The sequence below is a fragment of the Quercus robur genome, chromosome 9 (assembly GCF_932294415.1).
Source record: "Quercus robur chromosome 9, dhQueRobu3.1, whole genome shotgun sequence".
NCBI lineage: Eukaryota > Viridiplantae > Streptophyta > Magnoliopsida > Fagales > Fagaceae > Quercus > Quercus robur.
Window position 1 is genome coordinate 9,826,558 of NC_065542.1, and position 54,466 is coordinate 9,881,023.

At 36.3% G+C, this 54,466-nt stretch overlaps 3 protein-coding genes across 6 annotated transcripts; 2 read left to right on the forward strand and 1 right to left on the reverse strand.

Annotated features, from left to right (window-relative positions):
• The first annotated feature begins 3,091 nt into the window (after positions 1-3,091).
• On the forward strand, positions 3,092-8,282 carry LOC126698461 (zinc finger protein CONSTANS-LIKE 3). 3 transcript variants are annotated; one of them, XR_007646475.1, is made up of 4 exons: positions 3,092-3,375; positions 5,186-5,692; positions 7,001-7,182; positions 7,887-8,282. XR_007646475.1 is itself a non-coding variant. In XM_050395696.1 (4 exons), the coding sequence occupies exons 1-4, from the start codon at positions 3,271-3,273 to the stop codon at positions 7,971-7,973; spliced, it is 843 nt and encodes a 280-aa protein (XP_050251653.1). In that variant the 5' UTR covers positions 3,093-3,270; the 3' UTR covers positions 7,974-8,282. The 3 variants fall into 3 exon arrangements, 2 of the variants coding, with proteins under 2 accessions (XP_050251653.1, XP_050251654.1); XM_050395696.1 differs by having other exon boundaries at positions 3,093-3,375; positions 7,039-7,182; XM_050395697.1 differs by lacking the exon at positions 3,092-3,375 and adding an exon at positions 4,316-4,474 and having other exon boundaries at positions 7,039-7,182.
• Positions 8,283-15,147: 6,865 nt separating this feature from the next.
• LOC126698279 (histone-lysine N-methyltransferase ATX5) lies at positions 15,148-27,038 on the forward strand. Of its 2 annotated transcripts, none has more exons than XM_050395394.1 (23): positions 15,148-16,914; positions 17,030-17,085; positions 17,165-17,381; positions 17,921-18,049; positions 18,171-18,239; positions 18,354-18,422; positions 18,534-18,625; positions 18,982-19,074; positions 19,550-19,685; positions 20,708-20,813; positions 20,946-21,045; positions 22,130-22,254; positions 22,698-22,843; positions 23,302-23,406; positions 24,077-24,141; positions 24,346-24,559; positions 24,730-24,816; positions 24,947-25,003; positions 25,090-25,179; positions 25,881-25,967; positions 26,053-26,127; positions 26,437-26,537; positions 26,648-27,038. In XM_050395394.1, the coding sequence occupies exons 1-23, from the start codon at positions 15,871-15,873 to the stop codon at positions 26,736-26,738; spliced, it is 3,354 nt and encodes a 1,117-aa protein (XP_050251351.1). In that variant the 5' UTR covers positions 15,148-15,870; the 3' UTR covers positions 26,739-27,038. The 2 variants fall into 2 exon arrangements, with proteins under 2 accessions (XP_050251351.1, XP_050251350.1); XM_050395393.1 differs by having other exon boundaries at positions 15,149-16,914; positions 24,944-25,003.
• A 2,426-nt stretch (positions 27,039-29,464) lies between these two features.
• LOC126699641 (uncharacterized) lies at positions 29,465-40,170 on the reverse strand. The gene is made up of 5 exons (XM_050397583.1): positions 39,054-40,170; positions 33,619-34,675; positions 31,280-32,654; positions 31,093-31,176; positions 29,465-30,331 (listed from the first exon to the last, which is right to left on the reverse strand). Exons 1-5 carry the CDS (start codon positions 39,658-39,660, stop codon positions 29,588-29,590), a joined length of 3,867 nt encoding a protein of 1,288 aa, XP_050253540.1. The 5' UTR covers positions 39,661-40,170; the 3' UTR covers positions 29,465-29,587.
• Positions 40,171-54,466: the final 14,296 nt, after the last annotated feature.

Below are 54,466 nucleotides of genomic sequence, written 5' to 3' on the forward strand. Positions count from 1 at the left end.
AAAAAAAGTTATCCTGAAAATATATATGATTACTACATTTTGCTGCGCCATGCATGCCATGCATATCTTGATAGGATGTCCAACCTTTATCAAAATTGTTGTTGATCCTCTACTTATAATAGTTAATGACATTCTAGTTTTCTACCATTTGTGAAGTTATACTTACTATTTGGATTGTGAAATTTTCATTTTTTTTTAATGGTTTCATCCATGTCATCCTTTAGAGAACTTTTCTTCGAGACCCCTCCCCAAACAAATGAGTAAATAAATATAAATGTTACGTTCAATTATATATTGTCAATATTACACTTTATAATAACTTTCGATTGAATGTGTTTTTAAATCCATTGTTAAATTACTTTGTTTCCCTACACCCTCCATAATGTCATATATAAAATGTTTAAATTTTAAGAATTTTTTTTTCCTTTAAAAATTATACATAAAATATGAATTTATGGATTAGATTTAGTGTGGTTTTGGATTAGTTTTTAAAACCTTTCTTTCTTGTTAAAATTTGACAAAAATACAACTATACCTTAAAAAAAAAGAGATTTTAAAAATTTATACATAAATAAATAAATTGAAAATGTTAAAATAAAAAAGCTATTCTTAAAAAAATAATGCAGCAAACTATCTTCTATGCCAAAACCTTGAAAAAAACATAAGAATGTTATAAACAAAAGGGTTAATAGCATAGAAGCATATACGTGTATGAGATGATTAGATTACAGTGCATAAATCAGCAGTGATAATTACAAATATTCCTGCTATTCTTCCCAAAAAAAAGAGTCAAGACAATTCAAAAGAGAACTTGCATTCAGATTTTTAATTTCAATATGAATAAAACAGATTAAATTAAATATGCTTGTGAAGTGTGAACTTGACCTTGAATTATATTATTCTAGCAGTATGCTAGTCTAACAAAATAAAAACCGACAAAAGTGGACCATAATATTAATATAGTCCATAACCAAGTTGCGATTTGTTTTCTCAAAAAAAAAAAATTGGGATTTGTTTTTCTCCAAAAACATTGGAGAATAGAACGTTTTGATCTGAATATTAAATTATATGTATATATATATATATATATATAAAAGAGTAAGAAGTTGCAAGAATCTTGGCAACTAATACATTGTCTTTAATATTTTATTGGATAAATTGCAAATTATAATCCTAAAGTTTGAGAGTGTTTGAATTTTATACCCTGAAGTTTTAAAATTTGAAATTTACCTCATAAAGTTTGGAGATGTTAGAGTTTTACATCCTGATGTTTTAGAATTTAAATTTTACCTCCTAAAATTTGAGATGTTTGGATTTTACACCCCAAAAATTCTGAAACTTTAGGTTGTAAAATTCAAACACCCCCAAACTTTATGGAGTAAAATCCAAACACCCTTAAAATTTAGGGAGTAAAATCCAAATTTTAAAATATTAGGGTGTAAAATCCAAACACTCCCAAACTTCAGAAGATAAAATCTAAAATTTGAAATTTTAGGAGTATAATTTGCAATATACCTTTTTTTTATTTTTTATTTTTATAAAAAAAAAGAGTCTAAATTTCATTTAATTAAAAGCAAGAGATTTTGAGAGGAAAAAACTTAGTGCATTAATATTTTTTTTTATATAACCAATTCTTTAATCAAACTTTAAGACTAAAGTACACTTTCGACATTTAAAGTTCCGGACTGTTTTCATTTGGCCATTTACTTTTTAAAATTTTCATTTGGTCCTTCATATTAGATTTAGTTATCTGTTTGGCCTTTTATGTTTCAAAATTTTCATTTTTTGTCCCTTAATTTTTCTGTTAGGCCCTTTACATTTCAATATTTTCATTTTCATGAAGGGTAAAAATGAAAATTTTGAAATGTAAGGGACAAATTGAAAATAACTTTAGTAAAATTTTAATTTAAGAAGTTCCTTTTGTTGAAATCCTCACTCTTGAGATCATTGTTTTCGTCAAGCAAAGAGGTGGATGAAGACCTTAAGTTGATGGAAATCGGTGGCTTAGGTTTAAGGTCATAGTGGAGGACACCGTGAAATGGAGATTGCACCACCCCAACATTGCGACTTCATCACCAACACGATCATGCCCTTCACATTCAAAGATCACACACATAGAATAAACAGAAGGGGGAAAATCCAATTGATAAGCTATAGTGTTAATAATATTTGGACAAGTAGTGTATCTAGCATGTATTTTGCGTAATCACGAGCTAATTCAATGTCGACAAACTGTTGAGTAAAAGACATTCAAATTTTAACTAGACAAGTTAGATTATTAAACAATCATATGATTTATTTAAATGCTTTAAATTATTAAATGAATCATGTGATGTAGTATATGTGAATGGTTTAATAAACCGTCATCTAATATTTGGAAGAAATTTCCCCAATTTGGTTTAGAAAAAACCTTTATCTAGTCTTATAAATAATAAAGTACTTCATATAGATCGGAAGAGGCTTTTCCAAATTAGTTTGGAAATTTTTTTTATAAATATGTTAATTTTGGACGAACTCTATTCTACTCACCCTTCATCCCTTAAATTCAAACGGACACTAATACTTTCTTTTTTTTCTCTTTTTGAGAAGGCACTAATACTTTCTTTAGTATTAATTCTTACTTTCATTCTAAATTACTAATTGCTGTTTGCACTATTTGATATCTAAAAACAAAAGAAAAAGTGTGCCCACGCGCCCCCAATGAAAGTGGGTCTATTAGCATGGACCAATATACACCTATCTCTGAAATCTCTGTCCAGCCCACAAACATGTCCACAGATTCTGCAATTCACCTGTTAGTCTATTGCAAATTGCATTACAATAATAGTACCAAAAATATTTTTTTTCCCAATAACAAATATCACAAAAATTTTTAAAAAAAGAAAAAGAAAAAGAAAATAGTATGATAAGAGACATAGGAGTGGGAGTAGTGCATTATAAAGATGATGAATGATGTCCTTTTTCCAAACTTGTCCTTATTCTATTTTCTTACATCATCACACATAAAAAATAAAAAATAAAAGCAAAAAACTATAAAATTGACTCTAATTACCACCCAATAATTTATTATATATATGTAATTCTCTCTCCTCCTTATAGTCCTAAAATCAGAGCCCAACAACATACCAACCCAAGTTGCCAATTTCTCTTTGTAGGACTGCTCTGCTTTTGTCACTCTGTTTTTTCTTGGGGAAAGTGAATTAAAACTTCTTCTCTTCATAAAACCTGTGTCTCTCTGGAAGCTTAGTTAAGTGTGTGAAGTGTTGGAAAATGTATGCTGAGGCTGGTCTTTTGTTCCCTTACTTTCAGAATTTCTCTCAGGAAGTTCAACAACTTGAGGAATACTGTAAAACCCAGAAGTGCAATGCTTCAATGGTACTGTCTGTCTCTTTTTTTTTTTTTTTTTTCATTTCTCTTTGTTTTGGCTTTGTGGGTTTGTTTGATCTTCATTTGTTTGTCTGGTTTTGAACTGGCTTTGGAGCTAATTTGCTCTAAAGTTTGGTTTTTTACTGTTCATTTGTGTACTTTTAAGTGTTTGTTTTGTTGTTTTGTACTCTGAATTATCTTCTTATTGCTTGCTGAGAAATAGGGACAAAGCAAATGGAGCAATTTTTGTTTCAGTGATATCAAAGCTCAAGTTGTAAAATTTTGACAGATTTATGTTTGGTTTTTTCTTTTTGGCCCACTCTAATATTTGCTAGCTGAGAAAATAGGAGGAAATGGGAAAAAAAAAAGAAAAAAAAAAAGGTGTCAATATGTAAGTAATAAAAGTGTGGCATCTTTATGTTTTATTCTGTTGGGTTTACACAAATTTGGTTAAAAAAAGATCTTTCATTTTCTTTGATTTTTACCAAAAATTGTCTGAACACATTTGGAAACAGCTGGGATTAGCTTTACATGCTGGATCTGGAAAATGATAGAAAAGAAAAGGAATATAAATGGAAAACATTTTCTCAATCATAGTTCCGTGTGTTTTACTCTTTCTTCCATTTTTTCTTAAACTTCTGATGTGAACTCTTTGTTGGGTTTGTTACTTTTCACAGCACTTACTTGGAGACAACAAAGTGAGCGTAGAAGGTTTTTTTTCCCTATTTATTTATTTGTTGTGGAAAGAGATAAAAAGTAAAGGAAAAGGGAAAGTTATAGTCTTTAACTTTATTTTTATTCAATGGTTTTTGCTTAGTGTGAACACTAAATTTGGGAAAAGGAGAAAGAAAGAAAAATTGCCTTTGAAAAAGTTGTTGTGGATCTTTGAAAATTTAGTATCCTTTTTAAGTGGTTTGGTGGTTTAGCCATTTATATAAGATTTTTTAGGCAACTTGATAGGGTTTCTTGATAGGGAAAGTGCATGTGAAGATATTAACTTTAGTTTTGGGAAGGGAAAGTTCTTTTGATTTTGGGGTTTTTCCTTTCCATCCAAATGCTTACTTATGGAAATTTGGCTGGTCTGAAGGAATTTTGGGTTCAAATTTCAGTAACTACTATACCAGTTTCTGCAAGATTTAATTGAGAAGATAAATATGGCCAGCTTTTCTAAATGTTTCTTTTTTAATTTTTTCGTTCTTGCTTTGGATGAATTTTCTTCGACGACTTTTTGTGCCTGACAATTTTGGAAGTTCCATTCTGGAAAACTCACTTGATTTAATATCAAGAGCACGTCCATTTATTCCTAGGCCAAATACATAATTTCAAAAGGATGAAAACCATGCTTGCTGCTTGTTCTCTAAAACCCCTGAGTTCTTTATCTGAAATTATAAAGCTATCATTTCCGCTCGTATTTTGGGGATACCAATTTGAGCATAAGTGCATAGTGCATAAACTTAATTCGCTTAGAGCTGCCTGTCCAAATATAAATCTGGTATATTTTTATGATCAATATTGTGTGTAAACATGATTCTTCTTCTTCTTGTTTTTTTTTTTTTTTTTTTTTTTTTAACTTTTTGAGAAAGTGATTTTTCTTGTTCAAGCATGTTGTTAAATGGTAAAAACTTGCAAAAATACTACTGCTACTCTTTGTCTGATGACTACTGGAATCTAGAAACAGTTTAATAACTTGTGTGGCATTTTATATTCTCTGATCATTACTATATCTCCCTGTCTGAGAATAGTGCCAAGAGTAAGGTGTTTCACAGTCAACAGTTTTTCTTTGTTACTTATTAATTTATTTTCCCTTTGTGTAATGCAGGGCAACCTGGTTCAGACCTCCACTATCTTGGAATATGACTTGGGAGGAGAAGGGGATCTTTTCAAAGCTCCAGAACCCATCATTGAAGAACCAGTTGTGAGCCTTGATCCCATGACAGCTGCCATGTCAATTATATCTTGTGGGGAGGATGTCATCTCCACCCAAGGGCTCAAGGTTGCAGACATTGAATCACTTCGAAATGAGCAGCTTTTGAATGAGGTTTTCTATGAGTGCAGGAAGGATCTCTTGGAAAAAGCAGCCATAGAAGCTCCACTCTCTGATGGGATGGATACCAAAATTCCTTTTATGACGGCAGATGAAAACCAAATTCAAGAAAACAAACCATTTCCTGATATACCATTCCAGAAAAGTGTCAGCTCAGAATGTTTAAGCTCAATGGACTGGATGCATGGAGCTGCAATGAAACCAAGTTTCCTGGATTTTCCTGGAATGGATTTTGGTACAGTTTATGGAATGCGGAGGGCATTTAGCGAAGGAGACATTAAGGTCAGACTTAAATAATTTACATTGTTTTCTGACATGTTTATTTTCCTTGGTTGAGGAAGGATACAACTTTTGATTTCTTACAAGAATGAAACATCACTTATTTACATAGATTAGGTTCTAGAAGAGATTATGTTAAGAAAAGTAATAATAATAAATTGAAGGCGAAGGGGAAAACATGATGCATGTAACTAAAATTTTCAACTATTTGCTGTGGGTTTTTTTAAGTTGTTTTAAGACTCGTATAGTTGGGATTAAGGCTAAGTTGAGTTGAATATGTTGGACTTTGTAATTTCTGACCAAGGATCACATTTATATTACTACTATTTCAAATACTCATTAAGTAATTCACAGGTTTTTGGATGATGTCTTTGGACTCATTTTGTTAGAAATTTTAGGCACATGCTCAATGTAGAGATTACTTAACCAAAAAATAAAAATAAAAAAGAAGATCAATTCAGAGGTTGTATGTGCCTTGTGAGCTCGCATGTATTTTTTTATGCTTTTACCATGCTAGTGGTGTTAGAAGCCACTCATGATAGGCAATCATTGCTGTCCTGAAATTGTTCACCTTTGGAAGTGCATAATGTTGGTGGGTGTGCTTAAGACATTCTGTTGATTTAAATTGTGCCTCAAAAGTATTCCTGTAGAGTCTTAATCAAGTAATTACTATATTCTGTTGGGAGGCCTGCCAATATGAGCTTTTTTTTTTTAATAAATAAATTAAAAAAATCTAGAATACACCCAATATTCTGTAAGAACAGAATATTCTCCTTTAGATATTAATATATAGTATGCTTCTGTAATATAATATTTTTCTGGGGTTAATATCAATAGAACCTACAGCTTCCCCTGGATGGACCCTGCTGCTTGAAAATAAAATTGACAACCCTATTTCCCCTTTATGAAAAATTCAATTAACCTCCTTTTAGAACAATCTTCGTCCATTTACAAATACTACGTGACTATCAGGTAATGCTTGTGACTGAAGTTTCAATGCATCGGGTTTCTCACAAACATTTATCAATGTTGTTTTTTCAGTTGAGAACCAGATAAATTCATACAGCCATAGTCTAGTAATGTTATCAGCCTTTTAAATCACAACCTGTTGATTATCTCTTTAGTGTTTTATTTTTTATATTTATATTTTATTTCTTTTTTAATTCCCTCCTCCTTGCTCTTCATTTGAATGTTTAGACCGCCAGATTCTAGAGATTCATTTACTTGCAATTGAACACCAAGTATTCATTGACTTTGTAACAAAGTCTATGGACTGAGAAATGTTTAGATGTTTCTGGTCATTTTCAACAGGATGGGGCTGGGTCATTGATACTGAGTTTTTATGACAGGCTCTTGGTAATGGCATGAGCCTCATCCCCTCTCCTCATGAGCGGCCATTAACAATTAGCAACTGCACTACTGAAGAGCGCCAGGAAAAGCTTTCCAGATATAGGAATAAGAAGACAAAGAGGAACTTTGGCAGGAAAATCAAGGTACTTTAATATTAAATATTGTGTACATAAGTGATATTTTCATCAATTAATATTTTTTCAAAAATTTCAAAGTGAACTAAATGTTGATAGAATCAGAACTTTATTGCAAGTAAACTATGCACAGTGTCCAACTGTTGCCATCCCCCTGCATATGTAAGAGAAGAAGTAAACACCATATCAAAAGAGATGGATTCATGCATATCCAATTGTGTTCTTCTTTTGAAGTTTGCTATCAGTGATGTCTAGAAAACCACTCTCGTAAACTATTGCCCTGGAATATTTTTGCTTTTGGCATAAAATAATGACCTTTGAATTTTGATACAAGGAGAGCTACTAATCGACCTTTGTCATTACTTCCTGGGGCCTCAGGAAGTTATCTGATTGGTTGATGCACACCTTCAATAATTCCCAGTCATGACCTTCTTTGCCTAGAACATTAAATGAGATGAGAACCCATAGAAGACTCCCTCATACTTCCTGGGGCCTCAAGAAGTTATCTAATTGGTTGATGTACACCTACAATAATTCCCAGTCATGACTTGCTTTGCCTAGAACATTAAATGAGATGAGACGCCCTCATTATGCTTTCACTTGTACATATATTCTTGGCTTCAAGACTTCAACAATCTTTTCCATTAGTTTTCCATGCACGGATTTAGCCATTGAGCTGATTAATTAAACTTATAATTTGGCTTTGTTTTCAGTATGCTTGCAGGAAGGCTCTTGCTGACAGTCAACCAAGGATCCGTGGAAGGTTTGCAAAGACTGAAGAATCTGATGGAAAGAGGTAATAACTGTTAACTAATTCAGTTTGAGGGAGCATAGAAAAGAAGCAGCTAGGTCCATGAAGTAATGAAAGAGATAGCATACCCTGGAAAATAGAACTTGGAGTCAATGTTAAGTTTGAACAGGTATAACTCAATAAACAAGACCCCTACTATTGTAGCCTTGATCTCTTTATTTGTAGTAATAACTGCCTAGTAGACTGAAGTGCACGAGTAGGTTTGTATATAAGGTTTGCTAAAATAAGAGGGGAAGCAAAAATTTGTACTTGTTCATATATATGTTATGTAATGGCAATGTACTCATCTCTTTATTCATGCTTCTACTTAACAAATGGCACGACCAATTATGGTGTTTGTCACACATCACAGTCATGAATATAAGCTTCTAAACTGCAACTTTTTCTATCTTTCTTTTCCATCCCTTTATTCCTTTGTTCGGTAGAAAGAGATGACCCAAAATAAAAGTAGGAACTTTGCAGATGTTCCTTTTTTCTTCTTTCAAAAGTACATGAGCAGGAGAATTCGTCTGCCAGAAGCATTGACACTGATTGAACTATTAACTGCCGACAGCATGGTTACATGACCATTTCATGCCTCCTTAGATGATCACTAGAACTAATGTGGCAATCCTAATGGACTTGCTTTGTGAGGCGTTGGGGCATCCACACCATTTGCAGACCTATATGCATATGTGATAAATAAATAAGATTTTTTTGTTTTTTTTGTATAGTCTTGTATGAAAATAAGAATTTTGAAAGCTTTTAATCTTAGGATATGTTTGGATGGGGAATGGAGATTTGATTCTCCCTTCTTTGGATTTGTTTTATGTATATATATTTAGGATTTGAGGATAATTAGAGGGTTAAAAACCCCTCCAAACCACTTTTAAATTCCCCCAAATCTGGGAGAATTTAGAGGGGTTAGGAATTTTTTTTTTTTTTTTTTTTTTTGGGGGGGCATATAGTGGGGAAGGAATTTTGATTTAATGAATTTTTATGTACTTCTCAATTTTCCAGTTGACCTTTATTATTATTATTATTTTAATTTTTAGGTATAGAGTTTAACAAAGGAATGTAAATTTGTCCATTCCTTTATATATTATAATTTCCTATTCTTTCCACCTTACAACCAAACATCCGTGAGGGATATATACTATCATTCCCTTTAAATCTTTAGAACATTCATATCAGAGGATGAGTATCTATTCTACTTTTCACTCCCTCCTCTCTCATTCCCTTCATACTTTTAAGGGTAATAAAATTAGACCTGCCAAAAGTTACATTGGGTCAAGCTTTTGTTGAGTCAACTTGAGTTTGGGTTAAGAAAACCTTGACTACTGTCTACTGATTTCCAGCCTCTTTCGTAATCTATTAATCTTGTCTCCCCTAATGGGTCAAAAAAACGCCCTGATTTGGGTGGACTGGCAGATTTTCTGTATGTAAAATTGTGAGTTCAGTCAATTACGTTTAAAAAAGAAAAAAGAAAAAATAATTAAGATGGGTTTTAGTTGAAAAGCTATGTGAGCTTACCCAACTTGTTTAATCATTGGGTCAGATTCTGATTTGACTTATTTTTGTCAAGCTAGAAAATCTTTACTCATATCAATTTATTTCTTTCAAATATGAGTACATTTTGGTTTTGCTTGGTCTACAAGAAGTATTCCAAATTGGAATGTAACCACCCTCTCACATAGAATAGAAGCCAGAGATTCACTCTCATGCAAGAGTATGGTGACGTGAGTCACATATATCGGATACATAGTATATCACCTCCTTGCATAGAGTTGGATTGGGTACAATTTTTACACAAAATAATAATCAGCTAGAAGATTAGACTCCACCCTATTATTGTAAGTTTGCTTCATGCACTTTTTCGTAGTGATATGCAAAAGTGCTTCATGCACTTAGTGTCGGGACAATGGACATCAAGCAAACATGACCAGAAAAAACACGTTGTTGAAGCATCACTCTCGAGAAGATCCTAAGTTTTGAACTCCAAAGCCACGTTTTAAGGTGTATGATAGATCCGTGGGGAACTTGTTGACTACAGAGATTTTGGCATGTGCTTCTAGACTAAACTTCTAGTTAGTCAGACAATAAAAGAACTATTTGCATAACGCTCATGACACTTTTGTAACAAATCATAAGTGACAGATTGTTATTAACTGTTACTGGTATACAAAAAAGTAATTTTAGTGGCGGGTTCAAATTAGAACTAATAACAATTTATCACATAAAATTTGTTGTGAAAATGTTATTTGTGTAGCACTTATTTTGCAATAGACTTCTTGTTTACCGTCATAGACCTTTCCCTTACCATTTGGTTACTTTTCTCAATTCCCTATTCATAGCTTACCCAAAACCAAAAAAAAAAAAAAAAGACTTAAATCTTAATGGGAAAGGACAATATTTATTTACAATACCTTAGGTGCTATTCCTTAGGTTTCTTTCTTAAAATTCAATCATGTGGCTACTTAACTAAAAAATATATATTTCCATCCATGAAAAAAAAGTCACATGGCAAAATTTTAAGAAGGAAACCTAATGAATATCACTTAAATATTGTACCTAAGTTTTGCTCAGCAGAAAATTTATCTTTATAGTTTCACAATTTCATACGTGTTAAGCCCAATTCAGGCTAAGAAGGAAGTACACACTAAGACAAAATTACACCAGCCTAATCATATATCATTTTCAAACTATGCCATATAGGCTCCACTAGTTCAAATCACATCAAATCCAACCCACCATTAAACCTCACTTCTCCCTCATATTTTTCCTCCCACAAATTGATTGCTTCCCACATTGAATAAGCAATTTGAGCTCAATTATCGAGCCATATGTCCCCCATTTTTGATCATCCAAGATGTCGTGGGCTCTCTGTGAGGCCCAACTGATTCAAGATATGACAAAATATTACAAATTATATTGTCATTGAAAACAAAATGGTTCAAAACTAGATCCCATTTATTAAGTTATAGCAAAATTAAGTCAGGTTGATTAATTAACCGATTATGAGAATGATTTTAATTCAGGGTTAATTATACCACAACAACAAATCACAATAATATAAGTACAAAAATATAAATGACACAATACAGAGTTAATTATACCATAAAAACAAACCACAATAATATAAGTGCAAAAATATAAGGGATGTAGAAAGCCAATGGTAACCACCAAAAGAAAAAACACATCAAGAGTTTAGCCACCAACCCCAAGGAAAAGTCTACTAACTAAGTTGAAGTCTTTATAATTGAAACTAATCCTTATTTCTAGTTGCTAGCTCCAGTAGTGACTTACTCACGTATCCCATGCAGCTCTAATCTAGTTAGATTATTCTATTATGGATTTCACACACTAACTTTCCACTCACTTCTTCAAGGAGCACCTATGGTTTCAACTTGATCACCAATTGACAACAATATCGATAATTAACAGTCATATTACTATTGTTTATATATATATATATATATATATAAACCCTAGCAGAGCTTTCATTAGATCATTGTAGCTAACTCACCTAATAATGGTAATTAATAGATTCTTTGTATGTAATCCAAACATTTATCCTGATAATGGTTTGCAACTTTGAATTCTCTTCTTGATTCTTTCTCTATAATTCCTTTTTTCTCCCCTTGTGACTGTGTTTTTGATTCCCAACTTCTTCTTTTCATAATTAAGTTAGCGAAATTTTCTAGTGATATAAGAGTTTGTGCTTTGCCAATAGGACACAAGTTCATCCTCTTCTAATAGTACCCCAAACTTTACTACTGATTACCTCATTATTAAAACTTTAAAAGATTCAAAATCATTTACCAGAAATCAAACCAAAAGAAAACCCAAGAAGAAATCTATAATCTATAATCTATAAATACTATCAAACAAGACGTATGACCATTAGTTGACCTCCTTACGAAGGATACAATTTTTTTTTTATAAAAGAGCTACTAAAACTTGTTGACATTTGAAATAATAGGTAAACCTTTTCTATTGTTCACAGTTACAATTATATAAGCATATGAATGCATATGAATCCTCTTGAAGTCAATATCTTATGGCTTTTCAAGCTTATCAATTTTTGTTGATCCAATCCAAATCCGCTGCCTCTTACAACAGAAAATTACAAATAAATATATTTACAAATTCATAAAAGTGAATTAAAAACACTATTATCAGATGTTCCTAATAAGGGCAATCTTCTTCTAATGAAATAGCTGCTGTAGCTAAATAATTCAAACCACAGCTATGCCAATTTAGTATAAAGGTTGTCCTATACTATCCAGAAATAAAATTGAAAAAGAAATAGAGAAGCTATGGCTAAATTTTACTAAAACTTTCAAGGAAATTTCATTTCAGGATATCTCCTCAAAACCATTTTCAAACCATACCATGCTTAAAAACTCTGTCAACTTGTCAAAATAACATGCATTATTAACTAAAATAACACACCAAACCTTCTTCCTTGGTCTCAAGTGTAACGTGTTCAAAATTCCAATATGCTGTCCCAGTTTAGGCCTTGCCATCATTAACCTCTGATAAAAGACACCCAAAACTGTCATATTCTTATCATCTTTTTCAGAACTTGTTATTATTATTATCTTTGAATCCAACTATAGGGTAATTTCATTAATTCAAAACCAAACATCTTACTCAAAATTTAAAACATGTTTAATACACTGAATGAGAATTATAATATGAATGGTAATCTTTATTACTGAAAGTAAAATGTGTTGTAATGAAATCATAAAACATATTTATAAATTTGGTTATGAGTTGTAGCATTAAAATAAAACTTAAAATCTATTTTAAGAAATATCTTAAGCATATAAATATATTTCCTAAAAAATAATATTTTTTAAATGAGAAAGAGAAATGAATTATTTTTATGATTTTTTATTTTCATAATTGTTATGTGCATATGAAAAGTTTGTTTATTTGGAAATATATTTAGTTTAAAAACATTATACTTATTAAAAAATAACTATTACAACAATTTTAGAAATGAATATTTATTCTCCATTTTCAATAATAACTATTCATAAGAAAATGATTATTTTACAGAATAATTAAACCATATGAATAGTTATTACATTACCGTACCTCTTACAATTTATCAAATATCTTAGATATTTTATTTGATCCTTGACCTGTCATCACATGCGTGCTCCTCTTGTCCTCCCATATGACTAGAACTTTGAATGATCATTGAATCATAACCTTTGATTTGGTTTTTACTTTTTCTTAATTGGTCAATAAATTTACAAATCAAGCTATTATAGATGTTCGATTTACTTGGTTGGAAGAGAATATATACCTCATGCATCGAATATACGTACACAGTATACATATATCCAAGACGTATAGTTGTTTCAGTTTTCAAGAACAAACATAATAGCCGGTTTTCAAAGAATGATTGAGATTGTAAATGGCCACCAATCATCACAGTAACAGTGAAAGCTCGTCTTCTTCTTCTTCTTCATCCGCCACCTCCTCCGCTACAGCCAAAAGAAACAACAAAATTCAAAACCCCAAGTTACAGTTCCAAATCATCGGCAGGGTGTGTCTATAACCGAGTCAATTCAATTCATAGACCAAACAGTTTATCGATTGGTACTTTACCATTCAAAATGGGGCAAACTCGGCTCAGGCTTTTTCAAACTCGGATTCGGAGACTTTTTCAACGTATCAGCATTCAGCAATAAGCCAAATAAGTAATAAAACACTGCCAAAGTAAATACAAAACCCAAAAAAATGAAAGAGAAATTGTGACAACTCTCATGGTATTGGTAGGTACAAGTACAACCATGGAGGTCATCTTCGTCAAGCTCGTAAATTTGGCTCGCTCGTAAATCAATCAATACAAAAAAAAATTTGGTACAACAAAATCATTATTAAAAACAGAAACCATGTAGAATTTGCCGACAAAAGATTCAATACTAGATTCATGAATAACACAAATAATGAATTGGAATCCGTATCATAGTTCCCGAAATACCCTTCAAAGACCGAATCTGTTACTACAATTTAAGTTTTACAAAAATAAAAATAAAAATCGAAACACCCAAAAATGAAAAGAATAATAAAAATAGAAACCCAAAAATTAAATTAAAAAAAAAATCGAATCCCAGCTCCTAGGTTCCGATGAATTGTCCTGTGTGGCTGTGTGAACTTGAACTTGAACTTGCAGAAAAAAGTGGAGAAATCATGAAGGACATCCATGGAATCGTACCCATAAACAAATTTCATCTATGAATCCACCAAGGACATCCTCAACCAAAAATTGATGGATTTATTTCACAGATTCAGGGTATGATCATGATGGCCCCCACAAAAGCTTAGATTTGCAGCGATCCAAAGTGACAATTTAACAAAGCCCAATCAACCCAAAACACCGAATGAAACATGGTATTATATCAAAATTCAATACACTATGGTGAATTTATTTAATTGAGCTTTACATAATCCAAAATAATAATAAAATAAAAAAATATTGAAAATTTTAAAAAGAAAAATATATATATCAACAGTGTCACTGGTTTTAACTCGTGGGTGAGATACCAAAAATACCCTCCAAGAAATTGGTGGGAAAATCCCTCACTTTCATTGCTGACCCCTATAGTTCAAAACACCAACACCACCACCACCACCACCATTTTTTTCTTTTCAAAACACACCACAACCCCAACAAAAAAAATATTGTTCCATGATTGATAATTTTTTCCCATCTTTGCCGTCTATTTTCTCTGAGAGAAACGTCAGCCTCTGCCAAAAATCCCATTTCGGAAACACTTTAAATCACTTACATATCAAAACCATCAACATATTTTCAACCAAAATCCATTCACAATAATCCCACGAAAATTTTCCATAGAAACATGTACCTTAAAGAGTCACGACTCACGAGTCACGAGACTCATCCCCACGAAATTTGAAATTTTGCAAAACAAGCCCATGTCAAATTTTAGTAAACAAACAACGTTAAAGACATTAAAAACCAAAAAAAAAAAAATGTTAGGATCCAAGTTTTCATGGCACGTAACATTAGAGTAAGTTCCAAGTTTCTTGGAACAAACTAATACAACTAAGTTTCACTCTGCGTCGTACACCAAAAAAAGATGAGTCATTCTTTCATTAAATTTTGAACTAAAAGCTCAGGTCACAAATTTATAAAAACCCAGCCCACGAAACTTCACTCACTGACTCGCAGCTACCAATACCATGCTCTCTTTCTCTCTTTCTCGGACCTTAGGAACAAAGAAAGAAGAAAATTGTGCTCCAAACACGCAATGCGCACGTTAGCCTTCTTCACCTCTCTCACACTCACACATTATATCACTTTTACAAGATAACGCCGACCCCTCTCTCTCTCTTCGACTCTCTGTCTCTCTCTCTCTCTCTCCTCTCTGAACAAAAAAAAATTCCCAATTTTTTTTTTTTAAATTTCTTTACCCAAATTTACTACTTATGCTTTCTTTCTATAATTACATTACGATTTGAATAAAATAGTTTATCTATTTAAATATTTATATAATATTCTCTCTCTCTCTATCTCTCTCTCTGTGCTCTGAAGCAGTTAGAGAAAAGAGCGAGTTTTAGATCCCTATTCTCACACAGCCTTTCAATTCGATCAATTTACTCTCTCTGTTTTTGTTTTTTTTTTTCTCTCTTTCTTTGTTTTCTCTCTCTCTCTTTCAAAGTTTGTGTTTTTGGTTTCTCTCTGTGTATATTGGTTCTCAGACCCTATTGTTCCCCAATTGCTCTGTTTTCTTCTCTTTTCTCGCGAAATTAGGGTTTATGGCTGATTTGGATGTTCGATTCTGAGAGGCGGTTTTCGCAGTCTCCAAATTCGAATTCCCAAGGCTCTTTTTGTGGCGTTTTGATTCGGAAAATTTTTAGAGAGAATGATAATCAAGCGCAATTTGAAATCCCTAATGCCGAGTCTGAAACGGACGAAACTCGACGACTCGGCGGGTGAGGACGAGGAGAACTCGGACGTGACTCGGAGGAAGAGGAAAAGTAACAGCAATTGCAATAGCAGCAATAGTAGCAAGAAGATGAAGACGAAGACGAAGAAGAATAGCAATGGGTACTATCCGCTGAATCTTCTGGGTGAAGTCGCGGCTGGTATAATTCCAGTGAGCTTTCAGGGGATGCTGAGCTCGGAGAAGGGATTCGATGATTCGTGGTGCACTGAATTGTCGTGCTCCCCCGGCGGAGGCGGCGAGGTCGAGTCGAAAACGAAGGGGGGGCGGGATTCGGCGGCCAAAGGGAAGATGAAGAGTAATCGGACAGTGGCGGTGGCGGTGGCGGCAGCGGCGGCAACTGAGGTTCCGCGGCCACCGCTAGTGAAAACGTCGCGTGGACGAGTTCAGGTACTTCCTTCGCGGTTTAATGATTCGGTTATTGAGAATTGGAGGAAAGATAGTAAGACTAGCTTGCGTGATTATAGCTTTGATGATGATAGTGAATGTAAAAGAGATAGATTTAGCTTTAGAGTGCCGAAAATTGGTAACCGGGATGTGAGGAGAGATGATAAAACCGGGTTTAAGTGTAGGAAATTTGCTACATTGTGTGAGGAAGAGGAGGGAGAGGAAGAAGGGTATGTGGGGTTCAAGAATTTCAATAATGTTAGGAGGTTTTCGAGCTCGAGGAGTACTTTGACATCGGTGAATGAGCAATTAGGGGAAGATGAGAATTTCCCGGTTGAGATAATTGAGGAAGATGATGAGTATTTGGAGAATGGTGTGAGGAAAGACAGGTTTTACGGGCCGGAGGACTTCTATTCGGGTGACATAGTGTGGGCAAAGTCGGGGAAGAAGGAGCCTTATTGGCCTGCCATTGTGATCGATCCAATGACTCAAGCGCCTGAATTGGTTTTGAGGTCTTGTATACCTGATGCAGCTTGTTTGATGTTTTTTGGCTACTCTGGGAATGAGAATCAAAGGGTATGAATTACTTTCTATAAAGCTTGGTTTTTTGTTACATTTATGAACTTGTGTTGTTATTGTGTTTAGAAGAATGTGGGGTATTTAATAGGATACATCGATTGATCTTGAACAGGATTATGCATGGGTCAAGCGTGGGATGATATTTCCCTTTATGGAGTATGCAGACAGGTGTGTTATTGTTGCAGCTTTTTTGTATTGTGTTATTTAGATTGGCCTTTGTGCTTACAGGAGTATTTGCTTGGTCTAGGTTCCAGGAGCAGTCTGAATTGAATGGCTGCAAGCCATGTGAATTTCAGATGGCAATAGATGAGGCATTTTTGGCAGAAAATGGGTTTACAGAGAAGTTGGTAGCAGATATAAACATGGCAGCTGGGAACACAACTTGTGAGGAATCTGTTCAGCTTAGGGGAGTTCAAGAGGCTACTGGTTCAAACCAGGATCCAGATTGTCACTACGCCACCCAGGCAAGTTACCTTCCTGTTTTGTTTTCTTGTTTTTGTTCTTATATCTGAATTACTTCAAAATCATCTGGTTAATATATAATCAAGATTAAAACATTAGCAGGACTTGGTTTGCTATTAGAATTTCTTTTCTTTTGTTGTTGATAGGTATAGAATTTCTGTATGATATTGATTAGACTTATTTTGGGGGTTACTCAAACTGCTTTGCTTGTTTGAGAATGTAATAGAAGGAAATATAGTCAGAGTACAGGTCTCATAGATAATTTTTATTATTTGTGACTCAAGAAGGGAAAACTCTGCTCAACTGAATCATTAACATTTTAAGTTTTCTTTTGCTAAGGAAGCCTATCTAAGTTAAGCCTTAGTTGCAAAATAGCAAATTACATTTTCTTTTCCAATCTCCTCTCCCCCCCCCCCCTCCCGACCTCCCTTTTTTTTTTTTTTTTATTAACCAATTGAATAGTATAGGTCCCTACTTTATTCTGTAGTAAGAAATTTTCCTACAAACTTCATAAATCATTGAATTTGGCTAGTTTATGCAGGGTGTTTATGGGAAGAAGAAAGACATACAGCCCTGTGAAGGTTGTGGAATGGCCTTTCCTTTCAAAATGGCAAAGAAAATCAAAGTTCCAACTCCAGGAGGGCAATTATTATGTAAAACATGTGCCAGGGTTCGTATGCCCTGCATTGTCCTATGGCATTTCTTATATAAGTTTTGTAAACCAACTTTTTAGTTAAAATTTTTCTGTGCTATATATTTATTGTTCAAATTTACATGAATTCTTATTTCAGTTGAAAAAATCAAAACATTATTGTGGCATATGCAAGAAGATATGGAATCATTCAGACAGTGGAAGTTGGGTAAGTCAATTTACATGCTACTCCTGAGTTTTATTTGTTTTGTTAATTGTTTTCTGCTTGAAGGTAACTGCTATATTATAAAAATGATCTATTTGGATGACCTCTGTGAACTAGGTACGTTGTGATGGCTGTAAAGTGTGGGTGCACGCTGAGTGTGACAAAATTTCCAGCAACCTTTTTAAGGTCTATCCATAACACTTTATATCTGACATTACTGTTCTGTTCTCACAGCATAATGAGATGATGGAAAGACATTTTGGATTCCCCTGACTATAATTTATTTGTGCTTTGTAGAATCTGGGAGGCACTGATTATTACTGCCCAACTTGCAAAGCAAAATTTGATTTTGAATTATCAGATTCAGAAAAGTCGCAGCTTAAAGTCAAGTAAGTTCCCCCCCTCCCCCCCCACCCCAAAACCCCAACCCCTTTTATAGTTTGATAAGTTCAAGTAAGTCTGGTATGAAATTCTTTTTGTTAGTGTTTTTAAATATTGCAATCAACTGCAATGAGGACACCTATTGGGGAAAAAATTACAATGAGTATACCTATCTGGGAAAAAAAATTGAAATGAGTAGCAGGAGTTGCAGTTGTATTATTGTAATTTTTTTTCTGCTGCTGCTGCTGTTGTTGTTGTTATCATTATTTTTCACTTTGTAGAAATTTTTTCTTGGCATTCTGATTGATATTGGGCCTGTCTCTTCACCTCTTTATGTCTGATTACTGTAAGAGTTTCTGTACAGATGGAACAAAAATAATGGTCAATTGGTGCTGCCTAACAAGGTTACTGTTTTCTGCAATGGCATGGAAGGCACATATTTTCCAAGTCTTCACTTGTAAGCACAAATAGCTTCATAAGTGCCTAATTTTTTTTTTTTTTTTAATAAATTATTACGGTTGAATCCATTACCTTTACTTGAATTTTCATTATAGGAGGAAGGCTTATAGGATTATGCTGTGAAATATCAATGCTGATCAATTACTTTCTTCTTCTTTTTTTTGCGCAATTTTTCATTGAAAAAATATTAAATCTAGTAATCTTTTTAGTAGGTCCTTAATCTAGTGGTTCTGTTAGATTATAAATTTTGTATATTAAGAAAAAAGTCCAGTAAACCTCTCAACAGTCTCTGTCACCACAAATACTTAAGTGAGTTATTAACATGTATAGATATGGTCATTTGAGACTTTCTTAAAATAAATAAATAAATGGTTGTAAGAGACAGTTAGCCTAAGGCTTCACTCTTTGGTCTCTTATTAACTTGGGTTTTTGACATCTGAAAGTATTTTCTTTATGTTCTTTTTTTTTTCCAGGGTTATCTGCAAGTGTGGGTTCTGTGGAACAGAAAAGCAAGCACTTAGTGAATGGGTGAAACATACGGGTTCCAAAATGAAAAATTGGAGGACTAGTGTTAGGGTGAAAGGTTCCATGCTGCCACTGGAACAATGGGTTTGTATTATGATTCATTTTCCCATTTTGTTCATATTGCATAGTCTTTCCCCATGTCTGCCTTTATGTATTTATAGTTATTCCTTTTATGAGAATGATTTTCTTGTTGTTGTACTGAAACTAGGGTTTTATCTGCATGGGTCAAACTCCAAGTAATGATTACAAAAACTGAATTCCACTCATCTTCTGCAAAATTTGACTTTTTTTTTTCAATATGCTATTTGTACAGTCCACAATCTTCTGAATATCAAGTTGTATATATTAAAAAATGTGTAATTAATTTTATCCATTTTGTTAGAGCTGATGGATATGGATCTGTTAAAACCTTGAAAGGTGTAAATTTCTATTTTTTGTTTGTATTTGTATTACCAGTCTGCAAAGTCACAGCAGAAATTGTTTTATGATTAATATGAATGTAGTTGAAGCTGGTGGCTAGTACTGAACTTAAATTATAAATATGAAAGTGCTAAAACATTAAATGAGATAACTTAATTTCTGTCTGCATCATAGTTTCTTTAGCCATCCTCTTATGTTGATTCTGATTGATTGTATCTTCTTTTCTGTTCTGCTCAAGTTCCTCAATTTAAGCATTTTCATTAATGTCTCCAAAATCTTGTCTTAAGTTATTCCCCTCACCCCCAGTTCAATTCATTATTGTCAGTATCTCACTATCTTGTCTGGGATCACTTCTCTCTCCCCCTCCCAATGTGTATTTTCTAAATTGGTGTTTTGTAATGTCTGTTAATTGGTTTCATGCATTTCGTTTTGAAGTTCAATATATGGTGCTAGATTTTAGAACCTTTGTATCATTCTTTTCCTATTTTTCACTATATTCTGCCAAAGCAAATTATTAATAATAACAATGCTTTTATCCACTTTCCTTCTTTTACATCATATTGGGTTTTTTTTATTTTTTTTTATTATTATTATAAATTATGACCTCATTTATTCATATCTCTCTCTCTCTCTCTCTATATATATATATATATATATATCTTATGCATTCTCATTTGACTTTGCAGATGCTGCAACTAGCAGATTATCATGAAAATGCTCTTATTTCTGTAAAACCTCCTAAAAAACCTTCCATAAAAGAACGAAAGCAGAAGTTGCTTGCTTTTTTGCAAGGTATATATGTTTCTCTTAGCTATCAATCATAACCAACTTTGTTTCTCCTAGCAAAGAATTTCAAACTTTGATGAGTTGAGCCAGCTGAAGTTCTACTTATAATAGTACTAATTCTTAATTTTGCTGTGACAGAGAAGTATGAGCCTGTTTGTGTTAGGTGGACAACAGAGCGATGTGCTGTATGTAGATGGGTTGAAGATTGGGATTATAACAAAATTATCATCTGCAATAGGTGAGCTCAATGTGTTTTTCTTTATTTTCCTGATAATTAGTCATCAAACTGTAATGATTCAAGATAGATTGTTAAGCACCTGAAAAATGTATGGGTATAAAGCAGTGACATCAGGCAGTTATGTACCCTTCTTTGGACATCTTCTTGACACTTTTGACATAATTTTTATTTTCTTTAACTTAAAAAATATATAAAAATAAGAGAGGGGCTATTGTCAAGTGTAAAGTCTCGGACTGGCAAGCACAAGTGTGTAGATATAAGACTTCAGAATGACCACTTCATGTTAAAAAATTTTAAAGGGTAGGAAAATATTCAAACCACCTGGGCCCCACTTAAAGGGACTAGCACCAGGTGATGACCCTATATTCTGTGAATGACTTTTGGGAAGAATATAGAGCAACTTTTAAAGAATTATAATTTAAAATTTAAAAGATCCATAAATTCTACAAAGAGAATTTGATTGAAAGCAACATAAGTTCAACCTCCTTTGAAAGTTTGACTATTGCTTTTTCTCCAGTTTATCCACATAAGACAGCCTGTACTATTTTCAAAATGACCACATTAGTGAGCAGCTTGCCATCTAAAGAGTCTAAAACTATAGGGGCATTTGCAACTTTCACCCCCTATAAAAATTCTATTATCAAAACCCTAATTTGGCTGGTGGGTGAACGTTGCAAATTGATCTCAAATAAGGTTATGGGTCACAAAATCACTTTAGCTGTATATATCTCTCTCTCTCAGGTTTCTTTTTGGCCCTGAGTAAAGGAGGTTATTGTCATTGGTTTTACCCATGGACAATTGCACATGCACCCAAATGTCTGCTCTTAGCCACATTTGGGCATAATGTTGGATATCCCCCCTTTCATTATTGCTCAGTCCTCTTGTACCTGTTATCCGAAGCTAGAATCTTCTCTTTTCTTGCTTATTGTGTTCTTGGTTTGCTTCATATGGAATCGTAAAGCGAGACTTTCTTGGTTTGCTTCATATGGAATCGTAAAGCGAGACTTTCTTTACTGGAGATCTTACCATATTAGATTGATGTACTGTTGTTGCATGAATGTTATGGTTGATCTTTTTTTTTCAGATGTCAAATTGCCGTTCATCAAGAATGTTATGGTGCAAGACATGTTCGGGATTTCACTTCATGGGTTTGCAAAGCATGTGAAACACCTGAAGTCAAGCGGGAGTGCTGCCTTTGTCCTGTAAAAGGCATGTTCCTTTTGTTATCATTGAATTTCATTAGTTTTGACTTGGTAATTTTGTAGATTTTAAGTTCTTTATATTTGCTTGATACCAAAATTGATCAAGTTCTCTCTTTTTAAAAGTGATTGTTAATGATCAAAAATGCCTGTTTGGTATTGTTCTGTGAAACTGTCCACTCTGTCCTTCAATTTCCTACATGCAAAATCCCCCTTTCATCCTTTTTTGAGTTTAGCTAGTTATTAATTTGGATGTTACTTCTAAAAGGAATTCACATATATGATGACAGCTTTCCTCTCCTATCCGGAGGTTCTGTTGCCATTTACATTATAATTACATTATATTACTACATGTGGAACATTAATTCATCAAACTTTTGTAAAGCTGGCTTCTACACGTTATTATTATTTGATATCTTTATTTTATTCTGGTTCTACTTTTTTGGCCCTCAGGAGGTGCTCTAAAGCCAACCGATGTTGACACATTGTGGGTTCATGTCACATGTGCTTGGTTTCGACCTGAAGTTTCTTTTGCCAGTGATGAAAAGATGGAGCCAGCTCTTGGGATCTTGAGTATACCATCCAATTCATTTGTAAAGGTCGAATATCTGATCTACATTTGGCTGCTTTATAGTTGTTCCAACTTAGCTCCTCTATTAACTTTTCTTGTATTGCACTGAAATTTATATTGACAAGTTTGAATTTTCTTGAGCATACAGCGCTTTAATTTTGAAAAGTGATATTTTAATTTTACTCATTAAATAACTATCCAGATAAGTAATTTGTAATTTTCTGTTGGCGAAGACATAAAAATTGTTTACACTATTGAAAACAATGATGAATTATTCCATTCAATATCATCAAGGTGAAGACAGTGTTTTTGTAACCTAGGCGAAATTGTTTGTAATTGCCCATGCACCAGAAATGATTTGATTCCTGTTAGATTGTCTCATTCTGGTCTTAATGAATACATGCTGATCTAATGAGTTGATTGGTTCTTGTATTGAAAATCTTACCCAAATCAATCTAAAGTGCATCTTGTTTATTTGAAATTCAGATTTGCGTAATTTGCAAGCAAATTCATGGTTCGTGCACGCAATGTTGCAAGTGTTCCACTTATTTCCATGCCATGTGTGCTTCAAGGGCAGGGTATCGCATGGAGGTATGTTTATGATTATTGTTTCATAAAACAAATTTTATCTTAGAGGCAATACTTAAGTTCTGGTGGTTCAGTAGAGCAGTAATATGTTTTCAGCATACTTGCAAACCTTTTTAACATGTCCTATTTTATGAAATTATGGTACCTTCTGCTTTCCGCTCAAAGTTAGGGGGGTTCAAGGGTACTTATGAACATGTTTCTCATGTGCTTCTCTCTGTGCATCTTCTTGTAGCATGATTTATATGTTTTTTCTTGTTAAAAGCCATCTTGGTGAGTTGTAATGCCACGCCTTGTGGCAATTATATGTGAAATGGATTGATATTACATTAGTACTACAAAAAAGGAAACTTGAAATTGCAAGAAAACCTTCCTAATAGAAACTAAGTGTGTTCATGGGAAGTACCTAAAATATTGATAAAATTGTTATAAATAAATTGCATTGAATCTAACAGTCAGCCGCAGAATAGAAAATAATATAGTTCCCTTAATTCTGTTCAAACCATCAGGATTGTAAGATAATATACTTCATTTGCTTCTGTCCAGACCAACTTTTGCTCTTTTGGTCTTATTAATGATTATTTATTATCTGACACTTGATAATGTTCTTCTCTATGGATTAGATTTATGATCACTCTGCCAATTTTTGATTGCGTTTCTCCCTTTTAAATTTCAGTTGCACTGCTTGGAGAAAAATGGTAGACAGATCACGAAGATGATTTCTTATTGTGCCTATCACAGGTATAGAAGCCTCATTTCTGAAATGTTCCCTTCTTTTTAATATTTTCTGAGTTTTCTCTATCCCTTGTTCTTTTTGCCCTACACTTCTGGTGGCGTCATGGGGTCAATGTGGTTTTGGATGACCCTAATGCCATCCTTTGCAAGCAACTGCACTTTTGCTGTCTACAGTTTTAGCCTGTCTTTATGGTTTCATCTTCCGTGCAGGGCTCCAAATCCAGATACAGTTTTGATTATACAAACTCCTCTTGGGGTATTTTCTGCTAAAAGCCTTCTCCAAAATAAGAAGAAGGCTGGGTCAAGGCTAATTTCATCTAAACGAGCAAAGCTTGAAGAGATACCTCCAGAAGAAACTACTGAGCTTGAGCCATTCTCAGCTGCAAGATGTCGGATCTTTAAAAGATTGAACAATAACAAGAAGGTAGCTTACATTAAAGATTTAGATCTTCATGTATGTTATAATCATCTGAGTAGCTGGTTCTAATTTTCCCCCTATATATAAATGTTTCAGATTAAATAAATTTTGCATTATATGATAATAGTGTTAATGTCACTATTTTTCTCACTTTTTTTCTTTTTAATGATTGCTAGAGAACAGAAGATGAAGCCGTTTCCCACAGAGTGATGGGGCACTGTCATCATCCTATAGAAGCAATACAAAGCTTGAACACCTATATAGTAATTTTCTTTTCCTTTCTAGATTAGATTTGACTTTTTATACTTCTGTTCCTTGTGATATGGAATTCAATAAAATCAATCAAGAGGTGACATTAGTTTTTCTTTTTCTTTTTTTAAATAAATTTAGCAGGTTGTAGAGGATCCGAAAACCTTTTCTTCTTTCAGGGAACGGCTTTACCACTTACAGGCAAATTTTCAACCTTTCTGTTCAGTAGTAATCTTCTTTTTGGGTTGGGTTCCTGACTATTATTGGGCATACATATATGATTGCAGAGAACCGAACATGATAGGGTTTGCTTTGGTAGATCTGGTATACATGGATGGGGGCTTTTTGCACGTAGAAACATTCCAGAAGGAGAAATGGTATATCAGTTAAAGCTAGAATATTTTCCTTTAGATTTCCTTTTATAGAGAATTTATGCTGGAATTGCTGTTTATATTTGATTTACTTTGGGTGCATTGTGGAAAGTGGTCACTTATCAGTTATCGCTGCAAATGATGTTTTAAACCACACGTTCTCATATTGTGAAATAGTAAGATGGTGCTTCCTCCTCTTGTAAGAGCAAGGTGTAAAGGGTGAGGTCATGGGTTCAAGACCCCTTGCATTTTTGTATAATTACCACCCAAAAAAAAAAAAAGTAAAATTGTAAGATGGCATCATGAAATAGACCACTCATTTCAAAAGCCATACAAGTAGTATTAACTTATTTGAGTTGCAATTTCTGCTGCTTATTTCTAATGCATTTTTTCATCCCAGTGGACCATTCTAACAAACCTTGATTTTTGAAGGATATGTGCCATATAAGTAAACATTTGAAGCATCTTATGTTTGTGTGTCTATTACCCTGCTCATGCCTTTGTCTAGGCTGAGGAAGTGGTTTTTAAGTGCTAGCAAAGCCAGAACTTTGGAAGCTCTGTCTGCAATTTTCCTTTTTTTGTTTTTTATTTCTTCCCTTTTGTTGTTCCAGGCCTTATGAACAGTTCAGTGCCTTTGGCTTTGCTTATGAATTTGAAGTTGAAGTAGAATCTTGTATTTGGAGTAACATGTATGTGTTTGTCTGCAGGTTCTTGAATATCGTGGTGAACAAGTGAGACGCAGTATTGCAGATCTGAGGGAGTCACGGTACAGATTAGAAGGCAAAGACTGCTATGTGAGTTGATAAAAAATAATCTTCTGTAATTTCTTTTCTTTTTTGTCTTTTGGCACTAAATATTTTCCGATATATTATCTTGCAGCTGTTTAAGATCAGTGAAGAGGTAGTGGTGGATGCAACAGATAAAGGAAACATAGCACGCCTAATCAACCATTCGGTGAGTAATTGTAATTGAAGGAAATTGTCTGTTACTTTAGCTTCTCTGCAGTTTTCCTCCAAGTGTTGCAAAATTGCTTTTGTGCCACTGCCAATCATGTTACCCCGCGCTTTCTTATGGAAGGTGTTTGTGTCATTTGATCATCAACTTTAAAACAAGTAAATTGGGTGACACCCTCATTTTATATGAAATGATGGCAGCATTAGAAGGGATTTGTAGTTGACCATAGTTTATTTCTTCAACTAATAATTCAACTGTTATTGTGTTATTTATTTTTAACATGCTGCCCTTGGTTCACCTTTCATTCAGTGTATGCCCAATTGCTATGCAAGAATTATGAGTGTTGGTGATGAAGAAAGCCGGATTGTACTTATTGCCAAGACGAATGTATCTGCTGGTGACGAGCTAACGTAAATGCTCTCTCTCTCTCTCTCTCTCTCTCTCTCTCTCGTCTATCTATCTCTCTGTTTCTCTCTCTTCTTCCTTGGTTTAATGCATTATCATTGGTTGCATGTTGCAGGTATGATTACTTGTTTGATCCTGATGAGCCTGATGAATTTAAAGTCCCCTGTTTATGTAAAGCTCCAAACTGCCGGAAATTCATGAATTAGGATACAACACACAGCATAGCCATTGTTTCTCCGCAAGGAACACTAACCCATCTCCCTCTCTCGCGGGATCTCACAGTTCTCTTATACAAAAAAAATTTGTAATTTTTGTTGGAAAAAAAAAAAAAAAAGAAGAGGAAAAAAGGCATAGTGTATTTTTGTTTGTATCTTTATTTTTGACAATCATTAGAGCTTTATATTAAAAGCTTTAGTTCTGGCGGCCTTTAGGGTATGGCCTATTGTGTAAATTTGTTTACTCACATTATATCCTTCTAATTAATTGCTTACCCATTTTCAATTTCATCCTTTAAATAATACTTCAACCCGGTCTCCATCTGGAGGTGGCATTTCATCAACCCAAGTGGATTCATTCCAAATTCCCCATAAGAAACCACCATAATCTTAAAACTAACAGACTTGTTATTAGGTTCTGAGCTCCTGCTAGATCAGACTCTTTGGTTCTGATCCACACTAAAGCTTTCCCCAAGTTGAAATTCAATCTGAAAGATGACAAAACGTCAGGTCTGCTTCTGTAAATGGTGAATACAGCTATGTGTCAGCCTGGGAGGAGAGAGAGTTAAGAGATCAGGAGTTCACCTGTCAAAGAATAATCTGTTTTCTATGTCATATGCCCAACAAAAGCAAAAAGCCTTATAATCAAAGAGAAGTGGAGGCAAGGCATGCCCAACCGACGTGGCTTACAATTCAAGTGACTTATTAGTAGCCATCAATGTGATTTCTTTATTTTCTTGTCTCTTTTGCATTTATCAAAAGAAAGCATGTCATTTTGCTGTATGGGGAACTCGAACACTCAAGAGATAAGAGAGATAAGCGTGGTACTGCACAACACGGACGCGAACAGGCGCCATGGTTCCTTCCTGCTCATAACCAAGCCCCCACCAAAATCAAAATGCCTGTCAGCCCCTGAGTATAAAACGCAGGCAAGTTACTGCATTTCTCTCTCTCTCTTTTTTGTGTAGAATCTGCATTTCTATCTCAATTTCTTGCACTTACTGAAATGAGTCTCTATAAGATTTTATTCCCAACTCCGTTGCTTCATTCGAAAAAAAAAAAAAAAAAAATCCATAGCCTTGTAGTTGTATTATCGGTATTTCCCACAATTTCCTACTGAAACTAACTTCAACAAAAATACATCATTCCATAATTTTCATTTTGTGTATATTTTAATCAGTCTACAATTGCATTACATTTGCTCCTTATACATTACCTTTCATACTTAAAAAATTTAATCATGATTAGAGTTTAAAACGCATCTTGTTTTAATTAAGTATTTTATATTTTAAAATTATATACAAAATAATGAAAAATAATGACTTGCGTGTTACGAAGAACAAGACCGTGTAATCCCAACAATGAATATATATATATATATATCCAATAAAAATTTACTAAAAAGTGTATTATCGACAAACAAACAAAAAATTACACCGCAACTTAGATCCCCATCAGACAACCAACTTCCCAAAATGGGAATTTGCTTGTGCATTATCAGTTCCCCGCCCCGCCCCCCAAAAAAAATAATTGATTTGCATACTCCTTTTACTAATGCACAGGATGAGTTGCAAAAGAGAAAAATAAAAATAAAGAAATCACATTGATGGCAAATTTGTAAATCAGACGTTCATGGGGCGAATTTTGTAACCAATAATTGAGCTATATTGGCTCTGTTTAATTGAGAGGAAAAGATTCTGATGAAAAGAAAAAATACAAATAATTGATGGGACCGATTTCGATTTTTCTTATGAGATTTTCATAACTAATTCCAAAATTTAACTTGAGCTTATTTGCTCAACTTTTAGCTTTTATGTTTATCTTTTTAGAACTTCACTTTTTATATTCAACTTTTTAAAACTTCACCTTTTTAAGTATATTTTAGTAGAAAAAAAGTTAGGTGTCAAACGCAAACTAAGAAAGTTGTTAGTGAAGTTTAGCCCAAAAAAAAAAAAAAAAAATGTAAAAGCTGTTAGTGAAGTATATTTTAGTAGAAAAAAGTAGATGTCCAACGACGCAAACTAAGCTGTTAGTAGTTGTTACCGTTTGGAAGGAAAGATTATATCCTTATCCGGGCTGGAATTTTTGTTGTCACAGGATAAAGATAAAATAGTTCCTTTCCCGTCGTAATTTGTTTCACTTGTTGGTTCAATGCATTATCCAAGTTTCCAAAGACATATCCTCCATATATATATATATATATATATGCACACACGTGTGCGTGTGCGCGCCTTCAAGCTTATAGGGAAAGTCGTGGGCGGGCCGGCCCAATGCATTTTCCATCTTATTTTTTTTTACACCTTTTTTAGTAACACTTTCCATCTTTTCATTTATATTATATTATATTATATTAAAAAAAAATTCTCCCAAAGGAGGAAAGCATAATAATCAAGTGAAAAAGTCGTAGGTAAAGTAGTACGTGTGCACGTGTGTGTGTGAGTGTTTGGGGGGGGGGGGGGGGGGGTGCATGACATACGCGTTTGTGTACGTGTGCATTAATTCCGATCTCCATCTAAAACTCCAAAAAACATGATTGTCCAATGCCAATGAATGCAAATGCAGGTGTGCACATTAAGAAGAGAAGAGAAGAGAAGTAGATATGATTTGATTTGTCCAAGGAGAACACAGATTTACCTGATCTTCTCATCAATCAAAGAAAGGTAGGGAACAAAAACGACGTGGGGCCTCGCCCCCCCTCTTATCAAGGGACCCAAAGCTGAGAGATATTTCCTTTTTATTTCCTTACTGAAGAAGAGAAGCAACAAGAACTATGAAATAGCAAAATTAACTAAAAAACCAAAAAATGCAATAAAAACGAAACAAAGTTTATAGAAATTGTCTCAATGTGTACTTTCAGGAGAATGATGTATCCGACTAAAAATTACCGACTCAGACTCATTTGGCCCAGGCAACAAACCCTCACAAGCCCTAGGAGAACCACCTGGAAATAATTTTGGACCATTTATTGCATCATCAGAAAACCTTTCCTCTCCACAATAGCCAGAGTTATTGCCATTAGTTTCTCCAAGCATGTTGTTGATGTTCTCACCATCGCCATCGCCATCGCCATCCATCGGCAGAGTAGTAGTCGTCTGTGATTCATTATCACCTGAATTCCCATCTGCAACCTCCAAATTCACCTGTTCAGAAGCCATTCCATTCTTTTCCTCCAAACTGGAAACTGGCTCTCTCTCCCCTGGGGTCTCACCACCATAAAGTTGAACCACTACTTCCATCTTCGGAGAAGGGGTAAAGATGTGATTCTGCACCTCCTGAATTGGGGATGAAACGGGCTCCTCTGTATCTTCTTGTATGTCTCTGGATGAAACAGCTTCCACTTTATTCTGATCTAAAGTTGACATAGGTGAACATGGCATTTCTGCATCCAAAGTCGGGACTGGCTCCAGTACTTTCTCCACACCACAGATGGGGACTTGCTCTTCCACTTTCTCCACACCACAGATGGGGACTTGCTCCTCCACTTTCACCTGGTTGGAAGCTGATTTAATGTCAAATGTTCCCCCACTAAGAGATGACAATCTTACTATTTTCACCGTCTGCTTCTTGTAGAGGTCCATGGCTCTCTGCAAATCACAATGTGCACAATGTGTGTCAACCAGCTAGAATCTAGAATCAGTATTCAAACATTTTGACTTAGATTTAAAATCCTGGCAATATTCCCAGACAGTTAAACCAGTGTTGGCATAAATGTGATAGTGACAGCAAAAATGAGTTAGTCATGCACAGATGCAAACATTAAAGTGTTACAAATAATTCCAGCACAGCTAAACAGCACCCAAAAAGGCACTCAACCTGACCAGTATTCACCAAAACATGTAATTGAAACTAGGGGGAAAAAAGTAAATTCAAAATTTGCAAACTGGAGAAATCCAGTACTTCCATTGAAACTATAAATCAACAAAATAATAATGTCATGATTAGTTTGCAATTATGAAATATGCAGTGCAACTACTGGTAAACAGCTTCCCCTTTAAGTAACAGGACAGAAAGAAGAGAATCAATGATCCCACACACAAATTATTCACTTTAAACCAAAAATTTGTCTTATGAGGTCTTCTATGTACGTACATATTTTATTGATGAAGAGGAACCTACCTCTTGCACACAGGCTTTAAAAGGTTTTAATGACATCTGATTAAAAAAGGCTTTTGTTATCTTTTGGTTAGAAAAGGATAACATCTGATTAATAGCATGCATCATAACAACCACTTGTAGCCCTCGGGCAAGGTAGGACATATGAACAATTATGAGGATGTGGCTACTAAAACTACATAAGAATAAGATATCAATGACTAGCAATATCTCCATCCATCAGAAAAATTACCTTAAGAACAGAATCCTTTATGGCAGGAAAAAGTGAATGGCTCGATAAGTTATTGGAAAATTTCAGACCAGCTCTTCCTTCATCCTGTCACATTTACAAAGAAAAGACAAAATGAAGCAAAAGTTATCATTAAGAGTTCATCAATATTTATAAAGGGAATGGGAGAGTTTTTGTCAAGATTCTCTACCTCCAAAAATACATCCATGGTGCTGTCTTCATCAACAGAAGCACTTTGTTCAATATCCAACAAGCTTATACACTGATTGTACAACTCTGGACGTGCAAGTTCAGCTGAAATATCTAGCTTAGAAAGATATATGCGGCTGAAATAAGAAGCATCATCCCTTGATAATTTGGAAGGATCAGGTGCCTTTTCATGGGCAGGTTTAGGTAGAGAAGCAGTAGCTTCTTTTGCTGGAGAAGTGGCAATGGAGCTTATTTCAGTGGTTTTTGCCTGAACCTCATTGTTTTCTTCATGTTGAGACCTCTGACCTGCATTCCCAGCCAAAGCATCATCTACTGGGACCTGCACTGGATAATCATCTTTGAGGGACGGGGAAGGCAAGTCCCTCTTCAACTCATTATCTGGTCCTTTCCACATGTCAGCATTTGAGTCCCAACCCCGACCATTCATCGGATGCCTCTTCTGGTCCCATTCAGCCCCCCCATACATGTGAGGAGGGCCTGAGCCATTACTTCCATCCCATGCATGCAAGTGAGGAGGGCCTGAACCATCCAACATATTCTGCCAGCCAACTGGACGCAAGTGACCAGAAAACCTGTCGGCTTCAGGCATGTGATAATGAATCCCAGAGTGATTAATATCAGCAGGTCTAACACCAAACATAGTTTGAGATGGAAACGGTGGTATCATTGCCTGAAAACCCCCATGAGGAGGTCCATGTTGGTAAGGAATGAAACCATTTGGTACCGATGAAGACCAACCATGGACACCCCTCCAAGCATTTCCATGTCCTCTTACTACGCTAGGATCACTACCCCTCTTATAACGGGGAGTGGAGTTGACTCTACCATCTTCTTCCAAGGAACCAGCAAATGAAGGGCTGTCAACACCAGCTCTGAAAGCAGGTGATGGAGGAATCAAAGAAGATGCATTACTCTGACTAGTTCTATTATAATAAGATGAATCTGCCTGAGAGGAGTCATCCAATGGAGTCTTTTCTCGTGGCAAGTCCCTATACAGCCTGTCCTCAGTAGTAGAGAAATCTCTAGCATCAATGGAAGCACTGCTCCTGCGTCCTGTATCTTCAATATCAAGACTCCGCCTAACACTGGTTCTATTTATATACCGACGGTCAATACTTGTAGACGAAGGAGATCTTTCCATCAAGCCCTTGGGTGAAGCCTTGGAACTTGAAGACCTTTCAGTTGGCAGCTCCCCTAAATGGCCATCATCCATTTTGACAGCTTTCTCCATGGTTCTGTACTTTGCACCTCTTTCTGACACTCCAGAGAAAGCACTTACTTCTCTCGAAGAAATTGTCTTGGGCCTCTGTTCGGACTTATTCTCCCTGTACTTCAAATCTTCAGGATTTAAATGCCTGTAACGGAAAAAAAATGAAGACATCATTATTATTGAATTCCACATATGCTTCACAAGAAAATATGGTTATATCACATCACATTCTATAAAATCCAATTGACCTTTAAAAACATTGCAGGTGAATTCAGGCTCCTTATATTTTATTTCAAATGTACAGATATATTAGAACAAAAGAATGAGCATTTAAACAAGTGCTATTGCGAAACACATTAATGTTTCAGACATAATCATTTAATTAAAATTTTCCACTGTATTGGTCCAGCTCCTAGCATTAATCCTCCAAGTTTGATTACATCAGGCAGTAGCATAAGATGAATGGCAACACAAACAGATTAAACGGAAGGCTTATTTCATTTGCTTCTATTATTAAAAGAAAAGAAATTTTATGGCATGCCAAAGGATAATGACATGATGTTGGTCACAACACTAGCACATGTGCTAGTTTCACATCATCAACATAACAATAACTGTTTAAAAGGCCACCACTTTTACCACAAACCCACAATCAAATGGATTTTATTAATAGAATACTTACAGAAGATCTGCTAGGACAACAAATGAACCACATGAACCACATGTTTATGACATATAACACAAAATTTAAACTCTTATCCATATGATCCCCCACTCCCCCCTCAGCCCCCCACCCCCCCCCCCCCCCCAAAAAAAAAAAAAAAAACAGAACAAAGAGATTTGTCACAGTACATTGCTGAGCATGCTAACCTGAGGCAAATTTAACATAGTAAAATAATATTTTCAAATATGCAAAAGCACAATGCCTAATATTGAGAAACAGATACACCTACAAAACCAGCATACAAATGTCAGAGCAAACCATTCCAAAGATAATCTACGTAGTCAGATATGCCTACAACAACCAGATTTTCCAGATAATCTACATAATCAGATATGCCTACAACAACCAGATTTTCCACTACATGGAGTTCAGAAAAAATACAAACCTGTATTCATCTACACCAACATGTGAACTGGAGCTGGGAGAATTTCTCCGTCTGTTGCTACCAATAGTAGTGTCCACATGAGCTTGGCGAGACTGAGATCTTCCCCTATCAGCATCAGATTCAACTTTACTGCCAGTCACAGATTTCTTCTCCATATCAGGATAGTGAGATTTGACAACTCTAGTTTTATTATCATTAGGATCATCACGATCATCCGGGGATCTTTTCTTTCCCCTGCCATCTTTGTACCTAGCACTTCGCTCATCATATCCATCGCCATCACGATGGCGGTCATGGTCACGGTCTTGGTCTCGATCACGCTCATATTCTCGGTCACGATCATATTCACGGTCATGATCACGCCCACGGTCACGATCACGAACGCGGTCTCGACTACGGTCATGATCACGATCTCGATCACGGTCATAATCCCGATCATAATCACGGTCACGGTCATGATCCCGATCATAATCACGGTCACGATCACTGTCACGGTCACGATCACGGCTGCGTTCATGCCCACGGTCCCCATCACGTTCACGGTCACGGTCACGGTCACGATACCGATCACGATCCCGACTAGCCTCTATATCACGATCTCGTTCCCTTTCCCGTTCCCGTTCTCTTTCCCGCTCACGATCACGATCACGATCCCGTTCCCGATCCCGCTCTCGATCGCGGTCACTATCCTGAAGTTTGGTTCTCTTCTGTCGTATTTCTACAGCATCCTTTTCATCCTTTGCACGCTTATCATCAGACCTAATGCTAGCATGATCTTTTGTAGGGCGCTCATCACTTTGCTTGTCATCACGATGCTTGTTGTCCTTTTCCATGTCTTCTCGATACTTGTCTCTTGATCTATCATCCTTGCGCTTTTCATCCTTTTGTCGTCCATCCTTGCCAACATCATCCCTAGACGATAATCGTCTATCATTAATATCCCCAACATCATCTTGATGCTTTTCCCAATCACCAGAACCGTCTCTTTTTTTCCTCGTTCGCCTCTCAAGCTGGTTTTCTGGTTCAGGAGTTTGCAACTCATCCTGTGCATTCAAATCTGCCAGAATACACAGATAAAGATGTTAGCTGGAGTCTTGACTAGAAAAGCAAAGATCATGTATATGGTATTCATAGAACATTTCATAAAACAAATTCTTCATATTCATTAAAGAAACGCATCAGGTCTTCTAAAATAAGAATAGAATAATATTTTAAGGGTCAGGGAACTAGGTCACATGCCACACTCAAATCAATAGTTTTAGTTATGCACCAGTTAAAAACAATTAAAAATTATTTTCATAAGGCACTTTATCTATGAAACATGTTATGAATAAAAACACAAATTTTATATGGAAGTTTGTTCATTAAACCCTCTCTTCCAAAAAAAATTATGCTTCTCTAACCTCAATTCTTCTGTTCTTCAATAGCACCCATTAACAACTGAAAACTCCTAAAAGAACTGGCTCTAGGCATTTAACTCCATTTATAAGTGGCTTCATATTCCAGTGCTATAGCAACACCAATTTTATTTTTTATTTTTTTAGATAGGTTAATGGCAACACCATATTCAACGCCATCCAAAAATTAAGTATAACAGTCATCAGTTTTCATTCTCTTTGCAATACAAGGATGCCTTGGCCAACTGGATGTAGCCTCCAATGTATTTGTGCAGAAGGTATAATTGCATTACACAACAATTACATGCATGGTAATAATCCAACGTCCAACAGACGACTATGTTTCAAGTCATCACAGTAAATGTTATTGCTAAAACATTATGTATAATGGTTGTTATTAAGAAGGGGAAAAGGACGGTTTGTGCCATGACAAACAATCAGACACTATGATCAAGTGATAAATAGGTTTATATGAGAGTTCTTTCATGCTAAACATTATAGCTTAAGATAGCACAGTATTTTAATAGTTTCAGATTTTTAAAAACAAAAAAGAGTAAATGATACCAATTACGAAGCTAATAAAGATAAATATTTTTGTGTTCCTGAAGGACACTGTCAGCAATAAATAAATTCCATAGAAGCTACACAATATAAATCCATCAGTAGATCCCCGAATTCCTACAGCACTGTAATTGAAAAGGATAAAATCATTTCAAGTCACTGGAAACTCTAAATTACCAATGCTTAATATCCAGAATGTATATAGGTAAATCCACAAGTGGTATAAAAATTACACACTACCTATCAAAAAAAAATTACACACTCCAATTTATCCAAGAAAGATAAAGAAATGTGACACAGAGAGATATATGAAAAATCAATCAACAAAAATCCTGCTGCAGTATCTCAATGCTCACTACAACCATCCATACATTCCCAAATGCGTGCTAAAGGGCTCAACAATCCACATGAAAAATAATCCCTCCATTTTATCTTGCTAGTTTTGGTTAAAAAATCCAACTTTTTAGGGGTACATTTTTTGATGAATTGTCTTTCAAATAAAAAATTGGAAGTATCCAAACTATACTCTTGAATTTAAACTTAAATAAAACTAAATGAAAAGGGATATTTATTTCTCAAATCAAGTAAAGGGTAAATTAGGAAAGATATTAATATTATCTTCATTGACTTTTCAAATGGAACCATACCTTTGAACATTCCAAAATAAACTAGAGAACCAATATGGGATGGAGAGAGTATTAAATGTCACTAAATACAGTGAAGCTCTCCCATTGAGAAAACAATGAAAGTTTATCGAATTAAAGAAGGTTATGGAAATATATATTGGTTTATTTGAAGTGGGAGAATGTTTCACCCAAACAATAGTTAAGTGTATTAAGAAATGGCTTTTTTTCTTCTAAGTCAATTTTAAACCATATTCGATAATTAATAGTGTCTGCATCTGTTCTGGAGCTTTCAATTAAACCATAAAATCTTCACCACATCAACAACAGCCCACATGACTGCACGAGTGAACAAGGGTGATTTGATTAAGGTAAAGGAACAAGAAGAGGAGGAAGACCTAAAATAATATTAGTAGTAGTAAAAAAGAAAATGTTAATTAAAGAGTAGCAAAAAGTCTGATTCTGGATAGGATGGAGGAGAAGAATTCACGCAGCCTTCCAACCCCAAGGTTTTGGGACAAGGATTTGTTCTTCTTCTTCCTCCTTTATTACTGTTGTAAAATCCAAGGCAAAAAAGGGAGAAGAGGAAGGACCAAGAACATGTGGATGTAGAAGGGGAGAAAGGCATCGTTGCCAAAGACCTTTTTTCTTATGAGTACAAGCAAAATTTCTCAAAATTCCTAAGCCTATGGCACCCATAAATTTCGCATGCCGCAAATCAAAACAGATCAGATAAGTTGACATCCTTGCCAAAGACTTAACAAAGAATATTGACCTAGACAGAACAAAATGGCACAGGATTCGTGTAACCAATCCCCATTAGTTAGTTTAAAGCTTAATTAAGAAAAATGGAAATGCAACAACAATCAAAGATTCTATTTTAGGAGTATCTACAAAGCAAGAAGTTTTTATAATTCATTTTCTTAAATCAAGCATAAACACGTCTAATGAGTTGGTAGTTCTCTAATAAAAACTGCATTTCTCTTCTTTCTTTCTTTTGGGTTACAACTGCATTTTTCAATATTACCTCCTTCATGCAAAAAGTTCCAAAAAATGCTACTCAAGCATAGGAAACTATGAACGGACAACCAACATCTCAAAGCAGGGCATATATTGTCCACGTATCAGAAAGATTCCTAGAAAAGTAATGAACAGAAGATTATATTGTTAAAGAAATATTGTTAAAAAGAGAAAACAAAACAAAGAAATTTTAGTTTTAGTCTTGTCCATAAATTTCTCTCCAAATCTCACATATTGTGGATAAAAAAGCTCAAATCCTGACAGGCTCAAATATATTACTAAACATATTTTCTCAAACCTTTATTTCATTTAGCCCATGACAAATCAAACCCTGAAAAATAAGAGAATTCAAAATTTTCTTCATCTTAAATTCTAGGGTTGACGTAATCATGGTGTTCAATTACAGAATAACATGAATTTGACTAGCACAATAATAACTCTGATAACTAATATAATGGATTAAAGACGCAATGAATATTGTGAGGTTGCATAGATATTGTTTGGAGCATATGTAACATGAACCTAAAGTGTTAAGTAAAACAATGCTCCTGACTTGAAAGGTGTGACACATCTGTAGAACCTAATAAATTGCCCCCAATTGAAAGTTTTGAAGGTCCAATTGAAGACCAGAAACACTCAACGTTTCAATAACTATGAGCATAATGGCGAGCTTCCAAGGGAATGTAGAAGGAAGATAGCACCACAATGCACTAATATCATATTTGTAATAATATAATGAAGCTTTCAACAAGTATTCTCGTATTATTTCTTTTCTAATCAGTTTCAATTCAATCATCTATTTCTGACAATCATTTTTTTTATTATCAGTAATATAACTTCATTGAATATCAATTTCTAACAATTGTGATATAAGTAAAGTATCCGGGCTCTGTACTAAAGAATTCCTCTTAATCAGATGATAGCTGATTAACTGTAGTCTTGTTCTATCATCAGCTTCAATTACCTCACCAATGAAATGCAAAACAATTATTTTTTGTCACATTTAGGCTTTAGCAATCCAATTCTTTTCAATTTCTATGAATAACAAAAAGGAAGGAAAATAAAAAAGATATAAAACCAGCTAGATCACTAAAATTACCACTGTGAAAAGCACACAACATGAGTTATCATTCGTATCTAGGATTTATTCTGTTTGATTAAATTATGTGATGTTACATTTTCAAATAAAATTATGGACAATTTTAATGTTCTGAGATTCATATCAGCTCCCACCCATTAAAAACAAGATCCTTAGATCTAAAATAAAATAAATAATTAAATAAAAAGTTAAAACATTTCAAAAATTCTATCTAGAGAATAGTCATAATAACTACATTGTCCTCAAGACATGATAGACAATGTTAACTTAAATTTCATGAATGTTGGCTTATGACTAATTTAGATGCCCCGCAACAAAAAAGGTCGCAGCATGAAACCGGAAGCATTTAAGAAAAATCATCAGACTGAAATCAAATGTAGAAAATGAATACAAAGAAGGATATCAAATTTCAAGCATACAAACAAATCTAACAAAATTAAGCCTCACAGCTACTGAAATTGCACAAAGTTAAAAACATCCTTTAAAAAATGAGTTACCGTATAAAATCGCACTTGGGGTTCTAAAAATGGAGCAAAATCCAATGATTTTTAGGTACTGATATTCAAAAGTTCATGACTTCCCTAGTAACTCAAACAACCACACTTCTCATTTTCTAATACTATCTACCAATCTAGAAACACTCTAATATACAATAACTTACTATCAGTACATAACAAAATAATCACAATATATACACAAATGCATATTAACCAGCAAACCAATCAGTTACCTTACCAGTAATTTCAAGGGCCTTCTTCATCTCACGCTGTTCCTCATTATCAATGACCACTCTCTCACTTTTCCCTTCTTTACTCTTCTTCTCCCTTTCAGCTTCTCTACTCTCCTTTCGACCTGAATCCCGATGCTTCCCACTGCTCCTCTTTGCCTCCTCAGCCTCACCATACACTCCCAAACCCTCCTCTCTCCTCCTACTGCTGCTACTACTCTTCGATTCACCGGAAGCCTTCAATTCCTTCAACTCCCTAGACTCCTTTGATTCCTTCGACTCCTTGGACTTCTTTGACACCTCAGACCGATCATCATCCCCGCCATTCCACCGATCGGTTACTACTTCATCGCCACGCTCCTTTCGCCGCTTCGACGAGCCATGCTCTTCGGCATACTCGCCATTTCCAGAAGCGTACAAGTCCTTGGAATCCTTCACAGAATCAAGCTTCCGTTTTTCACTCGAAGCAGATTCCTTTGAAACCCTAGCTCCAGCGCCACTCTCCTCCTTGCCTCCCTTCCGATCCTTCGTGCTCAAATCTTTCTCCGAGTCCGAGTACTCCCTCGCTTCCCTCGAGCTGTGTTTGCTAGATTTGTGCCTTGAACCTCTCGGCATCACTGAAATACACTCAAAAACCCTAGTTGCAGATTCCCGAACCAAACCGAAACCGAAACCCTAACTTGCAAATCCACGAACAAAAATTGAGTGCCCAGATCGAAAAATCGAAACCCTAGCCTCGAAATCGATACTCAAAAATTGAAACCCCCGTTATCAGAACCCTAATCGCGAAGCTTCTCAGCAAAAAAGCGAGCACTCGAATCAAAAAAAAAATCAAAAACCCTAAGTGCGAAAATCTCGGAGGGAGTGAAAAAAATAAACCCTAACAGTGTACGGCGGTCGGAGAATAGAACGGAAAAGCCACCGGCGAGAATGGATCGCCGGAAATCGGAGGAGATTTATAAGAATGGGATCGAAATGAATGAGAATTACGAGAGAGCCACGGAGAGAGAAGTGGTATTGAAGAGAATGGGAAAACAAGAATAGGGTGTGAAGGCTTTTTGCTTTGCTTTTGTTTACCGAGACTCAGAGAGGACTCGAGATAATTTGTGCCGGTGTGACGATATTACCCTCGGTAGTTCGGTGTTAATTACGGAGGGTGTCATTGCGGTGTTTGTTTTGTGTTGAAACAAATGATATTGTTGTAATTGGCTCACGTTGCTGTATCCAATAGGGAGGTGACACGTATGTAAAAGCGGGAGCAGAGTAAATATGGTGCTCCGGTGATTACGTGGGGTAGGTGGACCTTTGAGGTCAAATTGGAAATTATATTATCCATAGGAGTTGCTTGGTGGGTTCCACCTTACCTGGATGGAACCAAGTCCACTTGATTTCAATCTTCTAGAGACAACACAGTGCGATTGTGATTCCGACTTAAAGAGGAAGTACAAAGAAGAAAGAAGTGAACTCAAACACAATACCAGTACTTGGATTTTAGCTTCTTTTGCAATGGTTTAGAAGAAGAATGAGAAGATGAAAATGTTGCTTTGTGTATATTTACCAAAAAGTAAATAGTAAAAGACTAAAAGGTGTGGAAAGGTAACTCCTAGCTATACACCTCAAACCAATTTTTCTCCCCTATCTATTCAGGGAGATAAGAATTTGGTAGGCTCCAATTGAAAACATTTGAATCCCATCTTCTTTTACTAATATTTTCAACCTTAACTAAATAAGAGAGAATTAAGGGAAACAAATACAATGGGCAAAAAAATAAATAATAATATCAGGCACAAAAGGAAGTTGGAAAGATTCAATCAAGCTAAAGGGAGTCCCCTTTCAAAAATAACAAAAGAGAGATGATGATAGACTATCAGTTTAAGGGCCAAAAGGGCATCATGAACTTCACCGACGAGGGGCTCCAGGGGAAGCAACAAAGAGGAGTGGGAGGGAGATAGGGTTCGAACCATACATCACATGGAATACCACAATAGATGCCATAATCATTGAGCTATCACTTGAATTCCTAATGTATGGTTTTTTTAGCATACATTTTAATAACAACAGTAAATTTACACAACCAAGTAATTAAATGTGAATAAACCCATCCAAACGCTTTTTTTGTACGACTGAGACTCAATTTAGAATATAATTTTTAATTTACTTAACCCAATGAATCTAGATCGAATCTATATTTATGTATGTCAAGTTTTAATTTATACCTCTAAGTTTACTCTATATAGAACACCTATATGCACATCACATGATTAACTCCATTAATCACTAATAGAAAGCACTAACAAAATGTCTAGTCTGTCACAAACCTAAAGTCCAACGGTTAATTACTCAAATCGAAACTACAATGACTAAGTTGGCTCTCATGTCAAAGTCCAAACTTGAAATAAATAAAATTTAGATACAGTTCTTTATGTGCCAAACCTTAAGTTGTCCAATTAAATTCAACCATGCAGTTGCATTAACTAATAAACTATATGGTTGGATTTAATTGTCTTTGAGAAATATATAATTTTTTTTTATTATACTAGTCAATTCCAAACAGTTTAATTAAATTGGAAACTTAAGATATAACACCTAATGAATTACACATAAATTTAGCCCTTAAAAACCAAACAATCAAATTAATGTAATTGGGAAATTTATTTTGGAACAAATTATTCAAATATTAATGTATGACGTTTGATATCACTAAAAATGTAAAAGAGTACAATCTTAATCATGCTGTAAGACTACATGGATTAATATTAATATAAATATAATTGTGTATTTAAAATGGGCTAATTTCCTAACAGGTTTGGATGGAAATATAAAACGATTAAATTGATTTATTTTGTGTGTTCCAGTTAACTCAACTGGTAAAGTCCTGATGGTTGAATAAGAGATATGGGGTTCAATCCCCACCTACACCAAAAACCGATTAGTGTCTTAATCTGATAATAAATAGATATCATCAGGAACAGACGTCACAGGTTGTGAAACTCTAAAAAAAAAAATTAAAAAGGTTCATTTTGATAAAATGGAAAACTAAATTGACAAAAAATAATCCATAATAACTAATTGACCATTAAAGTGAAAGTCAATGGACTAAATTGAATTTTAGTGTGATTAAGATCATATTGTTTTATCTTTCATAGTTACGTAAAAAAAAAATTACCCTAAAAAAAGACATAAAAAAAGGAACTCTTTATAAAAATGTGCTAGTGTAATTTATTTGAATAACTATTCGATACTTCAATAATAACATTTAGGGTTTGTTTGGATGGAGGGGAGAAGGAGAGGGAGTAGAGTAGAGTTAGCTGAAAATAGGCTAATTTTAGGCTAAATCTACTCTACTCCCCCTCCCTCCCTCCCTCCCCTTCAATCCAAATGGAACATTATTTATTCCTCCCCATGACAGAACTCAACCGAGTTCCCTTATAATATGTGATAATATGTACCTTAGATTTGTTTTAGTGACACCTAGAGTTCATGTGATCTATATTCGATTTGTTATAGTTTCATAGTCAATGCTTTCACCACTCTAAAAATTACCTCCTATAATTAATATATTATATTAGTGTTATACTCATACTATGCATGACTTAAACTTAATCAAGATATAGGTAAACTTAACAAAGTATTTTAAGTATCAATTTTATATTATAAAATAAATGAAAATTTTATTTTAAATATAAAATCCTATATAATAGAAAACTTATTTTACGTTAATGCAAAATACATATAGGGGGTGTTTGGTTCGCTGTGATGTTACATTACGTCATAATATTACGTTATTGTAATCCTGCATTAATGTAATTTCAATACAATATTACATTATTTATGAATGTGATGAAATTAAGATTATGTAATATATTTTGTAATTTTAAATTATGGTAATATTATAAAAAATAAAATAAATCAAAAACTTTAATGTCACATCATCGTAATGTGCATCATATCAACAAACACATCACAATAAACCAAATGTCTAAAAGTGTAAATCCACCTTTTATCAAAAATCAGAAAATGATTGAAAATAATTATAATTTATAAGACCCCTTTTAGATAAAAAGATATTTTGAAAGGTTCATCATTAATCCTTAAAATTTTGTAAATGTACCAATTTAGTTCTCTTGTAGCCTTCTTGTTATAAAGGAGCGTCACGTGGCTTTGTCGAATTTTGCCATGTAAGCAAGAATTGCGACCTCAAGGCTAAGAACTGACTTGGTACATTTACAAATTTTTAGTACTTATATTTGTGTTAAAAAAAAAACACATATGACCTTTAATTGTTTCTTCGGTACTTCTTTTAGGTCTAATGATGTTATTTTGCACCCTGAAGGCATATGTTCACCGTTGATCTGTATGACAATTTGAATGATTAAAACAAAGAGATAACAGATAAGGTAGACGTCGTATATGCGATTGAGTTTTATCCATTATATATACTATGATTTTTTTTTTAAACATATTTTTCTTCTCATATATATATATATATATATATATATATATATATTTGTGATAATTCGATAGTTGGAAGATAGGGAGATTTGAACATTTGACGTTTTCATTGGAAATACCAAAATATGTTAGTTGAATTATGGTTAACTTTGAATCTATTTAAAAATATCAATAACAATAATTTACAATTTCAAATCATATCATGCTAATTGTAAGCATTTATTTTCTCAAAAAAAAAAAATTGTAAGCATTTATTAGGAACCTAAGTTTGTTTGTTTGTTTTTTAACACAATGACAAAAACTAAAAGAATAAAAACATTTCAAAATAATTAAAAATAATAATAAAATTTCACAAAACCCCAATGGTTATTTTTAAAACACGAAACCTCTTGAAATTTTGAATATAACATGTGCGCACCCAAATTTCCCTTAACAGACGAGGTTTAAGATTGGGCTCACAATTTACTTGTATGGTGGGCTTAGTGTTTCCTACTATGGGTAATTCCTTGCCAAGCAACCCAATGACACGTCTTAGCTCTCACGAATTCCCTCTCTTCCCTCTTGAAGTTACTCCCCTTTTTAGTGGTATTGACCCCCTCTCTTTTACTCTCTGTTTTCTCCTTAGAATTGCCAACCCTCATTCTTCACTCACTCCCCTTATTTATAGCTTGAGGTTGGTGGAGGTTTCATGATTACGTTATGGTCTCACTCGTGTGTGTAGGGTCCAATTTAATTATTTCTAACAAGAGATAAGCTCTATCGAGATAGTGGTAATGGCATTGGAACTGGCTCTTGCGTCCAAAGGATTGCTCGGCAGCGATATTCCCCAAAACGATATTGAGTTGCTGAGGACATGGACCGTTTCGAGCAAACACATTCCCGATCAAGTCATAATTGACTGGTGTGGGCTTGTCTATCATGCATCTAGAACGAAATGGGATTGCTATGAGGTTTGGGCTTAGTTTTGGTCTTTAAGAATGTCCAAGCCAAGGCCCAATGGGCTCGAGGTCCAACCATGTACAATAGCCCCCCTTGATTTATGTTTGATTACCGGGAGCAAATCAAGGACAACCCAACAGGTGCTAGAGACTCCTCAAGAAGTCCAACCGTTAGCCATTAAATGAACAAGACGGCTATTAATGCCCTCTCAGAAGAAACGTTATGTTAGGCTGTCTAGTCCAGCCGTAATCATGACCTGACGGTTCGTGAATCAAGGCCATGCGTGTGGGAGTTACGAAAAGATTTTCCCTCCTCCTTTTCCACTAAATGTTTTCACCTTATAAATAGTTCCCTCTGACTCCTCAAACTACTTTTTACTTCTTCACTCCTTCAATTTTCTCTCTGCCGAGCATACTCCTCCCGTGCATAGATCCTCTAACCAAGATCACCGATTCCTAGAGCCCACAGTAAATTTCTTTACTCTTTCTTTCTCTTATTCAAATTTTTTTCTCTTACTCTAGAGTTAGGAATGGGTTATTCACATCTTCTTTCTACTGAAGCGTCCTTGGCTAACTTTAGAGCAGCTTAGGATATTCCTGCACATGTAGACATTGCTTATTGTCACGAGGGTGACATTGCTCTCCAGCGACGCTTCGGTTCTAACATAGTGTTTTTTCCCTTGATGGCCATTTTATAGGGAGTGGTTAGATTTCTCATGGACCCTCTCATACTTAGTACTCTTAAGTTTTATGGTTCATGCCCCGACCAATTTCCCCTTAACTTTTATCGAGTTGTGAGTTGTGTCAGTAGATTAAACCTGATATATGGGCTACAATTAAACCACCATGACATAAACTTTATGTACAGTTTATATCGCAACATTAGATCTGACTACTACTTAAAGGTTAGGGATGTACGAGTATGGCTCTTATCATGCCTTCCCGACTCTAACCGAAATTCAACAGGGGAATATGTTCAGGTGAGTGGCAATTGGCTTGCTGACGAGTTTACTTGCCCAACCTCGCCGCGTGACGTTGGTCAGTATCTATCACTTTTAACTGTTTTCAATTTAGTGTTTTACCCTTGCTTACCTTGCTCGAACACGTACTAACCAGTTTTCATATTATTTTGGTGTAGAAAGCAAAAGGTTTAAGCCAAACATTAGAGTAGTGCATGTGAGAGATCTCAATTTCGTGCTTCGGTTAGAGATATTTGTGCACTTTGACGAGCAGCTCTGGGCATCCCACCTCATTCTTGGTTGCAATCCAGTTTACTCCACTTGGCAACCCTTCAAACAAGCCTTACTAGTGGACAACCCTTTGTTGTCGTATATTGACGTGCGGCATCCCAATCTTCTCCCCCCTAACCTGACTGTTGGTGAAGCTCGGGACTTCGACCTCCGGATAGCTAGGGCGGAGTCACTAGTACCAATAAGGGACACTTCGACAGATATCATATCCTAAAGTTGTGCCGTCCACAGACCCATCGAAGAGCCCCAAGCCTAAGCCCAACCAACGGAACAAGCAGCCGCCGAGTTAGTAAACTCCTCAGAAGCAGAAGTTGACCAAGGTGAAGACAAAATGGTGGCCAAGCGAACAATGACCTTTAATCGTTTTTTGCTCGGCGCCCGTCCAGCAGCACAACAACAACAGCCCTAAGGTAGGGGTCAGACTCCCCCTCCACCTCCTCCTGGCCGCTCCCGTAAAAGGCAGCGCATAACTGACCAGCCGCCCAGGGGCTTAGGGGGCGTGCCTTCGAACACTACGCCTCCCCAGGCGTCTGGCGGAATAGTCATCCGGGAGCCTGCTGGTGACGCCCAACCAACTGCATAAGTTGGGTCCAATGTGGTGTCCTTTTCCCAGCCAAAAGTGGGTTGGTAGAACACTTTTAGGCTTGGGAATGAGCATCTTCCCATGATGGCTAGTGTCAGGACTTAGGCCTTCTACTACCTGAGGACATGTATTTCTTCTCGGGCGGCATTGATGAGTCCTTAGCTGCCCGGTTGCAGTGGCATACTATAGCGGTAATACACTTTACTTTTTCTTCATTGCATAAATGTACTTGCATTTTTCCTCTTTTCATGTGTTTCATTATTGTGTTGTCAGGCTGCACAGCTGGCCTATGTTATAGATGATTGGCTGAAGGAGGCTGTTGAAGATGCCGATCGAGAGAAGGTCCTAAAAGATGTTGTTGTGGCCACCGCGAAGGACAAAGGCAAGGTTGCCGAGAAGAGGGCTCAGGCGTTTGAGAAGGCTCAGATATTGGCCGGGCAGAGGTTGACAGAGATGGACGTGAAATTTGGCGGCACTGAGCTTAAATTGGCAGTAGCGGAGAGTTTGAACTTGGCATAAGTTGATGAAATTGCAGATCTAAAGGTGGCCCTTGCAGCTTTGTGAAGAGAAGTAGTACAACAAGGGCTTTGCGGACATCGAGAACTTTGTGGAACCCATCATCTACCAAGCACGAAGACATGGGTTTGGGGAAGGATGGATGGCCACTTTACAAGCCATGGGAGTGCTCGATGATTTCCTACTAAGGAATCCCAAGCAAATACCCTTTTCGGAGCCTTAACCCCCCATTCAGAATCCTTTCGGTGCCGATAACGAAGAGGATACCCCCAGCATGAGGGAGTTGGTGCGCGAGAACACTAGTTAAATTTTAATTTGCGTTTATTTTATTTCATTTAATTAGCCGCCATGATATGGTGACAGGACATCTATTTTAGCCATATTTATGAATAACTATTACATTGTTGTTAAATTATTTCTACCATACTTTACTCTTTCATTTGTTATAATTGAGTAACCAAATTAAAGTTTACTTCTGATCGGTAATAAAGATTACTCTTTCATTTCTGTCCTTAAAAAAGATAGAGACTAAGTCTCTACCCGTTTGGTGACCGGGATTGAACCGAAAACGAGTTTTTGTCCTTAGAGAGAATAAACATTAGGTTTCCGCTTGTTTGGTGATTAGGATCGAACCGAGTACAGACTTCTATCCTTAGAAATAATAAACATTAGGTTTCCACTTGTTCGGTGATTAGGATAGAACCGAGCACAGGCTTCTGTACTTAGTAAAAATAGATGTAAGGTTTTCACCTGTTCGATGATTAGGATTGAACCGAGCACAGGCTTTTGTATTTAGTCAAAATAGATGTAAGGTTTCCACCTATTTAATGATTAGGATCGAACCGAGCACAAGTTTCTGTCCTTAATGAAAAATAGACGTAAGGTTTCCACCTGTTCAGTGATTAGGATCGAGCCGAGCACAGGTTTCTATCCTTAGTGAAAATAGACATAAGGTTTCCACTTATTCAGTAATTAGGATCAAACAGAGCACAGACTTCTATACTTAGTAAAAATAAATGTAAGGTTTCCACTTGTTCGGTGATTAGGATCGAACCTAGCAAAGGTTTTTGTCCTTAGTGAAAAATAGACGTAAGGTTTCCACTTATTCGGTGATTAGGATCAAGCCGAGCACAGGTTTCTGTCCTTAGTGAAAATAGACGTAAGGTTTCCACCTATTCGGTGGTTAGGATTGAACCGAGCACAGGTTTCTGTCCTTAGTGAAAATAGACATTATAAAGATTGAAAAAGTGATGCAACTTCTATATATTACATGGGCAGACATTGTTCTTTACACAACAATTGTATATGACTGACAGTTGTATATAACTTGCAACTTCCCCCCCCCCCCCCCAAAAAAAGTTAGTGATAGAACTTTTGTAAATTTTGAACATTCCATGACCAGGAGAGTGGTCTCTCCCCCATATCCTCCAAGTAATATGCTCTAGCTCCAGCAATAACAATAACTCTATATGGTCCTTCCTAGTTCAGCGCTAACTTTCCGGCATTGGTATCCCGAGTGTTCCCTACCACTTTCCTCAACACTAAGTCACCAGCGCTGAACTCCCAACTCCTGACATCATGGTTGTACCGGCGAGCTAGCTTCTGCTAATACTCGGCCAGCTTTATAGTTGCTGATTCTCGGTGCTCTTCTAATGAGTCCAGTTGCTTTACCATAAGTTCTTCATTTTCAACAGGGACAAATCTTGAGACCCGTGCATTGCATAAACTTACTTCGGTTGGTATCACCGCTTCCCCTCCGTATGTTAGCGAGAATGGGGTTTCTCCTGTAAATCTTCTAGGGGTTGTCCAGTACGCCTAAAGGACATTTGGTAACTCCTCAACCTTCATTCTTTTCGCACCTTCCAATATTTTCCTTACTCCGTTCACAATTGCCTTATTAGTAGCCTCAGCCTGGCCATTACTCTGTGGATATAGTGGGGTGGAATACTTGTTTTTAATACCGAGATCACTATAGAACTTTTAGAAAGCCTTGCTGTCAAATTATAATCCATTGTTAGACACTAGGGATTCTGGCACTCCGAATCTTGTTACAATATTCCTCCAAATAAACTTTTTTAACTTCTACATCCCAGATGTTAACTAGCGCCTCGGCCTCGGCCCATTTTGTGAAGTAATCCACGGCTACCAGAATAAATCTTCGGTTCCCTGTAACCCGAAGGAATGGACCAATAACGTCTAGTCCCCATTGTGCAAAGGGCCAAGGGCTACTAATAGGGTTTAAACTCCCTACCGGCTGATGTATTAGGGAAGCATGTTTCTGACATGGCTCGCATCTTCAGACATACTCGGCAGCATCCTTATGCATCTGTGGCCACCAAAATCCTTTAGTCATCGCTTGGTGGGCCAATGAACTCCCTTTAACATGACTGTCGCATACCCCTTCATAGAGCTCGGTCAAGATCTCTTCCACTTTGCTCGGATGCAAACAATGTAAATACGGTCCCCCAAAAGACCTTCGGTATAACTTATAGTCTACTGACAACCAAAACCGAGCAGCCATACGGCGTACTCTATCTGCTTCTTTTACATCGGCAGGCAGTCGATCTTCTGCTAGAAATTTAACAATTGGATCCATCCAACACGGCTCAGATATCGCCACCACTGAAACATCTACCCTTGCATCAATACTCGGTTCTGCCACCACTTCTACTTTGATTAATTGAGGCACCTCTTCGATCAGTGATGAGGCCAAAGTGGCTAGAGAGTTGGCATGCCGATTCTGCCCCCTGGCCACTTGAACCACCTTCACTTTCTAGAACTGGCTCATAATCTGCTTTACCAACCATAAGTACTCCATCATCCAAGGATCCTTGGCTTCAAAGCTACCCTACACTTAATTAACCACCAACCGAGAATCCGAGCAAACCTCCACCTCTCGGGCTCCTAGATTTAAAGCAGGGGCTTCATACTCAACTTCATTATTAGAAGCTTTAAAACCCAATCTAAAAGAATGTTCCACCCTTATCCCTTTCGGTGTGATGATAACAATTCCAGCCCCAGCCCCCAGTGCACTAGATGCACCATCCACAAATATCTTCCATGGGCGAACCTCCACATGACAAACTATTTTCATCTCCCTTATCGGGAAAAACGTTGCAACAAAATCAGCAAGAACCTAACCCTTCATTGAACTCCTAGGTCTATATCTAATGTCAAAAGAGCCCAACTGAGTCCCCCACTTGGCTATCTTGCCCGTGAAATCAGATCTCTTTAACAATGACTGTAAGGGATACTCAGTTAATACATAGACAGTATGAGCTTAGAAATAATGGGGCGACTTCCTTGTTGCATGCACTAGTGCTAGCACCAACTTCTCCAGGGGCCAGTATCTTGTCTCGGCATCGACCAAAATTTTGCTTACATAATATACTGGTTGCTGCACACCTTGATCCCTTAGCAACACAGCACTTATGGCATGCCCGGACATTGAAAGATACATGAACAAATCTTCATCGGGCTCTTAGGGCTGACAACGTAGGTGTCTACACTAAATATTCCTTTAAATCCTGAAAAGCCTTTTCACACTCTTCGTTCCACTGAAATCCCTTCCATTTTTTCAGAAGCTAGTAAAATGGACGGCATCGATCTGCAAACTTAGAAATGAATCAGTTTATGGCAGCTAGCATGCTGGTCAGCACCTGGACTTCCTTTGGATTATTCGGTGGCTTGAGGCGCTCTACAATTTTAATTGATCGGGATTAACCTCTATTCCTCGGTAAGTAATCATATATTCAAGGAACTTGCCAACCCCCACTCCAAAAGCGCACTTGTTAGCATTGAGACGTAGCTTATACCGCCCTTCTTTAAGATCATCAATGTGCCCCTGTTTCTTTTTACTTTTAACCACCATATCGTCAATATACACCCCCACTGTACGCCCAATCTTATCCTTAAACATCCTCGTCATCATCCGTTAATAGGTGGCTCTAGCATTCCTTAGACCAAACAGCACCACGACATAATGGCAATTGGCATTAGGAGAGATGAACGTAGTCTTTTCTTAATCCTCGGCGGTTAGGGCAATTTGATGGTAACCTTGGAAAGCATCTATAAAACTCATCCTCGGGTGCCAGTACGTTGCATCTACCAGTTGATCAATCTTCAGCATAGGGAAAGGGTCTTTTGGACATGCTCGGTTCAGATCAATAAAATCTACACAAACCCTCCATTTCCCATTCTTCTTTTTTACCACTACAATATTTGCAAGCCATTCTAGAAAGAAAACCTCCTATATTGCCCCTACTTCTTTCAACCTCTTAACTTCTTACTTGACTGCCTCGACGTGCTCCTTAGTCGACCTCCTTAGCTTCTGCTTCTTAGGAGGAAATAATGGATTCACGTTAAGCTTGTGAACTATAAATTCGGGGTCTACCTCAGACACTTCGTACGGGCTTCAAGCGAATACGTCTACATTTTGTACAAGCAATAGCAGAATCTCCACCCTATCTTTGTTTTTCATACCTGCTCCTATTTGAAAACTCCTATCCTCATCCGGCAATATCTTTACTCTTATCATGTCCTCGACACAACTAGCCCCCATTTCCTCCTGGGATTCCCGTAATTGCTATAAGGGTCTCATCAGCTGGTTTCTTTTGCTTAATCTTCAGGTTAACAGCAGCCACCAAACATTGTCTGACCATTTTTTGGTTTCCCCTTACTATAGCAATATTATGCTCAGTGCGGAATTTGACCTTAACATGCAATGTAGACGGAATTGCTCCCATTGCATGAATCCATGGCCTTCCGAGAATTGCCGTATATGGAGAAAACAAATTGACCACTATAAAGGTCACCATTACTTCCTTGCCTTCCATGTTCACGAGGAGCGAAATCTACCCCTCTGGGATCACCATCCGACCATCAAAGCCAACTAGGAGGTATCATACTTAAACAAGTCTTCGTTCTTCAAATCTAGCCCCCTGAATAGGTCGGGATACATCACTTTGACACCACTCCCTTGATCTGCCAACACTCTCTTCACTATAAAACCATTTATCCAAGTCGTAACCACTAAAGTGTCGTCGTGGGGCTAGATCGTTCCTTCCAAATTGTCATCATTAAAGACAATAGGCTCCCGAGTATACTTCAACTTCTTCTCGGAGGGTTGTTCATCCCGACAACTCTCTACCGGAGCCACTACCAGTACCCCTTTCCTTCGGGTCACTAGGGTACCCCTTGAAGCAATATGGATAGCCTATATCACTCCTAAAGGGGATGGAAGAGGATTCCCCCGAGGTCGGGTACCCTACTCAGTCTCTTGATTTCTTGGGTCCACAACAAACTCTTTTAAGTACCATGCCTTTACTAACTACTCCAAATGGTCTTTCAATACTCTGCACTGTTCAGTGGTGTGCCCCTTATCCCTATGATAAGTGTAGTATAGATTCTGATTTCTTCTCGATAGGTCACCCCCCATCTTGTTCGGCCACCGAAAGTATGGTTCGTTCTAATTCGATCCACAATTCTGTGCACTGGCTCCTTAAACGTCATGTTTACTTCCCCCGCTCGTGCGCCTGGTTCCTAGATCCTTAGATCCTTTTGGGGCCTTGATTGAAAACCCCCTTGCCAGAGCTGACTCGTGATCAGAGACTTGCCTTTGTTTTGCTGCCGATCATCTTCTAACCTTTTATATTCTTTAATACGCCTCATCAACTATCTCATATCCTTGAGAGACCTCCTTGTCAACGAATCTGTAATTCAGAATCCTCGGGCAATCCCAATAGGAAAGTGCTTGCCGCAATTTTTTCATTACCCTCACCGATCTCATTGTACAGTTCCCAATATCGGCTAGTGTAGCTACAAAGTGTTTCCCCGGCTCCCATCTTCATAGACAGCAGCGCGCCTACTAGTTGCGGTACTCGGCTGCAAGTCATAAACCGGACCTCGAACTCTTGAATCAACTCAGCAAAACTATGGATTGAGCCCTTCCTCAACCCATTGAACCACCTTAAGGCGGTGGGCCCGAGAATTGACGAAAACACCTTACATATCAATGCGTCATTATGACCGTGCAAAGACATTATTTAGATATAATGACTTACATGCTCCACCGGATCCGTTTTCCCATCATAAGAGTTAAATAGAGGTTTAGTAAATCTGCTTGGCATTTGTGCCTGTTCGATATCTCCCGAGAATGGTGATTGAGCAGCTCTACGCAATACTAGGCTCACAGCATCCATGGCAGCATTCCGGGGTTGTCACCCCTCTAGGGAAATTGAGTCTCGGTCTGTATACCGAGACCGGTCCTGGTGTCGATGGGAACGGGATTGATGAGATGTCTCTCCATAGCCACCCCCCACACTAGCTGACCCCTCTGCACGCTCTTTGTGATCTCTTTTCCAACGCCTACCTCTTGCCTCAAACTCCAAATCCCTTACCAATCTACGCAAGCGTTCAAGTTCCTCATCCCTTCTGTCAAAACTTTCATGCCCTGAGGCGCCTAATACTGTCCGATGTGTTTGAAATGACCCTTTTCTAAGACCGGGCTACTCTTCCCCCTGCTCATACTCCCTGTTTTCACGCCTCTTCTGCCTTCTTTCCCGCCAATCGGATCCCCGAGAAGATCTCCCAGAGCCGCTTTCAAAGTAACTTCCTGATTGTCTATCGGACATTTTCCTCGTATGAATCTCGACAGAACTACAACTACGTAGGAGACTCCCACAAGCGGTGCCAATTGTGCGCACCCAAATTTCCATTAACAAACGAGGTTTAAGATTGGGCTCACAATTTACTTGTATGGTGGGCTTAGTGTTTCCTACTATGGGTAATTCCTTGCCAAGCAACCCAATGACACACCTTGGCTCTCACAAATTCCCTCTCTTCCCTCTTGAAGTTATTCCCCTTCTCAGTGGTATTGACCCCCTCTCTTTTAGTCTTTATTTTCTCCTTAGAATTGCCAACCCCCATTCTTCACTCACTTCCCTTATTTATAGCTTGAGGTTGGTGGAGGTTTCATTATTACGTTTTGGTCTCACTCGTGTGTGTAGGGTCCAATTTAATTATTTCTAACAAGGGATAAGCTATATCGAGATAGTGGTAATGGCATTGGAATTGGCTCTTGCCTCTAAAGGATTGCTCAGCAACGATATTCCCCAAGGCGATATCGAGTTGCCGAGGACATGGACCGTTTCGAGCAAACGCATTCCCGATCAAGTCATAATTGACTGGTGTGGGCTTGTCTATCATGCATCCAAAATGGAATGGGCTTGCTATTAGGTTTGGGCTTAGTTTTGGTCTTTGAGAATGTCCAGGCCAAGGCGTAATGGGCCCGAGGTCCAACCCCGTACATAGCACTTAATTCTTATGGCATTGTTTTATCATTTTATGTGTAAACCATTAATTATCCATTAAAAAAAATGGTGAGTTGCTCCTGTTATAACACATACACATATTTATAACGGTATTTTTATACCAAACAAATGAACAATACCACAAAGAGTTTTGTGTTAACACTCAAAAATTGAAGCCATATATATATATATATTTGAATTTAAACCCTCAAGAGGTTAAATGTTACATAATTAACCACTTAAATACAAAACAATATCACATGCATATATACATAAACAATTAGAGAAAAAACCATGCAGGGTTAAGTATTGGCACAATTTGGCAGTATTAGGGTATATTATATATAGAACTTCTAATACTAAATTCGGCAC

Coding starts and splice junctions, on each gene's coding strand:
- LOC126698461 (XM_050395696.1), top strand. CDS start 3,271: ATGTATGCTGAGGCTGGTCTTTTGTTCCCTTACTTTCAGAATTTCTCT. Junction 5,693..7,038: donor TTAGCGAAGGAGACATTAAG/GTCAGACTTAAA, acceptor TTTTTATGACAG/GCTCTTGGTAATGGCATGAG. Junction 7,183..7,886: donor ACTTTGGCAGGAAAATCAAG/GTACTTTAATAT, acceptor CTTTGTTTTCAG/TATGCTTGCAGGAAGGCTCT.
- LOC126698279 (XM_050395393.1), top strand. CDS start 15,871: ATGATAATCAAGCGCAATTTGAAATCCCTAATGCCGAGTCTGAAACGG. Junction 16,915..17,029: donor CTGGGAATGAGAATCAAAGG/GTATGAATTACT, acceptor GATCTTGAACAG/GATTATGCATGGGTCAAGCG. Junction 19,686..20,707: donor TGCTGCCACTGGAACAATGG/GTTTGTATTATG, acceptor TTGACTTTGCAG/ATGCTGCAACTAGCAGATTA.
- LOC126699641 (XM_050397583.1), bottom strand. CDS start 39,660: ATGCCGAGAGGTTCAAGGCACAAATCTAGCAAACACAGCTCGAGGGAA. Junction 34,676..39,053: donor GAAGGCCCTTGAAATTACTG/GTAAGGTAACTG, acceptor GTATTCTGGCAG/ATTTGAATGCACAGGATGAG. Junction 32,655..33,618: donor GTTGGTGTAGATGAATACAG/GTTTGTATTTTT, acceptor TTTCCGTTACAG/GCATTTAAATCCTGAAGATT.